This window comes from Passer domesticus, chromosome Z, assembly GCF_036417665.1.
Source record: "Passer domesticus isolate bPasDom1 chromosome Z, bPasDom1.hap1, whole genome shotgun sequence".
NCBI classification, from domain to species: domain Eukaryota; kingdom Metazoa; phylum Chordata; class Aves; order Passeriformes; family Passeridae; genus Passer; species Passer domesticus.
The window spans coordinates 49184621-49251176 of record NC_087512.1 but is presented as its reverse complement, the minus strand read 5'-3'; the positions used below and the strand labels follow the sequence as shown (position 1 = coordinate 49251176).

The 66556-nt window shown below is 44.2% G+C and overlaps 3 long non-coding RNA genes across 6 annotated transcripts; all 3 read right to left on the bottom strand.

The window, feature by feature from the left end:
* Positions 1 to 6384: 6384 nt before the first annotated feature.
* LOC135289875 (uncharacterized) lies at positions 6385 to 9428 on the bottom strand. Of its 2 annotated transcripts, XR_010352604.1 has the most exons (6): positions 9380 to 9394; positions 8941 to 9125; positions 8690 to 8810; positions 7523 to 8105; positions 7052 to 7166; positions 6385 to 6699 (listed from the first exon to the last, which is right to left on the bottom strand). It is a non-coding gene; the product is annotated as an uncharacterized LOC135289875 (long non-coding RNA). The 2 variants fall into 2 exon arrangements; XR_010352603.1 differs by having other exon boundaries at positions 8941 to 9428.
* A 25607-nt stretch (positions 9429 to 35035) lies between these two features.
* On the bottom strand, positions 35036 to 53482 carry LOC135290899 (uncharacterized). Of its 3 annotated transcripts, none has more exons than XR_010353732.1 (9): positions 53439 to 53482; positions 50179 to 50270; positions 47199 to 47328; positions 45271 to 45438; positions 43511 to 43701; positions 37660 to 38163; positions 36826 to 36942; positions 35759 to 35985; positions 35036 to 35155 (listed from the first exon to the last, which is right to left on the bottom strand). It is a non-coding gene; the product is annotated as an uncharacterized LOC135290899 (long non-coding RNA). The 3 variants fall into 3 exon arrangements; XR_010353731.1 differs by lacking the exon at positions 53439 to 53482 and adding an exon at positions 51052 to 51570; XR_010353730.1 differs by lacking the exon at positions 53439 to 53482 and having other exon boundaries at positions 50179 to 51568.
* Positions 53483 to 56459: 2977 nt separating this feature from the next.
* On the bottom strand, positions 56460 to 65814 carry LOC135290905 (uncharacterized). Its single transcript, XR_010353736.1, has 2 exons — positions 63064 to 65814; positions 56460 to 60459 (listed from the first exon to the last, which is right to left on the bottom strand). It is a non-coding gene; the product is annotated as an uncharacterized LOC135290905 (long non-coding RNA).
* Positions 65815 to 66556: the final 742 nt, after the last annotated feature.

Genomic DNA, 66556 nt, shown 5'->3' with positions numbered 1-66556 from the left:
ATTTAAAAAAAAAAAAAAAACAACCAAAACCCCAAACAATACAGGTGCTTGGCCTAATGGCCTGGTTACTAATAACATAAGAAAACAACTATTAAAGATGACACCTGGGACACCAGCTGGCCAGAGCCAATTCCCAGCTATCCTATAACTTGCCTTTCTGTGCAAACACAGAGGTTTCAGTTGCCCACCTTTCAGAGAGAGGAGCCTGCCAGACCAGGTTGAACACTCAGCAATGTCTACTTGAATGATCTGAAGCTTTCAATCCAGAAGCCCAAGCTTATGAAGTGCAATTCTTCCTTTAATTTCCTAGATTCAAAACTGATTCTTCAGACCTACGCATGAGGCAGTTCTCCAGATCTATTGAGGACATGGAATGGTTTGGAAACCAAACTAAGGAACAAGGCACAAACCCAATCTTTATAGGACCAGGGAGAAAATGCTAAGAGGAAAAAGAGCAATTGTGGTTTTATTCCATCATTATTAGCTATAACTTGCAATTGCTGTGGGGTAGTTCAGAGTTTATTCAGGTTGACAACTTGAGTCAAAAGTTTATTTCATTCCTGAAGCTGCAGACTTGAAATGCTTCAAGTTCTTACATCCCAGGGGAATCCCGTATGCAAAATACTTGAAAATACATTTTTTATCAGAAAGAAAAAGAGATTTAAGCATTGTTGCAAGTGTTTTATATATTCACAGAAATCTCAAACTACTAGGTTAATTCCTGAGACTATTTTTACCTTTTGCACTTGTGCTTATTGTTGTCTGATTCCATATTCTCTTACTGTTGTAACCCACACTAATCCTATCTCACTGCATGCAATAATAAAGCAAAGAATTACCTAAGGGATGAAAAGAACGCATTCCTCACTGTCTTGCATAAGGATGAAAACAGAACATTTCAGGGACTTCAACAACTCATTTCTCTGAATAGGAGCAAAGAAATAAAAGGCAGCAAGCTTTAACCACTCCACAAATTCCAGCTCAAGTAAGAAGCTCACAAAGGGCACTAAGGCAGGGAGACATGTGGACACGTGCACACCATCACCTCATCTGCAAAAATGGACCTGTTTCACAGCACCAGCCAGTTCATAGAGCCAAACGCCTTCCCCAGCCCCATGGGAAAGCAGTGTCAAGGCACAGGAACTGGGAAGTGTCCCAGGGTGCAGAGATAATGCTGGCAGCATTTGTGCCAGCAGTACTGGCTCAGACACACTGAAGTTCAGCTGATGCTGTGCAGCAGTCTCTTCACACTGCTAAGTTTCATGGGGCTGGCTGTATTTTTCACAACAGCCACTTTGGTACAGGACGGGTGTAGTGAAAAGTTCTGGAGTTCTGTTTCCTCTCTCGTAAATTCCTATTTCTCTTCTTCTTTAAGACACCCACAACTTGAGAGACCTCAGGAGGCAACATTGAATTGCAAGCAGTTCCCAAAGTGAGCTTGTAAAATATGCTCTATGTTTACATTATGTACTATGAGGATTTCAAAACTCTCTCTTTCAAAAACTGTTATTTTTCCAGTTAAAAATGCCTGTCAATTAAAAAGCTTAAACTTGGCCAGTTTTAACTACAGAGGAGAATACTCTCTGTCCCAGACCACCATCCAAACACACCCTTGCTTGGATACAGCTCTTGGACCTTTTGGGTAGCTTGACTACAGAATTCAAACATCCAAGAACAGGGGTACAAATACAAACCCTTATGCAACCATCTGGAAGCAACTAGGAAGTTGTTGGGTTGTTCTCATTCTGGAGGAAGAATTTACACAGCAGTAATAGAAATCACCTTTCTCCAGAAGCAGCTCTCACAGCTAGCACACTTAAGACTGCAGCACAAGCAGTTCCTAGGTGTGGAAGCTAATTGTTACATGCCACAAATAGCATGTGGAACCGCTGCAGGAAAACACCACAGACACATTTTCTTCTCTTTTTCCTTCAGTTCCAAAGAGAGTCATAAAATCTGGCTGGCTCCCTCGGGAGCTGTGTTAACACTAAAAACACTGACCAGCAGAAATGATTGCAATCACACCACTGCAATCTTCCATGGAGGAGGGCAATCCTACAGATCAGTGTATGGTCAAATTTGCCCCGAATTCCCATCATGTCCATCTACTCTGGATACCCTTACTTGGGATTTTTGTTTCTCAGCCATCACAGAACTGAGAACTGAGAAAAAGAGAAAAAAACAAGAACAGTCCTTGGGTAAGGGCAATACTGGACTGTCAGGAACTAAAAATAGTTGATAGCATCTGTATCAGGCATTGTTTTTTTACTCTCTACCAGTGTCCATTTCAGGTATCCTGATAGCATGATTTAGGATTTTGCAGCTAAATACAATGGGCTGCAATTGGAGAGGCCTACAAAAAATAAAACCTTATCAGACTGGTTTCTCCCCTAGGTGACAGGTGCAAAGTAGAAAATGGAAGGGCCTAGAGATAATTTTAGAAACATGTAGTATTTGCATCAGGTTCCAAGGGCATAGAGATATTGGAGCAGCAAGAAAATGCTCCCAGAAATGTTTTTCTAGCCTGAAGAGACCAGCCAGCCACAGGAACAGGAGAGAGCCACTTCTTTTAGAAATGTGTACATTACTGAATGCAAGATCCATTGGGCCTTTCAGCTTCTGTTTGCAACAAAAAGTAAGATATTAACTTGTGTTTATGACGACTGTAATTGGACTTCAATGTTGTTGAGACACTCTCAGAGCAAAATACAAAGAAACTACATTCCATGTCAGTAAACCCAGCATTTAGAGTAGCAACTAAATAGTCCTATCTCAGAGTTAAATGTTCAATTCTTCATAAATGCAGTACCAAAACCAGTTAAATGCCACCTACACCCCAGACATCCACCTATACCTGCTTGTGTAAATAGTATTTTCCACTCCACTCCCTGGCCCTTCTCTCACCACAGTCCTCAAGCCCTCAACCAGGCACAAGCCAACTTCTCACCTGGCTGTTAGTAATTACCAAGCACCTGTTGGTAATTACCTGAGCACCTGCCCCACCCACAGCAGCTGTGCAGGGCCCTGACTGCTGGGAGAACAGGCTTGAAATGCAGACCCCAACCCCCCACCCCCAAAAAAAAAAACAAACATTACAATCTTTCTGAACAATTTCAGACTAGTAAAAGATCAGGACATAGAGAGACTTGTTTATTCCCTTCAGGCCAATCAAGAACAATTTTATATCCTTCTCTGTGAAGGGAAGTCATGGCTTTTTTTTGAAGCAGAAGCATGTTTTATCAGCCCACTTTCCTTCCTCGTTTGTCCCTGCTCCCCAGGAGGCCACTCACTAGGCATATATAGAAATACCTGTGTCTGAAAACACATCTCATGAGTGCATGACTTGCACTGCAGCAGTTTAAGGCATCGTTCTTATTGCACAAAGATCACAAACCTCTTCTAGAAGAACTGCAGAGTTCTTACTATGGAGCAGTAAGAGCCCTGCCATCACATCTGCTGCTAAAGCAACAATTCCAGCTTTGCAGTGGCTTAAGGGGGCTGAGACAGAAGTGTTGCTCCATCAATGCATAAACCACAACAAAGCAGTGGTGACAAGCCTTTGTTCCAAGTTTGACTGAAGCTTTGGGAAGCAGCTTTGCCTGCAGAGGGCACACAGAAGCATGACACGTTTGCCTACTGTGCCACTACAATTTCTACACCATCATTATCACTGCTCGGGTGACTGAGCAAGCTGACAGTGTATGACAGATTGTCTGGCGTGTACAGAAAGTCACAGAAAGAAGAAGGGAGGGAGAAAACATGGAAGATCACAATGCAAAAGATGTTGAAGGAGTGTGGCAAGGATTGAGGATTAAGAGACAGAAATAAGAAGAGACCATACCCCTAAACCGTCAAGTACTGAGGGGAAACTGCAAGTACTTGCATGTTTGAGCTTACCACCTGGACTTGCATGCCTTGTCCACATTGCCATAATTTCAATCATTTTGTTTCCTGGACAAGCTGCCAGGTCCCCAATACCAGTCCTACCCTCCCTTCCAGCAGTCTCTGTCTGTGCAGAGAGTTGAAAATAGATCAGGGATTACGTTTTACTCCATAAGCATTCAAGACAGCCAGAGAGCTTCCAGGAAAAAGGCCATACAGAGTGCCCAGGACAAAGAGAGTTTAAGCAAGTGGAAGATGGAGGTATTGATTGAGGCTCACAGTTATGTTGAGGTTGAACCTTTCAAAGGTTTGTTGCTTTTGAAAGAGAGATTTTTGGAACTCCCTTGAGTTAGCAATATGAATTAAGCATTTAAATTTTAGCTTGCAGAATTATGTGTTGAATTTTAACCATTTACTTAAGAAACCTCTGTCTATAGAGGTTTTCTATAGAATAGAAAAATGCCAATTTTAGAAGCTTCTTGCATAAAGAACAATACTGGGAGAAGACCAAGGATGCAGAAACCCAGATAAAGGGCTCCTCTCTCTCTCCAAGCTCATCAAGACTGAGAGACGTACTCAGATAAGCACCAAGGGACCAAAGCACACGCACAAAGGAGAAAAGTTGAAAAGTTCAGCCATACGGATGACCACAATCTTCAGCCTCAGAGACCACCAAAGACTCCTATGTCACCCCCACCATGAACAAGGCATGCTCAGAAGGGCATGGATCTAATTATCATGCCAGGCGAGGACAGGCAGGGCCAGGGGTTGAATGTCATGTATATGGAGCACCTTTGTGAATAAAAGATGGGGCTCAAACCAGGGCTCAGGACACAAGTTTTCAGGAGAGCTATCTCACTTGTGCCCGGTGCTGACAATACAGACCCACTTCATAACTACATCAGGTTGTGGAGTCTATTTATTCCACCTATGGCTTCACTTTTCTATGGAAAACTGCAGGTGAGAAAGCCAGGCAGAAAAGGGAAGGAGAAGCCATGTAAACAAACCCATAGCTCTATACAAGGACAGAAGCAGATTTCACCTTCACCAGGCTCAAGAGACTTCAATTTGCTCTGGCATTCTTGACATTCATTCTCCTGTGGAAGAGCGCGGGGCTCCCATTACCTGAGAGGAAACGCGCTTTGATCCTGGCTCAGGCACGGGCTGTACAACCTGCGGCCAGTCCCGTGCTGGTGTGGCTGGAGTAGCTGCGCTGCGCTGTGAGCTCAGGAGAATGGAGCTGTAGCTGCTGCCACCCTTGGCTGTGTTTGGGAAGCAGAAGGTAGGAACATCAGTCATCTGTTGTGTTTGACTTTATTGTTATTTAAGATTGTAGTAAATACTGAGCATGAGCTGGGGTGCAGATTGTAATTGCACCTACCTCACTGGGGGCTCCTGGGGAAGCAGTTGCCTTGAGAATCAAGCTCCTCTCCTCCAAAGGCACTTCCCCAAATGTCAGCATTTCCCAGGGAACACCAACACAAATGTCAGAAACCCTGGCAAGGCTGAATTCCTTCTGCTCCTTGCAGCACAGGCACTCCAGCTCGAGCTCATCTTCCCTCCCCCAGCTCTGTGTCACTTCCTTCCCCACGCCCACGTGTCGCTTTGGGCGCGCAGCCCCGGGCCCCTACAAACACGAGCTGCCCGCTGCCTCTGCACGTGCCTGAACTCCTGCCTGCGCTCAGGGCAGCAAAAGCAGGCTGTTCCCAGCCAGGGAGCGGAGCCCTGTTCCCGCAGGAGGCTCTGGTCAGCCCCTTGCAGGACGCTCCGCTGTGCACACAGCACTTCTGCCCGCCCAGAGCGCTCCTGGCACAGCAGAGCACAAGCTGGCCGGCTCTGGGCTCAGCACACCCCAAACACGGGCACAGGAAGACGCAGTGGCTGTTTTGCAGCCATGCCCAAGAGAGCTGGGAAGGTCCCCTGCCTCTGGTCTCACTTGGTTGGCTTTCTGACTGGGCCTGAGGCAGGGGCTGCAATTCCTCACTTGTGGGGAGAGCAGAGCTGCCAGAAGCGCACCCAGCCTGCAGGCACTGCCTGACAGCGCTGCGGCCACTGGGACGCTCGCGCCTCTGCTGCTGCTTCATTTGCTTTGAGTCACACCCAGAGCTCACTGTTAGCCCACCATGGTCTCTGGTTCTGCCCTCTTCCTGTCCCTGTGTATGCATGGAGCATTGCTGTACTTTCAGGAAGCTCTTGGTGAGAACTTCCAGCATCGCAAGCTCCTCTGCCCTTGGTGGATGCTTGCCATGGAAGAGCATACTCAAGCTGGCTTTTCTAAAACCCAGGGTCCTTGTTCCCCTCAGCGTGCTCAGCACCACCTTTAACTCCACAGTGCTGTGCAACTGGAGCAGCAGGACAGGGACCTTTGTAGCCTGAGCTACCCTTGTTCCTTCCTGCCCGTGCACAGATGACGGCGTAGAAGAGAACGGCAGTAGGGCCCTGCGTGTCCCCAGGCTCAGAATTTGTGCTGCTTCAGCTCCATGGACAGATCCACGAGTCAAATGAAAAAGCCAAACTGTTTAATAAGGGAAGGCAAAGCGAAGGGGTGAGCTGGGAGGGAAAAAGGTGGATGGGCAGGGCCTGGGGACTGGAGGGAGTGAGCTACCAACAGGGAGGGAGATGGCAGCAGCTCCTGGAGCTTGCCACAGGCTCAGCTGTGACCGGCAAGAGCTGGGCCTGGAGCTGCAGCTGGTCCCCTCTGCTCTGCAGGTGATCCCATCTTCAGAGGGAACTGAGGGTGGCCAAAGGACACCGGTTCTTCTGAGCCTGCAGATGAAGTTTGGCAGATCTCCTGGACAGGGACAGCAGATGGCAAATCTGGGAAGGAAAGGAAACACTGAGTCAGTATGGGGACATTTCCCTTGGCAGCAGCTGCACTTCCATCAGGGAAGAGGAAATGTCAGAGCCTCCCCAGGAGGGTCAGAAAGAGAAAGCAGCCGAGCGGGCCGGGCTGTGGTGAGCGCAGCCGTGGCGGGACCGTCCCGCAGCCCCGGCAGCCCGGCAGAGCCGGCACAGATCCCGGGCCCTGCCGGCACAGCTGCCTTGCCCAAGGACAGCCCCTGTGCCAGCCGGGGCAGCTGCGCTGAGCAGCCCCAGCACGGGCAGGGCCCACGGCCACAGCCCACGCCAGCCTCAGCCCCACCCTGCCTCCCCGGCCCTGGGGCCTCACCCGGGCTCTCTCCAGGCTGGCAGCAGCAGGGCCCCGCTCACTGCTCCTGCTGCTGGCCCTCGGCTTCTCCCTGCTGGCTCCTGGCAGTCTCCAGCTGTCCTTGTGGTCATTACAGCTGTGGCAAAAGTGGAGGCTCTGGAATTGGTTCCAAGGCCTGGCAGAGCTGCAGTCCCGGAGCCCTCTGTGCTCCCATCTGGCCCCTCCATCCCCTCAGCCCCACCATGCTCTCGCCAAACCCCCAGCCCCCTTCAGCTTCTTCAGCCCCTCACAGTCCTCTCACCCCCCTCAGTCCCTTCTGACCCATCCCGTCCCCTTAGACCCGCCACCCCCTCAGCCTGTGCCACTTGCCTGTCACCTCAGTGCCACCATGGCCCTGGGCTGCCCCACAGCCCTCAGCCCCAACAGCAGCTCAGGGTCACCGTCCCTTCAGCGCCACCGCCCCCTCAGCCCCCCCAGCCCCCTCAGTCTCACCGTCCTTCAGCAGCTCCTCAGGGGACAGTGCCTGGGGCCACCGGCAGCTCCCAGCGCTCCAGGGACACCCGGGGCTGGAACTGCTGCTGCGCCCGGCCCGGCCGCCAGCTCGGACCCAGCCCAGGGAGAGGGGACACAGGGGGCACAGGGGGAAAAGCCAGAGGTGAGCGAGGAAGCAGAACAGGGCAAGAGGTTAAAAAAAGGTGTATATAAATATCAATCTACGTAGCTAAACCCCCATATACAAATATAAATAGGCATTTACAAATGTATATATGTAAATGTAACTATACACAGGTATAAGTGCAACTGTGCACATCTATAACTACAACAACATATCTAAAGCTATAACGATATACCAGTAAAACCAAAAATAAATTAACTGTACAGATCTCTATCTATATAGATAAATATAATCACATAAATCTATAAATACAACTACCTAGATAAATAAACATAACTATATACATCTATAAATATAACTAGAGACAGAGGAAGTCAACTTGCCCGATGTTCCAGGCTCTCCCTCTGTCTCTTCCTGCCACACAGGCTAGCCCTCCTGGAGAGGTCGGTCACATGTGATCTGGAAAGCAAAGGGAACACTGAGTCAATATTGGCCCTTGTGCAAATGTTCCTTGAGCACCAATTGTCCTTCTACAAGGGACTGTAAAAGATGGCCTGAAAGGCAAACTCTCACTTGGCAATTTGAAGCCTGCTCTTTAAAGAACAGGGATCCTTCCAAGTGTTCAAAACTGAACTGTGTAAAGTGTTTAAGTATCCTGATAAAGTCTCAGCAAAGTCTTGAGCTTGAAACACAGTCTCAGTGACAGAGAGACCTCAGTCCCCACTGAAATGGCTGAAGCTGAAGGCTGGTGGGGCTGAGTTATGAACCAAACTGGGACATCCAGCTTGGTGACACAACTCCCACAAGGTCAGCTTTATTCCCTGCTCCCTTGCCACAGCAGAGGACTCAGTGTCAGAGCCTCTGGAGAAGCGTTGAGGGCAGGGCTCGGGGAGGTTGTGCCCGTGCAGGATTTGAACTAAAGGCACCAGGAAGCACCAGCCCTGCAGACAGGAGCTCAACTCTGCTCATCTCCCTTGCTGCCAGAGGCAGGCTCCGAGCAGCCATCTCACACCTCTCTAAACCAAGGGGGGCTCTGTCCTTACCAGGCTCCTCGGGCTCTGGGGAACTGTTCCTGCAGCTCTCCATGCCAGATGAGGCTTCCTCTGCTGCAGCTCTGTCCACAGGCTCACCTCCTGAAGACTCAGGCACAGCATTAATATTGCCCTTGAAAGAACAATGGAAAGAAAGAAAACTCAAGATCATTTGGTATTTTCTTGGAATCACATCAGGGATGCAAGTTTCTCTTCTTCTCCATGTAAGCCCAGCCTCTTCCTTTCCCCTCCAATGGAGTTACCTGGGCAGAGGGAGACCTTTCAGATAGGGATCTCCTGATCTCCCGGATCATTTGCTCCACAGCAAAGGCAAGATCCACTGCTGGTGACTGCTCTTCCTCAGGTGTGTTACGGGCTTGGCTGGAGGCTGTTAATGCTGCACCAGCAGTGCCAGGTGGAGCACTGGATGCTGAAGTGCCTGGGGTGGCTGCAAGAATCCAAACCCACTGGTCAGGCTCCATAATGTGGCTCTGGGATACAGAGCTCTATTGCTGCCTTCGATCAAACATCACAGGCAGCAAGCAGGAAAAAAAAGGCAGAGAATTTTTTGGCCTTCTAGGTTCCCCTTCCTAATAGGCTTGACAATTGCTGGCTGAGAATGACAGAGCCTTGTGGAAAAATACTTCAAACGGTCACTTTTAAGTACGTTTGGGAAAAACAAGGCTACAACTCTTTTCCTACCTCGTGGGTCAAAAGCCGGGGGCTGGGGCTGCTGCTCCCTGTGCAGCTGCTGGAAGCTGCAGGGCTGGAGCCGGAGCACCTCCCGGTCGAGAGGAGGCAGCTGCCCCCCGTACAGCTCCTGGAAGCGGCTGGGGGGTCCCTCCCGCCCGAGCGGCAGCAGCGGCTCCCCGTGGAGCCCGAGCAAGTCGCAGGGCGGGATCCCCAGCACCTCCCGCTGGGCGGGCGCCGGCCGCTCCCCGTACAGCTCCTGGAAGCGGCTCGGCCCCTCCCGCCGGGCCGGCACCGGCCGGTCGCGGTGCAGCAGGTGGAAGCTGCAGGGCGGGCGCCGGGCGAGCAGCGGCCGCTCCCCGGGGCGCTGCTGGAGGCGGCCGGGCCGGGGGCTGCGCAGCTCCCGCCCGTCCGGCAGCGTCCGCTCCCGCTGCAGCAGCAGGAAGCCGCTGGGCGGGCGCCCGGGCGGCAGCGGCGGCCGCTCCCGGGGCAGCGGCTGGAAGCGGCCGCGCCCGTGCCGCCCGTCCGGCAGCGGCCGCGCCCCGGGGAGCTGCCGGGAGCCGCAGGGCGGGCGCCTGCGGCCCTCCCGGCCCGCCGCCGGCCGCCGCCTGTCGGCCGCGCTCCGGCGCCGGAGGCGGAGCAGAAGGTCGGGGCGGTCGCGGCGGAAGCAGGGGCTGCTGAAGTGCAGCCAGCCCCCGGCATCGCCCGGCGCAGCCGCGCCGAGCCAGCCCGGCACCCTGCGGAAGCCGTAGCGGTAGAGCTGCCGGACAAAGCTGCTGAACTGCGTGGCCCTGAAGGGGCGCGGCACCGGCCCCGCCCCAGCGCCACCGCCCCCGGGGGCGGGGCCCGGGCTGAGCAGCTCCCGCTCGAAGAGCGAGCGGTCGACGAGCAGCCCCTGGGCCCGGCTGTCCCAGCGCACGGAGCGGACGCGGGGGCTGTTCACCAGGCGCCACAGCTTGGCGGGGAAGGCGCTGGCGCTGAGCCCGGCGGGCAGCGGCAGCTCCGCCATGGCTCCGATCGCCGCCTGTGGCCGCAACGCCGGCGGCGCGCGGCCGGAGGGGGGCGCTGCGCTCGCGCCCAGCGCGGCCCCGGCGCGGGCCGGACTTGGCGGGGACGAGCGCGGCAGAGCCGGGGCCGCGGGCACAGCGCGGGCGGGGCGGCTCCCGGCGCTGGCCGGGCTCCGCACGGCACGGCACGGCACGGAAGGGCAGCGCCCGGCACGGCATTTCAGGGCAATGGAAGCCCGTGGCGAAGGCACTGGGAGTAGTTGCGGGCTCTGTCCCCACTGTGCATCCCGTGCCTGGGTCACCATCGGTGACAGAGAGGAAGGACATTGCTCTGGCTTGGCTGGGGAAAGGATGAGAAGGGGGCATTAGAAAACATTCATTTGGTCTCCTTTTCAGCAGACTGGCTCTTTTTATCTCACCATGTCTGCCAGTCTTTGGCAGAGTTGGCACATTTCTCGTGATTTCGAGTCAGCTACAGCAGCAGGGATGGGCAGCAGGTTTGTCAGCATTGTCATCCAAGCTAAAGTGCTGGCCTATGGATGGATGCTGCTTTACCCAAGGAATTATAATGCCTGGGCAAGAAGACAATGTTGCCCCATCACCGTCCCTGGTTTGCCCCCTCCTACTTTGCTTCTTTTTGGTGCTGAGGCAATGAGGAAATGCTTGAGCTATGCTAAAAGCTGTAGCTGTGCCAAAAAAAGCATTTCCTTTGTAACAGGGATTGGGAATGAAGCGCTTTCTAGAAATCAGCACATTTAGCAGAGCAAGCTAACTGCAAATGGTAACCACTTGGTGTTTGAGCAGAGAATCATGTAGACTGTGCAGAAATGAGAGGTGAGAAGTTCAAGCCCGAGGAAGCCTTCTGAGCCTTCATCCAAAACGACCAGCAGGAGAGTGATGACCACCTCGTGCAGAAACTGCAAGTGTGCCACGAGGGCTTTTAAATCGTATAATTAGAAAATATGCTACAAGATGAAGGTTAGGAAAGTTTAATGTGCCCATGAAGTAAAAAAAAAAAAAAAAAAAAAAATGTATAAAACTAGTACTGTGTAAAGAACAGGCGAGTGAGTTTGTGGTGGAGCTATCCCCCTCCCTACTGGTGATGAACAAACCAATACCTACCCTATGGGCCCCACACTATGGAGCACTGTTTTATTACCTACTTTTTGGGCACCAATTAATGGCCTAGAGTTGTGGGGGACTCATGCTGGTGTCTTCCCAGATGGTGTCGCACGGTTCTTTCCTCAGGAATCGCCTCTTCTTCCCCCCATCTGGGGAGAGTTCCAATGCAAATGCCTCCTGCAGCCAGCTCTTGTCACTGTAGACTGACAAAGGAGACCTTGCAATGGAGAGAGACTCCCTAGAGCTGCTGTGGAGAGCTGAAGGGGGAAGCTTTGTCCCTCAGCCTTGAAGTCTTGTTGGGGAGCTGCCTGTGCTCTGGGGGACGCACACCAATGATGTTTATCCAAGCCCTGCAGGTTCATTCCTGAGCTTCCTGACACTCCACAGAGACTTTGGGGCTGTCATGTTGGGACACAAATTTCAGTCTGGGAACTTCTTGAAATGCTTCAAGTCTTTTTTTTTTTTTTTTCCCTGCAGAAATATTGTCATAATCTTTTGCTTCCAGAGAATCTTTTCCATGTCTTTAGGAAAATTCCCTCTGCTAGGCTCCCAGATCAGGCCAATTCCCAGGGTTCCTTCCCAAACTGAGGTGTAGGCCATGCTCTCCACTCTCCAGCTGGAACAAAAGAAATCAAAATGTTTGCTTTTGTGGGAAAGGCACTTCTCTTTCCTGCCTACTTTCCCTTTGGGACAGGTTGGTGTGTGCTCATTAGGTAAAGGCAGGTTTAAACTCTGGAGGAGTTGTGTTCCAAACTGCTCCCTCCTCGAGCTCTTCTGTGGGCATCCTTGGACAAAAGGCCTCTTGGTGGGAGCTCCCAGTGTCAGGTTAAGGAAGGAGGTTGATATTTCAGGGCTGTGACTGCTGAAAGCAGCTGGTTTCCAGAGGTGTCCAGAGCTGGGAGTGGCTCCTTTTCTCACCCACCTGCAGAAAAGGAAGTTGCCAAGTGAGAATTTCCTTTGCAGAGATGGCCATCAGGGATTTTTCCAAGAGATGGGCTGGCAGAGAGGCAGGTCTGGTCCTAAACTGGCTGTGTGTTTGTTTTGATGGTGGGGAGGGTCAGAGATGCAGACACAGACACCAGCTGGAGGAATAGTGTCATTTACTGTAATGCAAAATGCAAGAAAGTCAGAAGAGGAGAAGCCAAGCAATGCACCCCAGCATTATTACAAAAGGTTGCCTCTAGTGATTAAGAAAGATAGATCAGCAGATACCCCAATGCTTTCCCCTTCATCCAGAGCCGCACATCAGCTGGGGGAAGCTGTCCCAGCCAAGCCCTGCAGAGCCACGGCCGGGAACTGGGAAATCCTGCGGAGCCTCCACCTTTGCCAGCCACGAGGCTTCCGACTGCGCTGTGAGAGCAGCCCGGCTTTGACAGTGCTGGACAGGCAACGTGACAGCTTCTGCTGGGGGACATCTGATTTCATTCTCCTCTTGGTTTTCTCCCCGAGCCTGCCCAGGGCTCAAGGAGGAGCCAGGGCCAGGTGTGGCCTTGTCCATTTTCCTACTGCAGAAAGGTGTAGACGTGTTTCCCCAGTGCATTGATCCTTTTGATAGCAATACTTGGTTAAGGAGCAGATACACAGAACATTTGGTTGGAAGGGTCACCTAGAAGGCAGCTTTGGCTCAGGTTCTGTTGTTGAGGCTTCAGCCAGGGTCTGAAGTTTGGCCTTCAGTCCTTCAGTATTTTGTGGTGCAAATCAATGCTGTGCAGAGCTGGCAACAAACAAGTCTGTCTTTAGCACATTTGAGACAGGGAACAGGATTAGCCCTGCAAGGCCAGGCTAGGGCCAAGAGCAGAAGGCCAGCAGCCTGCATTTGCCCCCAGGGAGCTCTCCAGAGCAAGAAGCCACTCCTGCCCAGGGGCTGAGGTGCCCGAAGCTGCCTCCCCGCTGTGCAGCTCTGCAGAGCCCACGCAGCGCCGGGTCCTGGGCTGCTGGGACAGTCCGGCTGCCCTGGAGCACAAGGAGTGTCCCAGAGAGAAGCTGCTGCCCTTTGCTTTGCAACTGTTTCACAGAGTCCTGTCATGAATCCACAGTGTCTGATATGTTTTCCTTTTCTCTCCCAAATTTAACCCAGCTTTTTGAGAAAATTGAGTGATGTAGCTTCTGCTGGTGGTGGTGCTTTTGTCTGCAGGTGAGGGCAGGTGATTTGAGCCAAGGACAGAGTCCACTGTTAACATCCCAGCTTTGCCAAGTCAAGGAAACCACTCACAATTGGGCTTGTAGTGCTGAGCAGTTTTCCTAGTTTTTGGAAAGCTACGACCTTAAGAAACCCAACAGATTTTTCTCCATGAGGATACCAGCAGTAGCATGATGCCAATTTTTTTCACCTCTTCTCTGTGTCTTTGGTGCTTTTGAGAGTTCCTCAGTGCCCAGCAGGAATGAAAGGACATGTGATAATGTGATTTGAGAGTGTTCATGACAAGCTGGACACCTCACTCGTGGCTCTGTTGAGTTAAATTCATCCCAGTTCTGTGCAAACAGCAGCCCTGAAGTGCTGAGGAGAGCAAGGACAGTGGGTGGGTGTGCATGCACACAGCTGAGGCTGACTGCTGTGTGGGCAGAAGGTTTTGGACTGCTGTACATCTTCACTCTCCAAGCTGGAGGAACATATCAAATCTATACAAAATAAAAGTATTTATCAAAATATGTCAAAATGTATCACACAACACATATGAATTGATTATATATGTAATTTATCATCTGTAGACTACATACTATATATTTTAATATAGATACTATAATAAATAGAAGCTATAAAATATAGGCTTGATCTTTTTCTCAGCCATTGCCTGTGGGTCATACAGACCATCTCCTGGTGTTACTGCATTTGTTTATTCTGGTACTACTTATTATAGCATCCGTGTCCCTGGGAGTTCCTTCAGGGAACTTCACACAAAGGGCTTCCATCATTTCAGTGCTTGTCAGAACTTGTTGCTACCCAGTTCTCCAGCCCAAGTACTACCAAAGGCAGCAGAGCTGGCTCGGGATCCCTGTTGGCTTCTGGGCTCTGGGATGAGCTTCAGGGGGACACTTGGAGCTCTTCCTAAAGAGCTGCCCGTGGGATGGGGGGTGGCTTTGTCCTCCCCAGGTGGCTCCTGCTTGGAGTTTTGCTCTCAGTGGAGTCCCGGAGTTTTCTCAGCAGGCCTTGGCAGCCAGTGCTGAGCCAACGTGTGGCTCTGCTGCCATCCCAAACCTGCGCTGCCCGTGCCCAGCCTGAGTGCAGGTGGGGCATGTGCTGGGCATGGCCGGGGATTTCCATGGCCCAATCCTGCAGCATTTCCATCTGCTCCTGGCTTTGGGTAGCACAAATCTACACTTCCTTCAATTGAATCATTGCATTTATTGCAGATAGCTACACCTGCACCTGCACTAGTAATGTAGAAATATATAAAAAACCCTTTCATTTAAAAATTAAATTTGTTTTAATTTGCTACAATTGTCCTGCCAATGTATGAACATCCAAATATACATTTAAGTTTAAAATCTAATTTTTTGTGAGAATTGTGCTTTGTAAATATATACAAATATCAACTTCAGTTAAAAAGTTTAGTTTATTGCAACTTTCTACAACAACTCACTATACACAAATATGAATTGAAGTTTAACAATGAAATTTTTTGCAAATTACTACCACTTTACAGTCCGTATACAAATACAGGAATAGCAATATCCCTCTCTAAAGAATCTTAGATTCAGAACTAAATAAATACAATTTTAGAACTATACAACTCCATATATATTTAAGTAGAAGTAAATACATACATATCCATAAGAATATATAGATGTAAATATGTACTACATATTTTATTCCATATATGACATATAATACACACATAACAAACATAAATGTACTAATATCAATGGACGATTCAAAAAAATCCATACAACTCCAGCAATAGAACTACCTACACAAATGTACAAGTATGTAAATATAACTACAGATGTAAACAGATCAATATACATGCATCAATATAACAATATACAATATAACAATATACATACATAGACACCTATACAAATATCAGTCAATGTATGTAAATATCCCTACACTTGTAACTATCCAAGTCTAACTCTACCCATCCATAAACAGAACTAGATCAGGAGGGATTGCAGCCCCCCATGTTCCCAGGCTCTCCCTGGGTCTCTTCCTCCCGTGCAGAGCAGCTCTCCTGGACAGGGACAGCAGATGGGACATTGGGAAGCAAAGGGAACACTGAGTCAGTATGGGGACGTTTCCCTTGGCAGCAGCTGCACTTCCATCAGGGAAGAGGAAATGTCAGAGCCTCCCCAGGAGGGTCAGAAGGAAAAGCAGCCGAGGGGCCGGGCTGTGGTGAGCTGTTCACTTCTTTCAGGCATCCCAGTTGCTCTGGGGGAACTCCCTCATGTCACGTTATTGAACCACCTCTGCACTTCCCAAGACTGTGGCCTCCAAATCAAGCAGTAATTCTGTCTCCAGCTGCTTGCACCAATGACAGGAAACGTCCTCTGACAGAGCTGGGGCACAAAGTTACTTCCACAGCTCATCTGACAGGGCCTTGTTCTTCCTGTGCTTCCTGGCTTTCTCCTTATCTTCCACTTGGAATTTTATCAGCATTTCTTTTTCTTTCCCCTTGATCAGTGCTAAAATGAATGTTTCTCTCCCAAGCTTGAGTTTGTTCAGTGATGCTGTCAAGTGTTTTCTCACAATCATTTATCATGGAATTGAGTGTTAATTTCAGCAATTTTGGTGATTTTCTGTGTGATTTCTGCAAGTCTCCTGTTCATTATGGCACCACTTGGGAAGGTAGAAAGAGAAAAAGGATGTTTCTCTATGTCAGTCCACTGGTGGAATATTCATGGGTAGAGAGAGTGATTAGCTGCGTTTTACATGTACTCCTAAGCTGAAAGTGCAACAGGTAACTTGGGGAGAAATCAAAGCCAAATCTCTCCTTCTACCAGCCTGTATTCAAATGTAAAGTAAATAGAGCAGGGTGAGAATGTTAGTGCTCCATTAGTGCATCCATAGATTCCTGCTATGCCTGGGAACCTGATGCTCGGAGTCTTCCGCACTTAGGGGAACTGCATTTAAGCGAACTGCATTTCAGCAAAGAGAGTCCCTGTTCACAGGCGCCAAAGGGAAGAGGGTCCCACAGAGAGTCGGCCGAGGAACGACACTCACAGCCCTTGTGGCTACATGCTGTTCTGCTCTGTTAAGCAACTTTGGCACATTTATCCTTCCCTAGACACTGTCTCACGCCACTAATGCTTAATGCTCCTTGGTTCAGTAGCTGCATTCACACATGCATGTTAATTACTGATTGGCTGTCACACCATAAGCATCTTTAGCTAAGGTGTGCCAAATTAGCAGTTCCCACTTGTGTGTGCTTGGCATTTGGCTTCATCTGGGCACAATGCTCCTTCTTGCTTGGTGTAGCTGTTTGAGGACAGCACATGGTCTGTCTTGTTCCGGGGACAGTACATGGTCTTCAGAGTAACTCTGTAAACTGCAGGCCAGGTTCTCCAATTCCCACAGGAGAATGTCATGGCCTTGTCCAGCCATGAATCCTGCTGCAGTCTAGTGGACCCATTTTCTGCATGCCCAGAGGCTTTTCTTGTCATTAAAAACAAAACAAAACAAAACAAAACAAAACAAAACAAAACAAAACAAAAACCCAACAACAACAGCAACATCAACAACAACAAAAAAACTACAAAAAACAAACAACAAAAAACACCCCAAACAAACAAACAAAAAACCCAACCCTAAGAATCACCTCAAGTAATAATAAAACAAAAACTACTAAGATTAGGAATTCCTTTTGCAATGTCATCAGATAGAGATTCTCATTTCATAGCTGAAACTGTACAAAAGTTATGTAAAACATTCCCAGTAAAATGGGACCTACTCAGCCCATGGAGGTCATTCCCAGCAGCAAGGCTGACAGAGCAAATCAGAGTCTAAAAGCAGAAATGAGTAAAAGTGGCCAGGAAAACTCACTGAAGTGGCCACCAGTGCTTTCCCTTGCTCTACTGAGGTCCAGAATTCCAGTGGCTTCTAAAAAAAGTAAGCCCATGATACGAAATGATAATTTCAAAAGACAGTATCAGCTGTGGAAAAAGCTGGGTTCCAAATCATAGCTAACAAGATACAGCTCTCCAATCTTTGGAAATACCTAGGATTCCAGATTACAGGAAGGACTGCCCTACTACAACACCTCACCATCCAAAACCACCCACGCACCCTGCGGGACCTGCAGCAGATCTCTGGAGTCAGCACCTGGGTCTGACCACTCCTGGGCCTCACCACTGAGGAGCTGGCGCCCATTTCTGATCTCCTGCATGGCGACCATGACCTCGCCTCTCCTCGTGCCCTAACACCTCGTGCCAGGCCCTGGAGAAGGTCGCCGCTGCTGTATTGTCCTGTCAGGCCCATTGCACAGACCGGTCCCTCCTGCTGAACGTGGGAATCCTAGGTAAGCCACCACGTATCACACTCTCATTTTCCAATGGGATGACGTGTCCAAGGACCCATTGCTTATTATCGAGTGGTTGTTTCTTCTGCATCAGCCACAGAAGAAACAACCACTCCTCAGGAGTTGGTATCTCAGCTAATTACCAAAGCCTGATGTCACTTCCAAATCCTTGCAGGGTGTGACCCAGTATGCATCTTTTTACTGTTCAACCTAGATCAAGTGGACTCTTTATTTCAGACTAACGAGCACTTTGAAATTGCACTAGTTAGCTATCCCAGCCAGATTTCAACCCACTACCCAAAACACAGGTTTTTCAAAGATTCTCTACATCTGGATCCGAAATCCTTTAAGAATAAAACTCCAATCAAGAATGCTCTCATCGTGTTCACTGACGGGTTGGGAAAATCCCGCAAGTCAGCGTTCACTTGGAGAGATCCGGACCCTGGAAGGTGGGAATCCAATGTCCAGGTTGTTGAAGGTTCCCCTCAGATCACTGAGCTTCCTGTGGTCATGAGAGCATTCAGAAAATTCCAGCAGCCTCTCAATTTAGTTACAGATTTGGCTTATGTAGCTGGGATACCCGAGTGGGCAGAATATGCCCTGTTAAGGGGTTCAAAACAAAAGAATGTTCACCTTGCTCTCAGAACTTATCCAGCTGCTTTCCTACTGAGAGCAACTGTACCATATCATGCACGTCAGGTCACACCCTGATCTACCCGAGCCCATCACACAGGGTAATCAGAGAGCCAACCTGCTAGCTATGGCCACGAACACAACTTCTTCCACACACATTGTACCAGACATATTTCCACAAGCTCAATTAAGCCACTGCTTTTACCACCAGAACGCCCCAGCCTTGAGCTGACAATTTAAAATCTCCAGAGAACAGGCCAAGGCAATTGTGTCCAAACTGCCAATCCCTCTCTCTGCCAACGATGGCAGCTGGCATCAGTCCATGAGGTTTGGGAGCCCTTGAGATATGGCAATCAGACATAACCCATTTCCCACCTTTTGGTAAACTAAAATGTAGACACCTTTTCAGGGGCAGTGTTTGTGTCACCCCATGCTGGGGAAAAGACCAGGGATGTCATTAAACACCTCTACATGGCTTTCACAACTTTAGGTGTCCCTAAGAACATTAAGACCGATAACAGTCCTGCTTTCACATCCAAGAATTTTAAGGACTTTACCCAACAGTGGGGAATTGCCCATACCACCGGCATTCCCCACAATCCAACAGGGCAATCTATAGAAGAAAGACTGCACAAAGAAATAAAAAAAAAAAATCTTAGAACAGCACCACGATTCTACAATCACTATGTCTTCCCAAGAGAGACTGTGCAAAGTACTTTATGTCATGAACTTTATGAATTGCTCTCAAAAAGAACCCAATCCCCCTGTCTTAAGGCACTTTCACAACAACACATATGCACACCTCAAAGAAAGACCTCTGGTACTTGTTTGGAATCCCGAATCTAAAATTATTGGAGGGCTACACCCTCTCATTGCGTGGGAGAGAGGGTATGCTTGTGTTTCTACAGATACAGGACCCCGGTGGATTCCCAGAAGATTTGTCAAGCCCTACTTAGATCACAGATCTGAAGATGACCCCTTGAATGAATGTCAAGTTAGCTCTCTCTCCCACCAGACCACAGGAGCAGCTTTCTCTTGGAAACGAAGGAAAAAGAAATTCACATACCCCAACACTGTGGCAAGGACACTTACTACGCATAGATATATCCCACCAATATCGTCTATGTCAATTGCAAAAGCAGACATACCCCTGCCTTTTCCACCATCCCTCTACCAGTAACCCTTTATCCCTACCCCCTCCCTCTTTTCCCTCCTAAAACTTTTCCCTCCTTTTTCCCTCCCTCAAACTTCCCTTGAAAAGGGGGAGACTTGGAGAAGTCAGTTAGAGCTATAGGGGGAATTTAAGAATATTTAAGAATGTCTTAAAATAAGTAAAATTAATGTGTGTTTGTACCATCCACAAGCAAACACTACCCAGTGAGAAAGAAGAAGCATGGCTCTTTCTGTGATACCCTCCAGGGCACCCTACAGCAGTACCAGTGCCACTATTGCTGTCGTTGTCATCAGTGCCCTCGCCTGCATACAAGGGACCACCAGCTGGATCGTTCCTCAGCCAAAACAAAACAGCAAAGTCATTACAGCAAGACAGTCTTTGCATGGCCATGGGAAGCGTAGATGATCCGCTCTCAACGTGCCTGGTAGGAGTCCCCCTGTCACCAAATGACTATCTGTATGTAAGAAACCCAAACCTGTGGACACCTGGGTCATCTAATGAACAAAGAGCCTCTGCATGCACCACAGGAGCCCCAGGAATTAGATCTGCTGGGCTCCACCAGGGTGAGTGTCATGGTTAGACCCTGGCACAATGCCAGGGCCCCCATGAAAGATATATTTCCAAAAATGGTTGCTGTGAGATGTGACCTGGGAACAGAACAAAGTCGGGGATGGAGGGAAAAACACAACACTTTACTCATACAAATCTACAAAGGAACATATACAAAGCTAAGAATGAAAACCTTCCAAATACATTCCTCCTCCCCCCTCCCTTTTCTCCACAGATTCACCACCCCTCAAATAATCAACCCTCAAATCCATCAGGGAAAGAGAGGAGTCCTCCCTTGCCTCATAGGCTTCCCCCAGAAGCACAATTAAAACCTCCTGTGCTTCCGTGTCGCTTGTGGCCCCACTCAGAGAACATCGGCCCTCGTGACTTTTCCTCCTCATGTCCAGTGCTCTCACCACTGGACATGGGCCAGGACTGCTTTTAGGGCTCCCCGTTTAAAGATGCTCCACCCACTTCCAGAAACAGCAGTGTCTCAACTTAGGGACACCAGTCCCCCCAAATTTCACCCCCTGGGGCCGAGGGGCCTCATGAACAGAGATCTTCTTCCCCACGGAGACAGAGGGCCTCCCACACCCTCCTCTGCCATCTCTGTTCTCACCACTGCTTCACCTCTCAACTTTGGGACACCAGTCCCCCCCAAATTTCACCCCCTGGGGCCAAGGGGCCTCATGAACAGAGATCTTCCTCTCCGTGGAGACAGAGGGCATCTCACACCCCCTTCAGCCGTCTTTGTTCACGCCGCTGCTTCACTCTTGACTCCTGGGTGTTGCCTCCCCCTAAATACAGTCTCTAAATCACAGGGAAAAAACACAGGTCTGTCCATGGCCATACAAGAAAGAGTCCAGCCCAAGGCCACTCCATCATCTCTTCCCATCTAGGATTCTTTTCTTCCAGCTTTCCTCACGCTTGACCATTTAATCTCTCTCTCCTCATTCTGATTCAAGAAGATTCAGTATTTGTAAGGTTTCCATTATTCTACAAAGGGGTTAAAATCTTCCCTTCTCTCTGCCCAGGACTCCCACAGCTGCCAGGCACCTTCTCTCGCCGCATCCCCCGCTTCTGGCCGGCTGCGCTGCCAGCACAGTCTCTGTCTCTCTCTCCGGGGGGTCTGCCCAGACATCTCAAGTCTCATCAACCCCTGCATGTTCTCCTCCACCTTTGCACCTTTTGGGGCTCCTGGCCTCCTCCCTGTCATGGCCTCCCCCTCCCCCACCCAGACGCAGCTGGGCAGGGGAGAGGTCCAGACTTCACTCACCAACGCTGGATTCCCAAAGAGGAAGTTCTCTGGGAATCTCCTACTTTTAACCCCCGTGTGTTCTCAGAGGCGTATCCAGATCCTCAGTGGCCACATCACATGCCAGTTTTGAATTTGGCCACTGATTGGCCCAACCTAGACCTTTCCAGAAACACATTTCCAGGCCAAACCACGACAGTGAGTTATTGTATCAACTTCCATTACGGAGCGAAACAAAATTGGCATGATTCAACAGTATCTCAAAGTATAAACAGAAAGAATGTTTCTCCAAATGACAAATGTTACAATGCGGCAGAATGGTGCAATTACACTAGCACCATACTATCTGAGTCCGCCCATTATCCCAGGCTGCTCCCACTGGGGGTGTTTCTTATCTATGGTGACAGAGTGTGGGCAGGGATCCCCTCCATGATCCAAGGGGGCCCCTGCAGCCTTGGCCAGCTGACTCACCCCAAACTTCTCTCTATTATATGATTGGAGACAAAGCACAAAACTGGCCTACCAAAAAAGAACATACACCGAATTTGATGCAAATTGTGGTAGCAAAATTTAAAATTTGAGTAAAACTAAGAGGGTCATGGCATCTATCTTCTTGCCTTGGGTTGCTGCCGTGAAGGCCCTTGGTGAGCTTTCTCACCTGGGCTGCTGGCTTAGTAAGCAGGCCAACGCTACGTCTGCTGCGTTAGCAGATCTGTTGGCGGATGAGGAGACCACCAGGCATGCCATGCTGCAGAAACGAGTGGCCATAGATTTTCTGCTGCTCACCCATGGCCATGGGTGTGAAGACTTCAAAGGACTTTGTGGTTTTAACTTACCTACCCACAATACATCTAGACAAGCCATCATCAAAGAGCCTCAGAACCAAATTAAAGACATACAAACTGAAAAGAAGGTGGCTGACTGGGCTGATAAATTTTTGGGTGCTGGGGTGTCCCGGGGTGGGCTGGCTCTATTTTAAAGAGTCTCATCTGGGTTCTTATTATCATCACTATCATCATGATAGCCATATCATGCTTTAAGAAGGCTTTTCAGAAGATAACAGGCAAAGCATTTTTAAGAAAGAAGAAAGCGGGAGACGTGGGAGACCGTGGGCCAGGCACTGAAGTGGGAATGCCCGAGGAACGAACTCCCTTCTAAGTCAGGGTGAGAAAGTCTTAACATTTTCCCAAGGTTCTCCATTCCTTTATGTAAATCTAGCCTTGTCATGCAAATGGTACTCACTCCCCTCTTCTAGAAAGCTCTGTACACCCTGTTCACCCATTGGTCTCTGTTCAGAACCACTCCCCACTCTGTTCCCCCTTGGATGTGGTGGTTTCACTCCTTCCCAGCTCCTCCATTTGACCCTTATGTTACTGCTTTGTTTGTACCCCAACCCCTCCCACTCTTCCTTGGTTATATACCATGACCCCAACCCCTGCTTGGGGCTCTCAGTGCCTTGTGCCTGGGTGTCCTGTGCTTCTGTGAGAGAGAGCAGCACCCTCTTTCCCCAGCTCCTTGATCCTGAGACCCTTCAATTACGGTTGTGGACCTCCTAGCCCCCTCCACATCACCTGGACCCTACCTTCCCTGGAAATTTGACTGTTCCTCCAATAAAACCCAGTTGGATTCTTCAGTCAAGAGCCATCCATCATTTTCTGCTTGAGGGTATATTTATTCCATCCAGGCCTGAGCGGAAGGTGGGCTGGGGGAGTTGGTTATCCAGACTGGGAGGAGACCGCCCTCGGGAAGGCGATCACCCAGACAGCACCTGCCCAGGGGTTCCTGCATTGGGAGACATACTGAAGTAGACTGAGTCACTTCCAGACACAGTATGGCTTCTACTGGGTGACATACTGAAGTAGCCTGAGTCACTTCCAGATGAAGAATAGCTTATGCTGGATGGCATACTGGAGCCTGGGTCAGACACAGTATAGGTTCTGTACCTTGGCCCTCCCCAGTGTCCTGGAATAAAAACAATGCATATAACCTTATCAGGAGAGAATCTACTTTTGCTGTTTAATACCCCTCACAAGAGTACGTATGTGAGGTACTTGCAAGTGTTTGCTTCTTGTCTTAGTTGCTTATTTGAAACACAGGAGCCATAATTATTATATATCAATCTTTAAGAGACAAGGGGCATTACCAGAAGTATCTTGCCCTAGGAAGGATTGTAACGACACATTGCTCCACGTATTCTCACAGACATATTTTACACACCATCATTATAATTTCTAGGGTGTGTTTTTTAAGCAAGGAAACAAACTTGTACAGTTGGGAAAAAACTTTAATTCCTGTGTTAGTTACACCACCCCTTTGTTGTCTGAAAATTGTCTCTGAAGATGTCTGTTTGCACTAGATGTGTTGCTCCAAAGCCATTCTACTAAAGCGCTGTTGTGTTTGCCTACAGAAGCTGTGCAGCATGAAGGTGGATGCTGTCTCTGAACCCATATCCAAGTGAGTATAATTTCTTGAAAAGCAGACTTACCATCACGAGGAGGAGCATGAGGCGTACTGGCTCCTTGGGGTTGAAAGAGAAGGCCAGAAGGCCCTGTTCAGAGGAAGGAAATTTACTTCAGAGAAGGTACATTTTTAAAAGCAAGGAAATACAAGAAACTGAAATGGTTATGGTTGGAAGGAAAAGCTGTTACAAAAATGTTAATGGTTTATAAGGGAAAGAAAGGAAAAAGCCTTTGGTTCTTAAAAAAAAAAAAAAGAAAAAAACCCCCCACTATTCAAAAAAACCCAAACATCCACCCACTCACCATGACCACTCCCCAAAACCAAAACAATCCAACCAACCCCGCAGCTAAAGCCAGGGCAATATCAAAATTATCAAAGCAAATGAAGGACTCGTTATAACAGAAATCCTCCAGCAGTAATTTTAATCTCTGTGTTAGCTTTCAGCATCCCCTTTCTCTTCTGAAGAGCAGCTTCGAATGTTTCTGTTTGCGCTAACTTTATTGCTCCATTATGGTTCCCATTAAGTGTTGTTGTATTTGCCTACAGAAGCTGAGCAGCAGGAAGGGAGTTGCTGGCTAGGAACCCAGATCCCAGTGAGTACAATTGTTTGAAAAACAGACTTACCAGCAGGAGGAGGAGAAGGAACAGGAGCAGGAGCTGGAGCATGAGCTGGAGGTGCACGAAGAGCTTGGGAGGGAAGAGGAATACAAATATACTCCATTCAGAGACAGCAAAATTACTTCAGAAGAGGTAAATTTTTAACAGCAAGGAAATGCTCAGAACTGAAATAGTTATGGTTGCAAGAAATGGCGGTTTCTAAATGTTGGCAGAAGTGTTATTGCTCCGTTGTGTTTACAATGAAGAATTGTTGTATTTGTGTGCAGAAGCGGAGCAGCATGAAGGGTGATGCTGGTTCTGAAGCCACATCCAAATGACTATAATTTCTTGACAAGCAGACTTACCATCAACAGCAGGAATAGGACCACGAGGTGAAATGGGTCCTTGGGGACGCCGGAAGGAATCTGTTCAGAAACGATAAATTAACTTCAGAGTTGGTAAATTTTAAATACCAAGGAGATGCATGAAAAGGAAATGGTTACGGTCGGAAGGAAAGGCAATGTTGGTTCGAGAGACAGTAAAGGTTCTGTAGGATGACACACCGGTGGATAGGTCGCTTCCAGACACAGTGTAGGCTCTGTTGGGTGACATGCTGAAGTAGCCTGAGTCACTTCCAGAGGAAGGATAGCTTATGCTGGATGGCATACTGGAGCCCGCGTCACTCCCAAACGAAGTATCCATTGTCTTTCTTGGCTCTCCCCAGCTTTCTGGAATAAGAAGAATGAATATAACCAAATCAGAATAGCATCTGCTTTTGCTGTTTAAGACCTCTCACTAGAGTACATATGTGAAATACTTGCAACTGTTTGCTTCTTGTCTTAAATGTTTATTTGATGCACACGGTACATAATTATTATAAATTAATCTTTAATAGACAAAGGACACTGGCAGTATTCTCTTGCCTTTGAAGTATTGTACTGACACGAGGTTTGAAGTTTTATACATTCTTACAGACATATTTGAGAGGAATCAAAATTACTTCAGAGAAGGTACATTTTTAAATGGATGGAAATACACAAAACTGAATTATCTACTGTTGGGAGGAATGGGTATTACAAAAATATTATTGATTTATCAGAGGAAGAACATAAATACCTGTAGTAGGAAAAACATAGAAGGAGAAAGAAAAAAGAATAAAAGAAATATGAAATGTACACATTCAAAAATAATACTCCATACCACCCACCACCACTCCCCAAGACCAAGAAATCCAACCAACGAAGCAACCTAAACCAAACTGGAAACCATAATTTTCCAAGTAAATAGGGACCAATAGAAAAGAACCATCCAGTAATAACTTTAAACCCTGTGTTAGCTTTCACCATCCCCTTTCTCTTCTTTAAAAATTTTCAGAACATATCTTTTGCACTAGTTTTTTTGATTAATTATGTTTAAAATCAAGTATTGTTGTATTTTCCTATGGAAGCTGTGCAGAAGGAAGGGAACTGCTGGCTAGGAACCCACATCCCAGTGACTACAATTGCTTGAAAAGCAGACTTAGCAGGAGGAGCAGGAGCAGGAACTGGAACAGGTGTAGCAATAGTAGCAGGAACGAGAGTAGGAGTAGGAGCAAGAGTTGTAGTAAGAATAGGAACAGGAACAGAAATAGGAGCCGGAGCAGTTGCAGGAGTTGCACGAGCTGCTTGGGGTGAAACACGAGGCTGAAAAATATCTGTTGAATAAAGGTAAGATTTAAAAACCAAGGAAATGCACAGAATGGAAATGGTTATGTTTGAAAGGAAAGGCTAATCCAAAATGTTAATGGTTTATAACAGAAAGAAAGGAAAAAGCCTTTGGCTATTAAATAAAAAAGAAAAAAGGAAGAAAAGAAAGTAATAATGCAATTAAAAGAAATAATAAAAAAATTCAAAAATCAATTACCCACCCTCCCACCCACTTCAACTACTCCCCAATACCAAAAAAGTCCAAGCAACTTTTTCACCATCACCTTTCTCTTCTGAAAAAAGTATCACAATATTTTTTTGCACTAGTTTTCATGCTCCATTATGTTTATATGTAAGGTTTGTTGTATTTTCCTACAGAAGCTGAGCAGCAGGAAGGGAGCTGCTGGCTAGGAACCTACATCCCAGTGACTTGCTTGAAATGCAGACTTACGATCTTCACTAGGAGTAACAGCCTGAACAGCTGTTATGGGTTGAAATTGAAACTGCGGAGAGTCCCTTCCTGATAATGCGTCAACTTTGGAAGATGCCAGTGAGTACAGAGTCACAAAATTTCTAAGCACGTGCTTTAAATAAAAGTAGAAAGAATCATTAGTGACAGGCAAGCTATGCTTAAATGCCAAATAGCACACATCCAAATTTTTTACAAAAGACAGAATTTTTTTCAGCAGAGAAATCAAATAGAGTTTGTAAGCCAGGCAGAATGTCCGTCCCAGACTAAAAAATCAAAAACATCTCACACTGGGTTTTGTATTTTTTCTAAAATGTTGAATATTAATGTCATTGAGGAAAAGGGAATTACTCCACCCCCTAGTTAGAAGATGCTTTGGTGAGATATTTTCAAGCATGCACTACAGCACTGAGCTCTTGATGCAACTTTTTCATTTTATTTCAATACAAGATTCACTGCAGGTTCAATTTCTGTTCACAAAAAATTACCACATAGTTTCAGAATAATGTTCATGCTTCCAAGATTAGTCAATTTACTAATCTTTCCACTCCACAGCAAAAAAAATAACTTGGCAGTAACAAAAGAAACATCAGAAACCTACAGACCTCTGAAAACAAATAATCTGATTGCACTATAACTGAAAAAAAGGAAGAGTTTCCATGTATGCAGCAGAAGAATGTCCCAGTTTTGTTATATTGATTGTATTGATGATAAATTTAGAAGCACAAGAAAGCACAGATGATTTGACAGTGCTGGTAACTTTATATCTACCCCAAGTAGTCTCAGCTAACTGTTGAAATGATTGATCTTCTTTACAATGGTTAATCACATTTTATATGTTCAGTTTTTGCTTTCAGATAGTATGACTTTGGTCTTTTGAATGTAAACGTGTGATACAGACAAAAACCAGCTTATCATCACGAACAGGGCTTTGCAAAGATTTCTGCAGTTTTCCTTTGATTGGTTTCACATTGCTGATTTTCAGAATAGATGTTAACACAGCTAAAATCAATAGGTTGTTTCATTGTAGTGTCTAGGAAACAGAAGTGGCAAATTAACCAATATCACATCTTTTCTCATCAGAAAGAATCTCCAAAAACATCCTGGTGCTGTGGTTCTAGTCCTAAAAGAGGATTCTTGCAGATTATAAGGCTTTTAATTGAAATGTGCTCATCACAGGCTAACTAAGGCAGTTCTAGAGGATCTGCCTGCAAAGAACTCCACTGCTTTTAATGACAAGTGTCCCTAAAGTCATTCCTAACTGCTTACCTTACTCAAGATTGCAGGATTGCCCTTAATACAGTTTGGCACAGAGTAAAACTAAAATCCATTAGGTGACCTCTGTCCATAAAGGGCAAATTGTGTAATTAAACCCCAATAAGGAGCTTGGAAAGGAATCAAACAGGAACTAGAAATGAGGGCTGAGGAGAGAGAGAGGGAAAACAGAGATGGGGAAAGGGAGAAAGAGGAAAAAGGACAGAGAAAAGGAAGTTCACAGTGACACAGTCTGTGAGCCATTGGTGCTGTTTGTCCTGAGTTACCAAGTGCACCTGAGGCTGCCAGGTGAACAAGAACTTTGCAATTCTGCCCCACCAGCAAGCTCCCCAGCACATACTGTACTATGTTATCTATACCACAAACACTTTGTGCAAATATGAAATGCAACTTTTTGTGTTTATGATTCTCTTCTGAAGAGAAAGAGAGAATAGGCTGCAGATGCTTCTGCTATCATTGTGAGGTCAAAAAAAAAGGGAGTTGGGATAAATGGGGCTAAAAAAAAAAAGTAAAAAAAGAAGCAACATTCACTACCAAATGAGAAAAGCAGGATTTAAAAGCTGGAGATTGCCACAATGCCTTCTGTGGAAAGATGCCACCTGTGGGACCTTTTGTGCAGCTCTAAAATGGATCATCACTGTACTGGGGAAACATTTGTAATTCTACCCTTTGATGGATAAGCTCATCTGTGCTAATTAAGTTTCATGGGAATCTCAAGGCATTACATATTCCATATTTCCATATTTTAGTGTGGAAACACGATAATGCACACATAATTTATATCTTTATCATACTGAAATATATGTATGCATGCAAGAGGGCAACAGTGAAAAACTTCCAGTTTAGAACCTGCCTTTCTTGAATGTTTGATTCTGTGACCCTGATCCTGCAATTACATACTGCATTAGAACAGAAAAAAATCTACACTAAGTGGAAAGGAATTACTGCAGAAGCTCACACACTGTATGCAATACTTACTCTGCCTAAGTTTCCTTGCACTTGACTTGATTACCTGCTCTCTCACTAATTCAGACAGAGAAGCACAATAAAAGAAATATGTACTCACTCTACCTTTCGTACTCTCATTGGGAAAAAAACATCAGTCTTGGCACTAATAGATTCTGCACAGTTATAAAGACTAATAGAGTTTCTGTAGAAGACGTCAAATTTAGAAACAATAAGGAGGCATTGTACTGAATCTATGTTCAGAGCTGAAAATATGGCACATTTCCTGTTAATTTCCCTTTATTCCCACTCATTGTTTTGTCCTAACAAAATCAGTATTTTGAAATGTGCAAGTCTTTAAACCTACATGAGCAAAATAGCTTCTATATTTAAACATTCTAAATAGCAGTTTCTTTTAAATGAGGAATGCTCAAAAGCCCACAATTGATTCTAGAACTGTGGGTTGAAAAAAGTCTGATACTGACCAAGAAGGAATAGGAAAATCTTGTCTTCTTTGTCTTGTTGGTTTTGTTTGTTTGTGGGGACCTTAATTGGTTTTGGTTTTGTTTGTGGTTTTTTGGGTTTTTTAAAATTAGTCTTGTGCATATTAATGGGAAAAAAAGGGAGCGGGGTAGAGAGATATTAATTTTCAGGTATATTTACTTCTGTCCGTGTTTGTATTCCCATCAGTTATTTAATGCTGTAACTGCAAAATTAAAAGTTACCATCATCTCTGAAATACCACGTGCAATACATGAAATTGTCTTTCAGCTGTTGACTGCAATAGTTTTGAAGCTTTTTGCTCTCCACATAGTCAGAGCAGTCTATCTGCCTGTTGTAGCTCAGATGCAAAAAATGAAAGAAAATTTTTAAAAAAATTAAAGAGGATTGGTTTTAGCCTCTAACCTGGAATGATGCAGCCTCTGGTCTGCCTGCTGTTGCTTCCTCTGGAAGGGTCTCCAGCCGCAGGCTGGGGAGTGGCGCGGCTGCTGCAGCACGTGATGCCATGGCCTGCTCTCTGGCCTAAAGGGAAAAATACCCCAGCATCAGTGGTAATTCTCCTTCAGACACACCAGCTGGGATGAACCGTGTCCCCTTGAGCCCGTTGAGTGGACTTGCATTGATCCCTGGACCTTATCATCCATGAATAAAGTATGACTGAATTTTCATTGCAAATAAAACTGTCATTCACAGTGCTGGGAGAGAATGCTACAAAAAATTAAAAACCAACCAAACAAAAAAAACCCACAAACAAACAAAAGAAAACCCCACAACACCTTGCCCTGGTGTGAAAAGAGAAAGGCCAAGGACATGGCACGTATGTATTACTGTAAAAACCCAGCACTTGCTGCATGACATTCACTTCCAAAGTTTGAAAGAAGCCAGTGTGGAGATGGTGGTGGCACAAAGGAAATTTTCTATCTGCACCGTTTGCTGTAGGAGAAACATGCAGTTTAGGTTCTGTCATTTTCCATGACCATTAAAGAAAAGAGATTTCAAAAAGATACCTGAAAACATAATGAACAACAGTTTTGGTGAACTCAGAAACTAAAATAAAGAAGAGATTCCCATGTTGCTAGGAAATAAAGATATAGTAAGGGAAATTAACACTCCAAGGTAATGAAATCACTTCTTTTGCTCTGTGCTGCTCTAGATTAAAAACAGTTATAAAACCATCTGCCATGAGAGCTATAGTTGAAAATAGTCCTTTCTCCTAAATAATCAATATGTACAGCTTGGTTGGACCTTCAAATAGTCCTATACCAGGCCACAATTTTACAAGTCACAGGGAGAACTTGAGATTACTATTAAGTTTAAAACATGATTTTAAAAAATATCATGGAAGTTTCTGATCACAGATTATGACTTCGTGCCTTTTCTTTTCCTATTTATGATGTTTCATAGGTTAAAGCAGCAGACACAAAGCCAAATGTTTTAGGGCCACCAAGTATGTGACCTCTCATCATTCAGTGGAGGGGTAACTCCACAACAATTGCCAATTTTTGGTGTGTTCCATTAGTCTTTACTTGTCAACCAGAAACAGTGCTCAGGGAGAAAGTGAATTTTGTCATAACTTCTACATTTAGAACAAGCTGTGTATGTACTACAAACTTGCATTTTATTTCACTGTGGTTTTTTTAAGATGGAAGAAGTTGAGAGGGGAAACTTCAGCACTAAGGAAAGGAAGTTGCTTTGCAACAACTTCTCTCCTCCCTTGAGAGTCAGCAGTTCTAAGGCTCTAGCATGTTTGGAAAAAAATCAGAGGGAACACTTCAAATTCTTACCTCATTCAGGGCAGCCTCCACAGCTTTCATGTGATTAATGATCAACTCTTTGTCTCTATTATAAAAGAAAACAAAACAAAACAAGAACATTGGAGTAACTTTGTGGAACTGAAGCTCTACCAATGTAGAAATTAATTTTCTGCTACTTTATGGCTGTCATGTCTTGTAAAATAATTGTTGATAACTCAAACTATTAGTATTTTCTCCCTTTTCATAAAATCTCCAATGCAAACTCTAATAATAGTTAATGTACCACTATTTGGTGCATTTCCATATAAAAGATGCTTCTGTTGAGGGTAAGCAATTAAAATTGATGTGATTATAGGCCTATCAATGAACAACCATAATGGCTTGGATATAGAGGCCATAAAAAGTCCCTAGCAGGATGGTATTATGTTCTTGCATTGGAAAACATGGACAGATTCTGTTTATTCAGTCTGCTTTGTTTCTATGTTCCAAAGGGAGAAAAAACCTTATTAGTTGTGAAGAGTTAGTATAATAAAGGAGGGAAAACCAGCTTTCTTTTTTGATGTTCAGCTGCTATATACAAGGAAAAAAAACCAGTTAGTTTTAAAGTTACTTCACATTAAAATAACCTTTTCTGATCTATGTATGGCCACAAGCAATGACCTTTACTGAAATGCCCAAAATAATTGGGGCAGGATGAAAAGGGCAAGCTTTCTAGAAGAAATCCTTCTGCAGGTGACACCCACTTTGATCAAAACCTACCAAACAACATTGGTCATTTTAATTAGCTTGCTAAACATTTCATTAAGGACTATACAAATTGCATTATTTCCCTGGTGCATAAAACCCTTAAAGCTCCTGAGATGTTTTTCTCCAGAGGTTGAATGGTCCCAGGTATGATGAGAAGTTTTAATGAACTAATTTTTTTTTAGATCCTAGCCGTGGAACAACAATATTCATAATACGTATTTCATACTATGATAAGTATTAGAAAACAAAGTCTGCAAAGATTTATGTTTTTCATATGGCATAAGAATAGGTTAATAACAAGCCCCTTCAAGTCAAGGGGGTTCCTTTTGACTACCAATCTTTTCAAGACCAGTGCCTGAGCCTTTCCTTCCACTCCAGATTGTGGTGTAAGCGGTGTGGGGAATAGGTCTAAATCCAAAACTCCCTGAAATCAGCTGGAAGATCTGTCTTGTACCACAGGAAAGGCTAGGTCCAAAATGGGTTTCAGTCCCTTTGGCAGTGAAGACCTGTCCCCTAACTGATGCTTCTGTATTTACTATAAATAAATTGTATCTGTCTATAAAAAGATGGTGTGGAAACACAGAGAACAAACAGTAATTTCTTAAATTAACAGAACTTTAAGGATGTGCCATAGAGGTGTTGTCAGATCACTAAGATAGCAGAGGTATTTTGTTTGGCAGTTATTTCAGCACCTAGAATTTGGAGCAATGTTATGGGATAACTGCATAAAATGCATGACCTAGTATTTTGAACTAACACTTTTGTTTTAAGAAGACTATCCCTGAATTTAAAAATAAAAGAGACATATCTACTTTTCTCTTCTAACCTTACACTGTCCAGGGCTAAAGCCCTGCCCATGGAAGTAGGAATTTAACATTTTATTCATTTTAAGTGACATCCCCTAGGCCCCAGCACTCACTTTACTCCCTGATCAAGGGCAAATTCTGCCTCCTGGAGAGCCTTCCACAGCTGCTGCTGGTCTTGCTCCATGTCTTTCAGGAGTCTCTTCTGGTGATCCAGGACTTGGTCTCTTCTCCTCAGCTCCTCCATTGCATTAGGGAGGCTCTGCCAGCAGAGAGCCAAGTTACTCTTTAGCCCAAATAAACTTCACTTTATGCCACTGGCCACTGACCAACGTGAAAGACAAACTGATTGTGAAGTAGATTTGGACCACTGCATACTAAAGTTTTATGAATTTCCTAGCAAAAACATTACTGACTTGGAATCCCCCTAGCTTTTAGTATATTTGCTATGTATAAATGTGCTTTAGAAAACAAAATTATTGCAGGCAAAAAACCCAAAACAAAGAGCCATTGAAGACTTTTTCTTAAATTGTTAAAAATAAAACATAGATAGCTTAAAAAAATTAAAAAGGAGTCTTTGAAGTGTTTTCTCAGTAGCCTAAAATTCCAGCAGACTGAGTAGTGTGTGTGTATTTACTCCTGTTATTTTATTTACACAAGGACTGTACTATTTGGCTTATTTAATGAAAAGTAAAGCTCTGGTGAGTGCTCCAGAAAAATAATCTTACCATCAGAGATAAATTGGAGACTTGGCTTTTATCTATGTCAGTAAATGAGAGTGATTCCAGTCTGCTACTCAGCTCTTGAAGCCGTCGCTGGTGCTCTTCTAGAAGCAATCTTGCCTCGTGCTCACGCTGCAAAGCATTCTCTAACTCCTTGCGTATATTGTCTTCGTTGATTCTCTGGAAAGAGAAACAAGTTGTGCCCGATTCTGTAACTGTATTCAGTGGTTTCCCTACCACTGAGTGAGTTCCACTTGCAAACCTACCAAATTCTAAAATAAACACAGGCTTAGGATTAGTATTGCTGGTTTTTTTTGACGTGAAGAACAATAAGGCGGCAGAGCAGCTAATTGCTGTGTTTTTCATAAAGAACATTCATGTAAAGTCCTAGCATTCATTATTCTATTCTAATTAGCACCATAGGATGCAAAACTTCAATGTTTAGAAGGAAAAATATGCAGATCAATGTTCAAAAATTTTAGTGGATAACTTATTAACCCTTGTAAACACCTTTTGGACTGTTCTTCTCATCCAAAACCTGTTCTAGAAAGAAGAAATAATTCTTCAAGGAAAGTTGTCATCTGCATTTCAACTACAATCTAAAATGTGATAATTTTCATCTAACTGTCCAAAAACACTAAGGCAATAAAACCTGTTAAGAACAAAACTGATGATGATTAGATATTTTTGAGTAAAAAAAAATTAAAATCAATTTTACTAGCTATGAACAGGAAGGACAATGGGTGAGGCATCACCTAGCATATATTCTCTGCTTGGAAGTGTTTGGATTGGGTCACCCTGAGAGGTTCTACCAACTCAGCTTCAGGTTAGGGACCCTACAGTGTCTCAGTAAGTCAATCAGAAACAGCAAAATACTCAGGGGAATTTTGGGCATTTGGTGCTCCTGAGAATGTAGATAAAAGCTCTTTTCCCCCTGCCATAAAGTCACTTCTTCAGGGAAACAGACCCACTAAAATTTGTATTGTATTTATTATAACATTCATCAACATCTCTACGGAGTTTAAACTGCTATATTTATTTAATTTAATATATTTATCTATCTATTTACTGCTATATTTATTTAATTTCTCATGAATGCTCTTATTGAATACCCTCATTCCTGTTGACTTTATTCTGTTGAAGTGAAAACTTCTAGGATACATAAATCACATCAACATTTACAACAAATGGGAAAACCTGGATTGCTGAAGACCAGACTCTAATTTATACAGGATATCTCCTTCTACAAATCAAAAGGAAACTCCAGTGGAAAAGGGATATTTCTAAATACATCTGTCTTCTAGTTTAGTGACATTTACAAGGCAAAGTTTCTGGAAAATTCTGTTGAAAGTAAATCAATTTTATGCTTGTTTTCCAAAGGAACACAAATAAAAAAAATGTGTAAAAAGGAGAATCTCTTTTAAGCAGGAGAGTCTCCAAATTAAATGTACTTACATGTTGAAGTTCATTTAGTTGCTTTTGCAGACTCTGGGCTTTTTCAGCATCTTTTTGTACCTCATTGAAAGTCCATCTGCATTCTGAAAGCTGCAGGTGCAGTGTGTGGGACTCTACCTCTTACACATTAAGCCTTCATGAAAATTCAAATATTTCTTGCTGCAAGATTGCTATGTTTCTCTGTTAGCAAACAAAAACAAGTTGATGGGCTATAAAATCTGCTATTTTAGCAATAAAATAAATAATATTTAAGACTCAAGAAAATGAAGACAAAACATAATTTTTTCCTCCATCTCTAAAATACATACTCAAGGGCAAAAGTTTGAACCTGTCACCTACCAAATGTTAGTGCAAATTCTGTTTTCACCTAAAGTTTACCATAAAAGTTTATTAGAGAAAGAGTTTATCCTTTCATTTTGGTTAAAGAGAAGAAGATTATCTTTACTGAAAGAAAGGATGGTAAACATGAGAAAGTAGAAAACAAAAATAAAAAGCAACCCAAACACTTACATCAAGCCAAAAGCAAATTTGTTCTTATCACCTAATACAGATCTGATAGAACTTGGGTACACTAAACCTCCTCCAAAAACTTTCTGTCAACAAAAGAAAAGACCTATTCACATCCTAATGTGTGACAAATCAACTTCTGAGTGTCTATATAGTGCTACTTCATTGTCATTGACTCATCACCAGCCTGAAGCAAAACAAATGCTGCTATCAAGGGAGTTTCACTGTTGCTATAAACCTTCTGTTTCCATGAAGGAGAACTGTAAATCTGCTTACTGTGCTGGGCAGTCTGTCATACAATCCAGCTTCCAGGGCCTGGGCATTTACTCTGTTGAGCCCATGAGCCAGCCTCTGTATCAGGGAGTCCCTCTCCAGGTAAGCTCTGCACCCGTGAATGCTCCCTTGAGCTGTCTCCATCAGTATGCTCAGGTTGCCCATCAGTTTTGCAAAGCAGCTCCTGGTTGTACTGATAAGTGGGTGTTTAGAAAGCCAGGAGCCTGGATCTTTAAGAAAGAACAACAAAAAGGAAACATCAAGCAGGTTATTAGTTCCCATTTCTTGTATAATATCATGGTCTTTTTCACTTACAGAGGATGGAACCTGTCAATATTCTGAAACACAGAATACTGAATCTGAAACACTGTTCAAACATTGCTTTTTAATTTTCAATTTATTGAAAGCAGCATGATCAAAGAAGAAAGTGCCTAAAACTGAATCTAAACACATTTAATTCAATGGCAACTTTTATACCAATTTAGTGTTTAGCTTCTGGAAATGCATCACCTTGTCTTTCTCCTGCCATTTCCCTTTATTCACATAAATTGTCCCTCTTCTAAATATCATTTGTTCTGTGACAAAAAATGTGGGGACTCTAAAACTAGAGGTTAATAAAGAACCAGGGATGGCAGCAATGCAGATGAACCAAGGGAGCCTGTATCAGCTCTCACTGTAAATAAACTCCAGAGACACTTTCCAGCCTTCTGCTTCTATGGCTCTATATACTGAAAGGATAAAATATCCTATCAGCTGTTAAAGAAAATTAATCTTTAATTAATTAATTCCAACAGTAGAGAGATGTGATCATTCAGAGAATGTTAAATAGAGTTATTATTTTACCCTGCAATAAAATCACTCCTTCAGGGAAACAGCCCCACTAAAATTTGTATTGACTAGCTCAGGACATAACCTCTAATCAAAGGTGTCTAACATAAATATTCAGAAATGTCTCTTCAGAGCTATGATCCAGAATAGTTTAGATAAAATCATAAAAATATGATATGACCACCCTGACTTATTTATTTTTAAAATAGATTTCTGCTACAACAATATACAGTTATAACTACCTTGAATGATGAGAGCACCCTCCAGTTCAGAGATGGAAGTGACTATTGCAGTACAGAGGTTAGAGCTAGTCAGCCACCCGACTGCTTCATCACAGTCAACTCTTCCCTCTCCAAAACCTGTGAAATAGAATTGCAGCTAGCAGGATAAGTAAATCATTAAGATATGGCACACTGCTGCCTCCAGCTCTTTCAGAAATTAACCGAAAATAAGCATATAAACAAGAACATGGGATAATTTAGACTGTTTTAAGCATGCTTCCAGAATGACTAAAAAAAAATTAGATAAATCTTCTAATTGGGAAAACATTTTTAATACCACTTGTCCTTGTAGAGGGAAGTATAAACTGGTCTGGCAACAGAAAGGGGCAAGTAGATATCATCTCCAAAGAAAATTTTGAAATCCTATGCTAATATTTTACCTGAATCAAAAAGCCATTTTTGTGGGTTTTTAGGAAATAAATATTAAAAATTATTTTAAAAAGAAAAGGAAATACCTTAAACAAAATCTTTTAGGAACATTGCAAGGTATTTACCACAGACAAGATGCTGTAGCACCTAGTTCTGAAATCCATAACACAAATATCAAAAATATCAGATAGTGTTGAGTTCATGTGCATAATTGCAATTTTACCTGAAATGTTTAACATAAGACTAGGCATTTCCTCTTAGAGTGAAATACATACATCAAGCAATATAAGAAACATAAATCCATAAATAACATTTTTCAAAATGTCTTTAAATATGTGTTTGTGCCCCAGCAATAACAATAATATTGGTCTTTGTTATTCCCTAAGCATGTAATTTGATGTCACTCTTTAATAACATTTCACTTACGCGGCAGATGATGCCTGCCTCTGGATTCTCCCACACAAACTTGAATTCCATTGCTTCCTCTGGAGCCATCTGTCCAGACGAAAAAGATACAAGAATATCTGGCCAGAGCCCTCAGCCTGTTAGCAGCCAGAACTGCAATCACAGCCCTTCGGAACACGTAAACCAGGCTCTTGGCTCTTCTCTGCCTCAGCCTGCCTTCATCTTGGTTGCTTTCCACCATAGTAGGGAGACCACAAAGGAGCCTGATGATCTTCTGGTTCAATAATTGGTGCTGGTTCACCTGCTCCTGGAGAATGTCTCTTTGGCAAGACATAGCGCTCAGTCGGCCGTAGAGGGGACACAGGGCCCCTGACAGCAGCGCACAGGCTGCCAGCGGGATGAGCGTGCCTTGAAAGCGTCTAATAATGTATTTTTCATGGAATTGTTTTCCTGGGCCAGTTGCTCGCAGATTTGTTCAAGGCCATACAGTTTCCCCCTGTTTTTGTGGGCCGTTTCTTCACATTCCTGCAACAGAAACAGACCAAACAAACATGGAAGAAATATTAACTGCATGGTTTTTACCTAGACAAGAACTAAAAGAAAATTGAGCTTTGCCATTCAAATGAGCAAAAATTGTTAGTAGCGATGGTGATGGAAGTATCTCTTCTAGTAACAATTACAGAATCAGATGTATGAAACCAAAACAATGGTAGGAGGAAAATTTACATGGTCATCAACTGCAAATGGACTCCTGATTTCTGACAACAATCCCCCAACTGTCGTTGTCGAGGCGGTCACGACACAAAGCAGGGACCACAAGCAGTTTCAGATGGCAACAGTTTATTATCGAACATGGCTGACCTTTTATACACTTTTTAATTGTTTATGCTTCTTCTACCCTAACTATTGGATACAATAAATCAACATAACACCATTGGTGAAAAGTTACAGTGACTTAACTAACTTTCTAAATATACTTCATGCAGCTGTGAAGTTCTTATCTTTCTTCAGTCCCTCAATTCTCTTGGTCTCCTTGGTTACAGCCTTGGAGAGAGCTCCTTATCAGCTTCTTCTTTCTTCTCAGCTTCTTCTTGCTCCTTTAGCTAACAGGCCCGCTGTTAGCCCCTTCCACAATTCCCCCTTTTTGTTTTTAAACACAGTTGCTATGAATTTTTGCAGGGCCCTTTGCAAAAATCCAAGCAGACAGGGGAAACACAAAACAACAATCACAACCATCAACAAAATCAACATTCCCATTCTTAATACAATCATTCCTGTCTTTCATCCATCTATAGGTGCTTTAAAATTTCCTAACTATCCCATAAAGCCGTGAACTATAATCACCCCAAAGTGCTCAAAAGGAGCTGCAGGAATACTAGAACAAAGGTTCCAAAAACCTGCATTGTCTCGGTCAGCCTAAACCAAAACTACACCCTTTAATTACTATGAAAGCACATGAAGAGTAATGAAATACATATTCTGATTTATATATCTAGATATAGCCTTAGCCAGTGTCATCCGCACGTTCTGCTTCAGCTGTGGAACCATCCGTCTTGTCCCTGCCGCCTCGCTCCAGATAAGGTTTGACACAGCGAGCAGGAACCCATCGAGGACCATTATCTGTCAAAACACAAGCATAACCTCTTCCCCAGGTTATTAATTCCACTGGGCCAGACCACATGCCAGTAATTAAATCCTTGACCCATACCTTAACATTTCTACGGAGATCTGGTTGCTTAGCATTCAAAGAAGAAAAATGGTAAAAAATTGGAGATAACTGTAAGTCAGGTAGGGGACGCAAGAAGTTTAACACATAAACAGCTTTATCTAATCTCACTTGAGGTGACTCCTGTTGCATTCCCCCTTTTTGTTTTTGAACCTGACGTTTAAGAAGACCGTGAGCACTTTCAATAATTGCTTGGCCCGTGGGGACATGTGGAATACCTGTTGAATGTTCAATGCCCCAAGCACGAAAGAATGCTTGCATTTTTTGCGAAACATATGCTGGGCCATTATCCGTTTTTATGTGACACGGAACACCTAGAACAGAAAAGGCGTGATAAAAATGACGAATAGCATCACGAGTTTTTTCTCCTGTGAATGCTGAAGCAATCATTGCATGAGAAAAGGTATCAACCGTAACATGAACATACTTAAAGCGACCAAATTCTGGCATTTTCGTAACATCCGTCTGCCATTCCTCTAAAGCGGAAAGACCCCTAGGGTTGGTACCATAATAATGAGTGACATGAGTCATGTGACAGTCAGGACAAGAAGAAAGAATTGATCTCGCTTCACCAGGAGACAATTTAAATTGCTGCTGTAAAGCTCGAGCACTTTGATGAAAAAATTGATGAGACAAAATTGCCTGCTGCAACACATTAGGTATGGTTTTGATTGCAGCAGCAGCTACTAGAGAATCTACATAGGCATTGCCTTCAACAAAAAATCCTGGTAACGATGTGTGGCTGCGAACATGCATGATAAAATAAGGATGTTTTCGAGCACCAATGACTGTCCATAACTTCATTAACATGGTAAACAATCGTTTCTCTTGGATATTATACAACACTGCTTGATCTAACTGCTTAACCAAATTGGCAACATAGATAGAATCAGTGACTATATTTAGAAAATCAGGAAATAAAGTGAAAGCCAAAAGAACAGCACAGAGTTCAACCAATTGAGGAGATCCCTGCTGAATCATTGTCTCATATTCCCAGTGGTCATCCTTTTTCCAAGCTACAGCTGCTTTTCCGGTTTTCCCGGATCCATCTGTAAAAACTGTTATACCTTCCACTGGAACAGGAGAACAAATTTGTTTTCCTTCAAAAGGAATCTCCTTGGTCAGTTTTAAAATTGGATGAGAAGGTAAATGGTATTTTATTTGGCCTGTAAAACAAGATAAGGCAGACTGTAATTCATGATTATTTTGAAAGCACCATTCAAAATACCACTGTTGCACAGGTATCACAATGGTCACAGGGTCGTGTCCCAAAATTTCATGACAACGCCTGCGGCCCTTGATGATAATATCTGCAAAAAGCTCATAAAGTCCTGGAGCTGTTTTCCGAGATCTGAAAGACAAAAATATCCATTCCAAAATATGCAGTTGATCTTCCCAATTATCACTCCATTGACACAGTATTCCACATGGTATTTCATGGTCTCTCAAAATAAACAATTGGACACCAACAGAGGTATCTATTGATTACACGTATTAATTACATTACCTCAGAGGAATTAATACTATATTGAGCTACCTTCGACTGGAGATCTTGTACAACTCTAGGCAAAGACATGATGACTATTATCCTGCCTTGTTCCAGGAGCTGCTTTAAAAACTGGAAAAGCCATAGGGTTAGTACAGGCAACAGTTGCATCAGCACTCTTCTCCTGAGGTACTTTTGGAGGACCTAATCTTTCTATTATGTCCCAATTATTTTCTTCAACTGCTTTTTTTCTAACAAATTCCCAAAACTCCTGAGGATGTCGAGGAAGCACAGTTACTTGACATGGAGGCAAAGTCCATGGGGCAGTAGGGCTAGAGCTATTAAAAGGTAAACTGACAACAGTTCCTTGCCCCAACTCAGGTGTTACTGCGGGTGACTCGTCACTTGATTCGCTGTCACTGCTAGGTAATGGAGGATACGACCTTGCAGATTGTTCATGCAGTTGAAAGCGGAGCGGGGGGGCAGATGGCTGGACTAGAGCAGAGGGAAGCGGGGGGGCAGATGGCTGGGTTTCTCTCTCTGCTAAAGACAGTTCAGCTAGCTGGCGTAGCGGTGTATCGTATACAGGCACCATCGCGAGCTGCTGCACAGGTGTGAGATACAGAGGTTTAGGAGTCTGATAAGGAGATGCCACAGCAGTTTGCCCAGAAGTTTTGGCAGTTCTCCCAGAAGCTTTGGCAGCTTTCCCAGAAGCTCTGGCAGCTTTCCTGGAAGCTTTGGTAGCCTGCCTGGCAACTTCCATGGCACCTGTACCTTCTTCAAGGATGGTTTCAGCAAGTTCCCCATCAGAGGCCCCGTCTGCCTCATCCCCCCCGTCAGTTTCTATTATCAACCCCGATTCTTCGTCCACATCCCGCTCTGCTTGTTTCTGCTCTGTTTTCCATTGTTTCTATGCCTCAAAGAGCGATCCCCAGGTAACAGCTAAATCGACAACACTTTTATCTCCCGCTCGGATAACTTCCCATAGTCTGTCCCCGACTTTTTTCCATGCCTTAACACTAAATGCTGTACCAGGGTCTGTGCCAAAACCCTGTGATTTAGCCCACAGCAATAAACTTTGAAGGGCATAGTCTGAAGTAAAGATTCCCTTATTTCTTAACAAAACTTTCCATGTAGCCAAAACACTTTCTTCCTCTTTAGATAAATTATTTCCCATTATCGCTAGTTGGTGGCTCACCTAATTCCAGGTGTCTTGATAGGAGAAAATCAGGTCCGGACCTCCCTGTGGCTTTCACCGGCCACTCTCAGCTACACCAACGCCACCTCCACCTCCCCCACTACGTCCCAGTGGGTCACGGTTGCCAATTGCTAGGATCCCGAGTATCTTGTTAAGTGTCTTGTACCACGTCAGGGATCACCAAATGTCGTTGTCGAGGCGGTCACGACACAAAGCAGGGACCACAAGCAGTTTCAGATGGCAACAGTTTATTATCGAACATGGCTGACCTTTTATACACTTTTTAATTGTTTATGCTTCTTCTACCCTAACTATTGGATACAATAAATCAACATAACACCATTGGTGAAAAGTTACAGTGACTTAACTAACTTTCTAAATATACTTCATGCAGCTGTGAAGTTCTTATCTTTCTTCAGTCCCTCAATTCTCTTGGTCTCCTTGGTTACAGCCTTGGAGAGAGCTCCTTATCAGCTTCTTCTTTCTTCTCAGCTTCTTCTTGCTCCTTTAGCTAACAGGCCCGCTGTTAGCCCCTTCCACACCCAACACCGTGACAACTCACAGAAGGTCCAACACCACTTGTCTGCCCACAATACAATTTTATGAGTTGACTTAACAATAGTCATAACATCCTCCAATTTCAGAGAGAACACTGCTCGAGCAAGCAGAAAGCCAGTGTAAGTGAGAGGTAAAACATAAGGAAGTCTGGAACATGAAACTAGACAGATTAAATTTTTCAGCAGCATGCAAAGACTTCCAGTCCTGAGATTGCATCAAATACAGCATTATTCTGTGAATAAGTTGCAGTAACTCACAAATAACAAGGGACATTTATTTCCTTTATTCACAATGCTTTTACTTGAAACAGGTTGATGATAAAGACAGTAAATGGTAGCTGTGGAATAACATGGAACATTTAGGATTGCAAATAACTCATCTAACAAGGAGTGACAGTTTCACACTTTTAAGCCATTTCTCACTGTAGTATCAGAAAAACAGAATCACTTAACACTCCTGAAATCTACCATTGTTCTTAGGGCTAGTACATATGTAACTAAATTTATCCCCAGGTGATACCACATTATTCTATACAATCTCTGCAAATGATGGTGCTGAAAAAGTAACTGCTGCCCTCAGTAATTCTTAAAAAAAGCAAGTTTGATGTTACAGCTTTAACATTCTCAGAAAAAAAACCTATCATCTGTAGATGAAATCAGGTCCTCAACTGGGCTGAAGACCAAATTCTCTTCAACAAATGCTTCATCAAAGTAATTTATTTCTTATTTTAAGTGATGTTAATATTAGCACAGTGATGGGTTGGTTTGTTGTTTGGTTTGGAGGTTTTTTTCACTTTAAATGTATTCCTGATGACCTTAAACTGCTAAGAGGCTTAAACTATTGAAATAATCCATTACATAAAAAAAAAAAAGAAAAAAAAAAGTAGAAGTTCACCCCACCATACCTGTGCTCTTGTATGAACTTCTGCAAGGACATTTGAGTACTGCTGTTCAAGATATTGCTTTTCTTTCTGCCACCAATGTTCCTGTGCTTTTAACTGTTCAGACATTTTTTCAAAAGCATACTTCTGGCTCTGCTGAAGTTCATTCATAGCGTCAGCCTGGTGCTTGCAAGTGTACTCTAGATGAGATATCTCTGTGACAAGCATTTAAGAAGAAATTATTATTTACCTTTTGACATTAAGAACAGACTATTCCAGCATAAAATCTAAACTGTATTTTTTTTCAATATTTTTATTAAAACTAAGTAAAATCCTTTCATAGCAGATTAATTACTTGGTTCTCAAAACAAAACTGAAATATATTTTGAAACAAAGTATTTTATTTGGTTTCAGTTTTGCCATCTTTATACCACCTTGTCATCCCAGTTGCAGGAAACCTAAGCCAGACACGTCATACATTTTTTTAAATGATTGTATTAAATTTTAGTAAATTAGTAATCCAAGTATATACTTTAGAAGTTTGTGATGATTGCAAATAATTAAAAAAAAACTTTAATTTTTTGTTTGTGTTTTTTTTTTTTTCTTTTCTTGAAAAGCCAAGACATTCCAGATTATTATTAAGTTTTAAAACAATTTCAGGGAATTCTAGCATAAAGAATGTTTTCCTTACAAGTAGCTGATAAGTTTATGATGTGTTTTCAACAAACACGAAGAGATCCACTCTTGTGATTTAACACTGCGCCTCCCATGCAAGCTAAATGGGGGAATGAACCAAGCCAACAATGAACCAAGCCAACAAATGCACACACCTGAGCTGCGTTCCTAGAAAATATCAGCAAGATACTTCCAGATAGATCACAGGAACTAAATGTTTGTACAACACAGTCTAAAATCCCAGAAGAGCTGCTAAGTACATGAGAAGAGCCCTAGGGACATCACAATCAATCTCAATAGCAGTGCTTAATTAAAAAAGCAAGCAAAACTAAGACACAAGCTCTTCAAACACAGCCAAAAATGTTCACCTCCTTCCCTTTCCTCACCTACTTCAAGAGAGAAATAAACCAGAACACAAAGTGAAAACCCTAAAGAGTGGCATAGCTTAGTGTCCAGAACCAGCAGAGTTATTTTAAAAGGGGCTTTTTTTCTTCCTAAAACCACAAGGTTTTCTGAGGAGAAAGGCCACGTAAGCTCACTTGCATTAAGACCACTCAGAAACGTACAGCTCGTCCTTCACACAAATACTGACGTGTTTTATAATAGGTATTTATATTGTGTTTCTGAGTAAAAATGTCATAATCCAAAGTTATAATTAAACAAAAAAACCCACACTGGCATTCTTTCAAATAGTACATCTGAATCATAAACAAATAACTAAAAGGTGGTATTCCTGGAGAAAGCCTATGGATTACGGTCAAATAAAGACTTGATTTATGATTGTATGTAAGTACATTCTGTGAATTTCTTCATCAGTAAGTCAAATTTATTATCTTTTAAGTAGGTCCCTGTTGCCAGTATCAGATATTCCTTTCAAAATGTCCTGCACTGAAGGTGGAGCTGAGACACTTGATGCACGCTCCAGTCCCATCTAAAGGCCCATGGCAACAGCATCAAACTGAGCAGTGGACAAGCCATAACTAATGGTGCTCATTTGTTAGCGTCCAAATCCTTTTGGGGGAATGGATATTACTCCTTTCTAACGAGACTGCAGTGTGAATAAATGTCACTGAGCTCAGCAGAGGCAGCTGGTGCCTGGGGACACTCACCCTCTTGTTAGCCTTGTGGAAGTTCAAGATCAGGGCTTCAACATTCTCATGCAAGAGTGCACAAAACTCTGTCCAAGGTAACTCTTCCAGGGGGGCATTTGTCTGTTTGGCAAGCACGTGGGCATTTGCCATGCTCTGGTACAAGTTCAGGAGGATGGACCTGTCCACCTGGAACAGAAAGAAAAATTAATTGTGGTAGCTGGGCAATGTTAAAAGCAATGCATCAACCTCCTGCTTTTTCATTTTGGGAAGCAAAATCAAAGCTGTCTCAATGGAGTAAACAGGACCACATACAGGCATTCCTGCTTCCCAAAGAAATACAAACAGCTTTGGGAAAAATGCAAAGCCATCCAAGGCAAGAAATACCTGATCTCACAAGGAAACCACTAATACAATCTTCCAAAAATGACTATTTTTATCACCTGCTCAGGACTGTCTTGTGGTTTGAAATCCTTTGAGTAAAATGATTAAAACAACCAGCTCTATGAATGTGACAGTGAGACAATCCTTTTTTTTTTTAAACTTTCAGTAACATAACATTACTTTTGAGTCCACCATTAAACACCGTTTCCATTACCAGAAATCTTGATTGTGAATGGAATCTTGTCCTGAATTCTTGTCATGGATAACATATATTTTACTAAGGAGTACAAATAAAAAGGAAAACTCCAACCACAGTAACAGCTAGAAAGCACTTTAGGTTTCTATAGTAGAATATTTTCAGCTTGTAATTCTGTTTTGTAGTTATAAATAGCAATCATTAATGCCTATAGTTAGGGAAGACAGTTGCTTTTCTCTCTATGTATTCATTTTGTGCCTGATGAAATGACTTTTTCAGGATAACTAGGCCAGCACATGTCTTTTAATACATTAGTGCTTGCATGGAAGAAGCTGCTGTCCTCCCAGAAAGGAAAAAGAAGATCCTGATTTTATTTGTCTTCAGTTCATGAATCACAGATCTGCCTGGGCAGTGGACAACACTAAGTCAAAGTGTGGAATAACTCCATCAACTGAAAAAGACACCCACAAATCTGAAGACTCTCTTATGCAGTTCTCTGCTCCTGTCAACAGGGAACAAACCTCATGTAGCTTCCATGCTCACAGCTCTGAGAGAGAAAGAGAAGTTTCCAACCCAACACCAAAAATATTTCATATTGCTAGGAACAGAAACACAGCAAATGTTACCACATAATGAGAGATCTTCTAAACATACCAAAAACTTTCCTTTGTCCCTGCTGCCTTGCAAAAAGATGGCAAAATTGTTATTCAGGGTGTAGCTGGGTAAGGACAGTAGAAAGGCCCAAAGTGGTCACATAAGGGGAGAAAGTCTTCAGAAAATAATCCAGTGAAATACATCCAGTGTGCCAAATCCACAGCAAAACAAGTAAAAAGCAAAACAACAACAACAAAAAATCCCCTCTGCTTTTCTATCTGAAAGCTTGAAACAATTTTCAAGCCATTTTTACTGTCAAATACTTGCACTAAAACTAAAAGAGTGTATGAAATAGAAATAAACATTTCTACAATGGTAGCTAATGAAGCTTGACAAAAAAGTTGGGTAGAAAGACAGAACATTCCTCACATGAAATGATAATCCGTATCTACAAAATGCCTTAATTAGGAATGCCAGTACCTCCTACCCATACTTAAACACCATTTTCAAATTATCTTCTCCAAGGTGTTGGTTACATTTATTCATGTATTAAATTTTTTAAAAGGTAGCATAATTACAAAAAGGGTAAGAGAATGGCAAAGTTCTTCCACAGCTCAGCACAACAAATGCAGCAAATCCTCAGCACAGTAAATATTTTGACAGTATGTTTTAAAAAAACTAAACGATGTCTATTTAGTTTTTTAAAAAAACTAAACAATTTACTATTGAGGCTTTTTTCCTATTCTGTTTACTATTGAGGCTTTTTTTTCCTTACTATTGAGCCTTCCTGCAGGCTGAAGCTGGCTGGAGGATTCACAAATATCTCAGAGGATTCTTCAGCTTTGTTCCTTTCTTCAACCTGGTCTTTCCATTGCACACTTGAGGATGAACGCTGTCTTCATGAACTGGAAAGTTTCCACAGTAAGATACTTGAACCAAAATTACTTCTGTCAAATGCACTGTGTTCTTTTAAAGGATAATCAATGGATATGGCAAATACCACTTTAGCACATCACACAGCTTCTGAAGCTGCTTGCCTTTCATAATTGAATGAAGAAATTTATATTCCTTCTAAGAAAGATTTTTCAAGTGGTTATCTTTTCAGATACCAAGCCTCGTGTCATGCAATTCATAAGATTATTTGGATATGGCCTCAAAGTTACATATAACAAACAGAATTCTTCATATTTTAATTAACACAACAGTTGTCTTTAGAGAGACCATGGTCACTTCTTGCATCATCAACCTGATTTCAAGTACAGTTCTTGCTCCTAAGGTTTTCACATGCCTGACTCTACTCTGTCATGACTTTTAAAGCAGACTAGCCAGAATTTTAATCTGTTCTTGCACTGTGTCAGTCAGGAAAACAGATAGATCAAGAACCTGGCATGACTAAACAGGCAGCTGATGAGGAAACTATAAGACCAAACAACAGCATAAAGGAGACAGAAGCAGGGACAGGAATTCAAGGAAGAATTCAAAAAGATTGCCTGAGTATTTAGGTGCAGGAAAGCCAAAATCTTACTTAAAATTGATGCTTGCAAAAGATGATAAAGACTTTTCCAGCTCAAGTTTTAAGTCTCTTACTAAAAACACCTTCCTAATTATGAGTCTTGAATGAGTTGCTCAAGCCACAAACTTCCTTTCTTGTAGGAAAACTGATTTTTTTTCCTTCTCCACTGCTCCTTGTGTGAGTAAGTCAACATAAACCCCTGTGTATACAGACCCATGTAGTTCTAGGCTGAAAGAGAGGTCACCCAAGCTCTGTTACCACAGACACAGCAGACTGTGCTGGGCAGGAAACTCCCACGAGGTTTCCTCTGCTCTCACACGTTTCAATATCTTTTAACCATTTAAAGCTTTCTACAGCCATTCAAAAGTTGAAAACAAAAGCTATCCACTATAAATGATACACAATTTCTTGACAGAAGTCTTAGAGATTCACCTGACTCACCGAACTGGAAAACAATGTTTTCATAATAATCTAAGTGTATGTAGAAGATATATTCTAGACCTGCTGGATATGTTTTCCTACACTCATCCCAACCACTACTGGAGGCTGGACCTTACCATAACTACAATTTTCAAAATTTTTGGTTTGGCAAATAATCTGTAGAAAGCCAGTTTTTATCTGTACCCATTGACAACACCTTTGGTTACTGATAAGGGCCTGTTATTAATGGACTGCCAGGTTCTGATCCTTTACTTTGGTTTGGCACATCACACTAGATTTTCTGCTGACTGAAAATTGCAGGGAATGTAAACTACGAGTTGTACTCAAGCTGTTTACTGCCATTTTGCAATGGCTTTAAAAGGAAACGTACCCTTTTTTTCCTCCCTCCTGTGCATTTTCTGACTCTCTGGAATTATTCCATGCTCCCCCTGAAAAACCTCTCGTCCCAAGTTGGTTTTCCCTCAAAATGGTTTCAAGTTCCTGAATTCTCAACTACCAAATGGCAAGAAAGCAGTTAATGGAAGTTAGGAAAGACTACCTTGGTCTTTAATGCTGTTCACTGTTCTGTTCTGCTTTTTACAGGTGAATATATTCTATTAATTCTATATGGAATTAGAAAGCATTGAACACATGTAAAATGTATTAATACATAGAGTTCCAAACAGAGAGAAATAGATATGCTGACCAAAAGCACATTTTGTTGTCTTTTCATGGTGTTCGGATTTTCCTGTTTTAAATTATTTATACTACTGAAGTTTTCCAGGGGCATTCTCTTCATTAAGTAGACTCATAAAAGGGTAGGATTAACAGTAAAAGCTACACTTGCACTCAGAACAAAGCTCATGTGGAGCTTGTTCATGTACATAAACAAGGAAGAAAACCTTCCTAGTTCTTCACCCATAAAAGATAAATCTCTAACTTCTAGGAATGTTACCCTCCCAGTTCCTTTGTATGTTGTAAAAGTAGAGAAGGAATCAAAAAACTGAATCATCACTACTTATTTAATCATCACCTCAGAAATCTATGTGCCTGTACTTAGAGAATGTCCTAAGAAAATAACTGACTGAAGAAGTCAGTGCTTCTTTGTGTTCCTCAGAAAACAAGAAAAAGCCCATGACATTCCCTTTTGTTTTCTCATTTCGTTTTTCAAAAATCCACTATGAAGGCTTTGTTAGTCAGTACATGAGCACTGAGAAGTCATCTTACAAATTTTTCACTTTTTTAAAAAAAATTAACCCTAATTACTTTAATGGATCAAACCCTGTGTGGCACAGTTTAATAATATAAGAATTTAATATTCAAGTATACATATAAGATTTTTTTGCATATTCAAATTTTTCTGGTAACAGCATCTGTAATAGCTGAAATGTACTCTGAATAATTACATTTGGAGCTGCAGTCTCAGGATGCATTAATATCTCACACCTAGAGAAGCTGGGTGTATGAGCTATTCCCCCGAAATTACCTAAGTGCCCATTCCAATGACATAGGACAGAAGAAATCAGCAGTTTAACTATTGTGAAACATTTCCTTTCCCCTCACTGTTTCAATGCTACTTTGAATTCTCAAACGCAAGAATGTGACATTTTATTTTAATATTGATTCTATTAACTTGATAGTTCCCTGAAAAAAAAGAGATATTTTTCTATTACCTTTTACAGTCTTGACAGTAATTGCAAAAAATCTACTCAGTGTTTTCACTGGAGCAAGGAAGTCTTAACATTTTTGGAAGATTGTACCTTTGCAAGTTCATCTCCTGTTTTACTGCAAACATCTTCCAAATATTTAATTCAAAGCTTACCTGCATGATTTCTGTAGTGTATTTACAGTCTATATGTGCTAGTCTTGCTGCTGCAGCATTGTCCTCCAATTCCTTTATTTTCACTGCAGTGCCTAAAAGTACAGTTTGGAAATATTTAAGTCCAGAAAGATGAGAACATCATACAAAGACAACTTTATTTGTTCGGTTTCTTAGGTCTCCAAAAACCAACCTCTGGTACCTGAACTTCTTGCATTTTGAAACAGTGAAAACTCATATCAATAAATAAATAAAAGGAAACAATTATATACCTAGAATATTAAAGTAACATTTTCTCTTTAGTTAAAGAAAATGACATAGGATTATGTCCTTGCTCATTTTTATACTCACAGGTACCTATCTCCACATAAAGGCCTGGACATGGTATTTCAGTTGAAAAAATGCTTTTAGCAAAAGCAGTAACTACAGAGCTGCTATAGTAGAAATTCGCATGCAATTTTAACTGCACTCTTTCCTATCAAAAACATCTTCTCACTTTGACTGATGACTGATTTGAAAAGAACAATACACCCCAAAATGACTCCTGCCTTCAAGTGATGCAAGAAAGATCAAGGAAAGGTCTTTAATATTAAAAGTCATTTAAGACACTTAAGATTACACAGATACAAGGGAAGTCATTAATTTTGGACAGGTAAAGCGAAGTAGCAAGTATGTGAGACTGAATCCTGACTCTAAGCACTTCAGTTAGGGAAACATTAACTGAAAAATAAATAAATAAATCAAAGATTTTAACATACGAGTTGTTGGCAATACATTTAAGTTCTGTATAAGCTCACACATTCACAAAAGGAAAATAATTGAGAAATAGAGATCTGTGGAAGGCCTATTAAAAAGAAGTCACAGCACAGAGCTTACCAAACCTCCTCCACAACAGAATCAGCCAAAAGGCTTAAGCTGTGCCTCCTCCCACAAGATCTATCTTCAGGCTTCCTGAAGAAGAAATAGAACATTTTCCCAATCATAGGCCTATTGATTTGGGTCCTAACAATTGCAAACACTCATAATGAGTATTGTACTATGAACTCGAAGGCATATTTTACAGAGAGTTGTACATTTTCTGACTTTTGTATGATAAACCCTTCAGTGTGTTTATTAGAGTTTTTGGAACATGACAGCCTTGATTTTTCAGGAGCTAAGGTGGTTGAGAGGTTTTGAAAAGATTTGTAGGGCAATGTTGGCTTTCTGTTGGACTTGGTGAGAAAGTGGCCCTCTCTCAGCTGCTGTGAAATGGCCGTGGCATGTGGCCAGCAGCATCTTTTCAGGATGGCTTGCTTGCTATTGCTGACACGGCCCCACACCCTTGCACGCTTCTTTCCACTGTGTTTTGTTGGTTGGGCCCCCTGCAGGGGCTTCTCCCACACTCTGCTTCTGGCTTTGGTGTCTGCAGCTCTTCTCAGATCCGACCTTGGAGGCAGGCTCAGGGGCAGGGCCACTCCCGATGCAGACACGCCAGGCTCCACGGAGGGGTGACTTTGGAGCCAGCCCACTCAGTTTCCGTGGTGATGGGAATTGCGGCGGCCCCGGTGCGAATGGTGGGGGGCGATCTCAGCGGGGGTCTGTGTCACTTTGTTCCCCACTGCTACATCCAAATCTGCCTTTTGGGAGTGCTAATTCACTCAACAGTCACTATACACAAACAAGGCATGGGCTACAATTCTCAAAAAACTTAGAATTGTTTCAAGCTGTTTTGTTTTGTTTTGTTTTGCTTTATTTGACAGAATACCTACTTTATGTGTGAGGTAGAGAGTTCTATCTTACAGACTGCCTTAAAATAAGAGATACTGGAACCCCACCAAATCAGATCAACCAAAACACTCCTAATCTATTAGTAAGAATGAACAAGGTCTGAACTTATATTTTCTATCTCAAGACTTTGTATGTACATCCATCCACACAATACCACTGTGATTAACTACACTGACACACAGGTTTGCATAAATATTATTGTCCCAAATACATTGGAGTATGGTAGAGCAAAAGAAAACACTGATTGCAGTGTCTAAAGACATTGCATGTGGTTAAACATTCCCTTTCTCTTCACAGCTTTAAATTAAAATTTACACCTTTATAACTAAAGGTATTATAAATAAAGATATTAGAGGTTCCCATGAACTCCACAGATCTTTGAGAGGTGTTTGAAGGCTAGGTCTCTAGACACAAAAGTGCTTCATCAGCAGTTTTCTGACTATTTGCCACCTGTCACTTCTGTTTACAGTGTCCATAAAATCATTTTCATGCTGAAAATCGCTAACAACTACCTTACATATTTATTCATGGTTAAGCACTCATGCCAGCTCCTGTTGAAGTCAAGAGCAGGTTTCTGAAAATAGCAGGAATAGGATTAAACCTAAAAGGTCTGCCAGTGCTATCACTGAAATATTAATTTGCATGTTTTCTTAATTTTTAACCAAAATACGACCGTGGCTTTTAATGTTGGGTTTTTGCAGCTGGTATGCAGATGTAATAATCACAGAACTGATGTCATTTGAGATTACAGAAAGGTTAAAAACTATGCATGGGAAGGTCATAACGAAAATGTCTAACTGACAAAAACTGGTTTGTCCTGCAGCCTTGAACTCATGTCTTATACCCTTCCCAAAAGAAAACCTATTCATTAAAGATGCATCATCATCCCAAAAATATGTTGAAATTAGGCTCATCTGTGATTCCCTCAGGGAGATAAAAGGTAATATTTTGCTGCAGCCAGAAGGTTATTAGAAAAAAGAATGAAAGCTGTTGGTGCTAGGTGGTGTTAGTTCTGGTTTGCATTTGTTCCAGTTCATTTCTTGGGTGTTGTTGTGAGCTGGAAAAGGGGCAGGGTTAGGAACACCAGAATAAAAGAGAGGTAGGAGAAGAGGAGAGGGGACAGAAAAGTAGGCTGTCAGGAGAGAATAGAAGTTGCCTAGCACACAGCCAAAGGGGAAGGGGACAGGGATCACCCAAGGCTGGGAAAAGCAATCAAAAGCAGCATTTTTTGTGTGTGTGTGTGTGTGTGTGTATGTTCAGCTCTCAGGAGGCAGAGATACACAGCCGGCTCAGCTGAATCCTTACTAAGAAGAAGGTTCTCGTTTGCTTTAATGACTTTGTCTCCACTTAATGGTAACTAAGAGTTTGTTTATTTCTAACACTTCTCTCCCAGCAGCTCAGAGCAGCATTGCACAGCGCTTGCTGTGTGCCAGAGAGCACAAAGCAGGCTGGCCTGGTGGCCCTGAATATTTCTCAAAACACTCTGCATTTCACACCTTTGCTGTGGCTCAGGGCAGAACTCCAGGCCTGCAGGCGCTTCCTGGCAGAGCTGTGGGAGGCTCTGGCTCCTGCGGATGTGAGCTGCCAAGCTGTCAGTGCCTCAGGCTGGCCTGGGTTGCCCTGGCAGAAGCGCCGTGCCTGAAGGACGCTGCCCTGTGCTCCAGCCTGCCCAGCAGCCCGGCTCCCTGCGCGGTGCCCAGAGTGCTGCACACACTGCTGCCCTTTGCCAGGAGTCACAGGGCAGCCGGCAGAAGAGTAGGAATCCTCAGCCAGGCCACCGGCCCTCGGCTGCCCTTGGCCTTTCTCTGCTCCTGGGCAGACTCCAGACGGCCAATGCCTCCAGTCTGGGCTGTGCCCAGCACGGCTACGCTTCCCCTCGGGAGCAGCCAGCTGCCACCTGGGCTCTGAGAGCGGAGGATTCGCCCGCTGCCAGGAAGAGGCACCCAGGGCCTGGCTGCTGCCTCTTGCAGCTCCCAGGGCCTCCTTCCAGCCTGCCTCTGCCCAGGCTCAGGCTGCTCCGGGCTCTGCCAGGCCTCTGCTGGGGCTGCACCCCGGGCAAGGCCGGGCCCACTCTCACCTCACACTCGCTGGCAGCTCTGCACCAGAGGAGACCTTTCAGAGTCCCCGCTCTGATCCTTCTGCTTTCTCACTTGAGCAAGGCTCTCCTTCCGCCAAAGACATTGCACTTAGGAATACAAATCCTAGTGGCGGGAACTCGAATGCTCTTGAGTCACAGCAGAAAGCCTATATCCGCATAGAGTATTTGGGCTGTCCCATTCCTCCATTGTATTTCCCTGCAAATGCCATTGCCCTTTCTAATTCAAATAGAAGTACCACAGAAGACCCACAGACAAGTGGGTCATGTCCCAAAAGCAGCATGGTCTGGAGTGCATAAATGAAGAAGTGCATTCCCCAATTTCACACCATGCCAAAGACACTGTAACAGTGACTTCCAACTTTAAGAAACAACAGACAATTTACAAGGAAATCATGAACTTATTAACAGCGTCAAAAGAAAGGAAGGAAATTTCAAAGTAAGTTGTGATTACAGAAATTTTATTCATTTCCAGTCTTACTCTGCAGGTCTATTAGATAATCATAACCTAGCCATAACACTAACCCTAACCCTAAAGCCTAACCTTAACCCTAACCGTAGTCCTAACCCTAACCCTAACCCTAACCCTAACCCTAACCCTAACCCTAACCCTAACCCTAACCCTAACCCTAACCCCTAGTCCTAACCCTAACCCTAGCCCTAACCTTAACCCTAAACCCAAACCCTAAACCTAACCCTAAACCCTAATCCTAACCCTAATCCTAGTCCTAACCCTAACCCTAGTCCTACACTACAATCTTGCTCCAAGCCGGTTGAGAAGTAAATGTGTGAGGCACTGGCTCCTGCTGATGTGAGCTGACAAGTTGTCACTGCATCAGGACAGCTGTCACTGTCCTGATAATATTTTCACTTTCTTGTCTCCTTCTTCTTCTTCACTGAAAGAATCAGTGGCACCAGGCTGGACGCAGACTCAGCAGATGTTACAAATGGATGCTGCCCCAAGGAAAAAAGAAAATCAACAAAAATCAATGAACCATGACTTTCCAAGCTCAGTGCTTCACAGGATTCCTCTGGCTCCTAGAAAGATCCAGAAAGATGGACCATCTGCTCCTCAGTCATCATGTGCAGGACCTTGCCATCACAGGCAAACCTGGCCCAGAATCTCATTCATCCGTTTATCCAGGTGTCTTCATCTTGCTGGGATTTTTGCCCTGCCAGTGCTCTAGAAATGCTGCTTTCTGTCCTTGGAGTTTCTTCTTCTCAGGAAACTCCAAAGCCTCTCATTGGTCCTTGTATTTGAACAACAGGCACTGGGCTGATTTCCACAGGGAGACAGAGCAGTGCCTGCCTTTCCATGCCCTGCCCCTCCTGTGCTGGATGGCACCTTCCTTCCCAGCAGGGACAGCCCAATGGCACTGGGTGCTGCCCTTCCCTCTCTGCCACACAACCTGGCAGTAACCCTGGGCCAGTTCCTGTCTGCTTGAGCGTGCCAGGCAGCAGATGGGGCTGGGACAAGTCCTTCTCAGCTCTCCCTGTTTGTGTGCCAGAAACCTGTAAGGGTGGGGTGGGGGCACAACCAGGGCCCCTCAGAGGCTCACAGTGAGCCCCCACAGCCCCTCCTGCCCACAGCCAAATCTCCGACCACTCGGCCAGGCTTCCTTGGGTTCCTGCACCACCTTTTCATGTCTCTGTACCCTGCGTTGCTCTACTTCAATTCTTTTGCCTTTAGATAAAAGGGAGCACACCACCAAATTACAAAACAAGGCAACAGAAACAAGCAGAGGACAGAGCACCTCTCTTCTGAGGACAGGCTGAGACACCTGGAGTTATTCAGCCTGGAGGAGAACAGGCCTCCAGGAGACTTCATTGCTATGTTCCAGTATTTCAAAGGGGATTCTCAGGAAGTAGGGGACACCTTTTTTAACATTTGCAATAGGACATGAGATAATATTTATAATATATAATGGGGATTGAGTCAGATTAGGTCTAAGGAAGATCTTGTTTACTTGGAGCATGATGCAACCCTGACACAGGTTGCCCTTAGAGATGGCAGGTGCCCCATCCCTGGGCAGGGATGGGACAAACATTCCAGGGTAGGTGGGAAGGCGCTCTGAGCAACCTGATCTCTTTAAAGATGTCCCTACTAATTGCAGAACACTTGTACCAGATGACCTTTACAGGGCCCTGCCAGCCCAGCCCAGTCTAGGATTCCTCACCATTTTCATTTGAAGAGCACTAAGAGAGGAGGTGAGGAGGAAGAGGGCTCATCTGATGCCTTGGACTTCCGTGGAAGAGGAGCCCATCCCTTGCACCCTGTTTCACCTGCAGCCCCTTTGCATTTTACCTGCAGGAGCTCCTTGGCAGACCAGCGCCGTGCCTCATCTGCCTGCATGCAGATGCTCCGGAAGTCACGCAGGCAAGGTGAAAACAGGTTGGGCTGATGCAGCCTTGGTGTCCCTCGTATGGCTATCAGGAGTTGAGGCTGCGAAAAAGGAAACACGAGTTTCCACCTGCTTCTTTCCCACCTGTAATTGCTGTGCCTGAGCCCATCGTTTAAGCTCCATTCTGCAGTGGCAGTTTCTGCCCTGGCAGAGCCCCAGAGATGACTTTCCTTTACCAACCAAAAGCCCAAACCCCGATGCAGCCACAGCTTTTCCAACAACCTGCAGATCTTGCCTTGGCAGCTGATTTCATTGACTGACCTAGTTAGTGGGAACTACATCACCAAAAAGCATGTTTTGTTTCTCTGAGGATTCACACCTGCCTGGCAGGCAATTTGGAAAGGGGTGTTTGCTCTATCTATACTATTTCCAAGGATTATTACATGAAAAGAATCTTTGCTGTGTTTGTTGGTCCCTTGAGCACAGCTGCCATAAAACAAAAATCATCAAGTTTTTTTTTCCTCCTCTTAAAAAAATGCAGATGCGGAATCGATCTAAAATAGACAGAAATAATGAAAAGAGGCCTTGGAGTCTCCATGAATATGCCTGTGTTGCAGGTTAAGAAGGAAGTGAGATTTTCGGAGGTTGTGGTGAAACCAATCACTGCTTGGATTTGAATATTGGCATCTGGTTTGGCCACTGAAGGTGTGGATGCCTCTGAGAACCCAGGGGGTTAAAATCAGAGAACTCCCAGCAGAACACTCTCTTGGTTCTGGTCCGTGAAGGAGGTCAGAGCTGGGGCTGGCTGGGGAGGGGAAGCCATGCGGCCGGGTGAGGTAGGCCGGAGCCTTGGGCAGAGGAGGGGGGTGAAGGTCTTGCAAGATGGAAGGGTGGAAGAGCCCTGAGAAGCATCGGACCCCCTCCAACACCCCCCGGGAGAGAGACAGAGAGAGAGAGAGTCAGTGCCTGTGATGCCTTGAGGTTTGATATTGTGCTGGCAGCACGGCCGGCCAGAAGTGGGGGATGCGGCACTGGGAACCAGAGTCCGTGGGAGTTCTGGGCAGACAGAGGCAAAGATTTTAACCCCTTTCTAGGATAATGGAAGCCTTACAAATACTGATCTTCCTGAATTTGAATGAGGAGAGAGAGATGAAGCAAGAGAAGTTGGACATGAAGTTGGTGCACGTGAAGAAAGTCAGAAGAAGTGAGAAGAATCCTAGGTTAAGAGATGATGGACTGGCCCTGGGCTGGACCTTTTTCTTGTATGGCCATGGACAAACCCATGTTTTTCCTGTGATCCAGAGACTGCATTTAGGGGGAGGTAATGCCTTGAAGCCAAAGAGAGTGGTGCAGTGAAGCAATGGTGTGAACAGAGACGGCTGAGGAGGGTATGGAATGCCCTCTGTCTCTAGTGAAGAGGAAAATCTCTATTCACGAGGCCCCTCAGCCCCAGGGGGTGAAATCTGGAGGGGACTGGTGTTCCAAAAGCTGAGAGACTGCTGCTTTTTTGGAACTGGGTGGGGCATCCTTAAACGGGGAGCCCTAAAAGCAGTCCTGGTCCATGTGCAGTGGTGAGAGCACTGAACATGGAGGGAAGAAGTCACGAGGGCAAATGTGCTCTGAGCAGTGCCACCAGTGACATGAAAACATAAGAGGTTTCAGTTGTGTTTCTGGGGGAAGCCTATGGTGCAAGGGGGGACTTCTCTCTCCCTGACAGACTTGAGAGTTGATTATTGAAGGGGTGGTGATGGACTGAAAGCTGATTATCTGAAAAATGGTGACTGGGTGGAATTCTAAGGTATTATTTCATGCTGTGGAGGAAATGGGGGCAAGAGGAGGAATGTATTTAGAGGGTTTTCATTCTTAGTTCTGTGTCTGTTCCTTTTTAGATATTGTAGTTAATAAAGAATGTTTCCTTTACTCCTAAGTTAGAGCCTGCTTTACTCTGCTCCTGATCACATCTCACAGAAGCCACTAGAGAAAGTATATTTTCATGGGGGCACTGGCATCGTGCCAGCCTCCGACCATGACACAATAGTAAGAGTTCTGTGCTGGTGGCACTGAAACAGATGGTGACCAAAGAGACTTTCTTCTTCAACCCAGAGGAAAGTTTCCTTCACTTTTCCCACGCCACCAGAGGTCACAAAGAGGGTTTTATCCAGTCCCTCTGCAGCTGAGCTCAGCCACTGGACATGGTGGGGAGCTGGAGTCCTCACTGCCATTAGAACTGTGCAGCCCAGGGATGGCCCTGCTCCTGTGCTGAAGAAACACAGCACCGGCGCCGACTGCCCACGGTGGATCCCAGCCCAGGCACCTGGCTGCAAGCTCAGCAACTTGTTAAAGTAACATGAAACAGCCAAGGGTTGGCATACAATTCCAACTGCAGTCAGAGCAAAACACATCCTAAACTTATCCAAGCCACCCACACACATGACTAAACAATGTACAGATGATTTGAAAGCCTGAAAGTTTTGAAGACCCACAGGATTTGGAAAAGATGCTACAGAATGGAAGAAAATTGATGTGCTTTGCTTAATAAAGGGCAAAGCAAGCAGAACTGCTTGGGCATTGCTTTGGTGGTTTCTTTTTCTTTTTCTTTTTCTTTTTCTTTTTCTTTTTCTTTTTCTTTTTCTTTTTCTTTTTCTTTTTCTTTTTCTTTTTCTTTTTCTTTTTCTTTTTCTTTTTCTTTTTCTTTTTCTTTTTCTTTTTCTTTTTCTTTTTCTTTTTCTTTTTCTTTTTCTTTTTCTTTTCCTTTTCCTTTTCCTTTTCCTTTTCCTTTTCCTTTTCCTTTTCCTTTTCTTTTCCTTTATTTCTTTTTATTTTCTCTTCCTTTTCCTCTTCCTTTCCCTTCTTCTCTGACTTTTCCTTTTTTTCTTATCCATTTTCTCTTCCTTTTTCTCTTACTTTTCAATTTCCTTTCTTATTTTTCTTTTTTCTTGTTCTATAAAATTGAAACTAGGACGATTCAACTTCCCTTTTGAAGGATATTTATCATACATCCAACAATTCCACTGAAAAATTTTTGTCCTTCAGAGACAGAGCTCCAACACTGTTCAAAAAGCAAATGAGAAATGTCAGGCATGGCTGGAGGCCTAAATGGCAGGTTCCTGAGCTGGTTAGGTGTCTGAACTGCTTAGGTTTCTGAACTGCCACTTCCCTTCTGATGGAAAGGGAAATCCAAATCTACAGCAGATGCTGATGTGCTTCAGGGACATTTTTAGGAGGGGACCTTGGTGGAAGTGGTGCCAGCAGATGGCAATGGGATTTTGTCCAATGGCACACAGAACACGGGACAGGTGAGAAAGACAGAGGGATCAGTCAGTATTTGCTCCTTACCATGCCAGAAGTTTCTTTCCAGTAAGGAACTTCTCGTTCCACCATTTCAATGCCCACGATTCCAAAAGACCATATGTCCACTTTGGGGCCATATGGTTGACCTGTCACCACTTCAGGCGCCATCCACCCAGAAGTGCCGGCCATGGAGCTCTGTCTACTCTGCTCAGGGGGGAGCTGAGCAAAGAGGCCAAAGTCAGCTGTGGAGGAAACAACAAACCATCAAAGCCAGCTCCAATTAGGAAAGCAAGGAAAAGAATTCCCCACTCTCAGTCTAAGAATGCACTGTGTCATCTGCTGGAAATCCGTCCCTACTCTATTTCCTCAGGGCTTTAGCTAAGGAAATAAGGAATTGTCCACTTCAAAAAAACCTCATCATTTTTTTACACTACCTCCAGCAGTGGCCTTTTTATCTGAAGCTTTAGACTTGTAGCTCCCTCCCTCTTGAAAGGACACACACAAACCAATGCCACTGTTGACTGCTTGTGGTTCCTTGTCATAGCTCTGTGCACATTGCAACCATGTCACCAGCTCACAGAGGGGTCCCTGCTCTGTCACCAGCACCATTTCTGGGGAGCTGGCAGTCACTCCAAGCAGCCTCACACCCACATCCTTGGAATGCTGCACCTGACCAAGATTACACTGACCCAGCTTGACAGAGCCGTCGGTTCTGAGAAGGATGTTGCTGCTCTTCAGATCTTGGTGGATGACATGGTTGGAGTGAAGAAAATCCAGTCCTCGCAGGCACTGAGAGAGGAAACAGAAACAGGAGGGCAAAACTAAGTGATGTGATTTCATTACAATAGAAAAGGCACAAAGAATTAAAAAGATTCCCTCTCCAGGGGAATGGGGAGTAATGGCAGAACACAGTGCCACTGAGAGGAAGAGCTTGCTGCTGCAACACTTGCAGAGCAGGACCTTTCTAAGGAAAGGCATGCCAGCCTTTGAAAGAGCAACAGCACCTGCTGTTGTAGACTGTCCCCTGCACACCAGCCAGGATGACTGCTGCTGCAGAGGATGTGCTCAGAAACAAACAGCGCTTTGGCTGCACTCCTATCCTTTTCAGCTGAGGACTGAGAGAAACGAGTCTCTCTCTTTTCCTTTGCTGTTCCTTTCAAACTCTACCACCAGCACCTTTGCTTTTACAGGCAAGGAATTCACTGAAGACAGGCAAAAGTTTAGAAAGCAAGAGGGAGAAGAGCAAATACAAGAGGCAGAGCGAGAACACAACTGCAGGAGATAAGAGTACAAGAACTGAGTTCATTGAGTGCAGGAGCACTGGCAGCAATTTCACTTGAGATGCTTCTACTTGCCCATAGCATAGCAGCAACCCACAAACAAAGCTTGGCACATGAAAACTCTCCTGTTCTGAGCCCTTGTTTCCCAGACAATCCTGCCCAAGCCCTCAGCTGCACAGATGGGATTGCTGACCTCCCGACTGATGGCTGCCATCTCCTCTTCAGACAGGTAGCTCTTGCTGATGACATCGCTCAGAGCACCTCCGTCCATGTACTCCATAACCAGCCAGAGTTCCTCACCCAGAAGGTAGCTGAAACAAGGGTGTGGAGATAAACATGCATGGCTACATTGATATTTCCTTCGGGTTTCTTGTTTCCAAGTCCCTTTGTGACTGGGAGAGAATCAAAGGAATAGACATTCCCTCTAGGCTGTGCATTGTTTGCAGTCTGTTCAGTCTCAAAGAGAAAGGCACAGCTGTGAAAAAGGAGATGGCTTAGATGGCCAGCAAGCGAAAAGTGCAGTTTAGTAACAGCCCAGATAAAAAAACCTGTCAGGCATGGTGCTTCTGGAAATAAGCACCTAGTCTTCCTGGCATGCATAGCAATGGCAAAGAGGGGCAAGGATCTAAGGGAAATCCACTTCAGGATGGATCAGCATTGAAGAAACTTTAAAAAATCAATCCCAACAAACTGTGGAGGCAGTGAACTTTGAGGGTATTGACTTAGTAAGATACAGCTGATCCAGCTGATCCAGGTTTTGAATGATTTTTGAATAATTTTCAAACTCTGTGTGCCTGGGAAGACTCATGCAGACATGATGCCATCTCTTCTCATCCACTGGACATCAACAGAGAAATATTAATAAATAATAATTAACAGCTCTACTTTCTGACACTGACCAAAGTGAGTTTTTAACCTCTCATGTTTGCCGTGTGTAAATGCACATCCGTGGGATAAGACCATGACCTCTCACATGTCTAAAGAATTCACAACACCATGCTCACCCTTTCTATCATTTCATCATTTCAGGGTACATGGGATAGAAGAGGAAAAGAAATGAAATGTGACCATGGCAGTGAGTTAATGGGGGGAGTTCTGGGGCACTGATGTGCAAGGAACTCCGATGAAATCAGCACCTTGGCCAAGAGTCCTCCTCAAGCATGAAATGCATCTCCTGGAGTATCTGTGGCCTTAGTTTCCCCAGGAAAAGGAGATTATCTTGGTACTTTGAAATTCCAGCTGCTGCCTGTATATTTAGACTGGTACAAGTCCAATTCCAAATAAAATTGAATATAACTGCACAGTTTAAGAGGCACTTTCTCAAGCAAGGAAAAACACCCTTCCCAATAAAAAGAATAAGAATTCCTGATGAACAAACTTCCATCTTTTTCCATGTGGACTGTAAAGCACCAAAGTATGTCAATGGACATCCTCCCTGTGCACAGGTTTGAAGAGAGATCTCTGCACCCTGAGGCAGAGCCACGTGGTGGTTGCACACAGCATCCTTGCCTCACACCAGCCAAGCCTCAAACCAGGAGAAATTAGTTCCAAGTGAAGAAAGAACTGCTTGGGCTGGTGACTCTCAGGGATGACAACAGCCAGAGGCAAGAGGGGATGATGGCACAACATGGCCCACGTGGTGATGGGTCCTGGGCTCTCCAGAGTCATGACAGGGTTCCTCTGGCCCTTGTACCCCACTCTGCAGGGACAGCAACTCCAGCTCCTTCCTGAGATCACTCCCACCAGGGGCCAAAGCCACCCCCCAGCTGTGCCGGTGTCCCCAGAGCAGGACCAGCCCCAGGAAGAGGCAGGTCCCTCTGTCCAGGGCACCAGCCCCAGACCCTCTGCTCCCACCCACGGTGGGCGCTGCTCACCTGGGCAGCCCCGGTGGTCCCTAAAGAGAAAGGCCCCAGAGCCTGGGGAGTCTCCCCACCCCTGCAAGAGATCCCCCCTCCAGTAGCATGAGCAAGGCTCCTTCAGCCCCTTATTTTAGAGACAAGAAAGAAATTGTTGTTATTTCCCCCACAGAGTCTCTGGGCTCTGCTTCCTCAGCCTTCCCCTTGTGCCCCACCACAGGGGCACAGCCTTAGGCCCAGGGCCATGGGGGCAGCACCTTTTCCCACAGGAAATCCAAGGCTCCAGTCTCTCTGGATCTCTCTGCATGGCGTCTTGTCCCTCAACTGAGTCAACAGCCCCTCCCAGTTTGAGATCAGCAGCAGCCTTGAATTGGGACATTTAACTGCAACATCCCAATCTTTGAAAAATCCCAGCCTTCTCCTCCAGCCGAGCTTCCAGCTGTCTCTCACTTGGTCACTTCCCATGAGGCGTCCCACAACAACACAGGGAGGCCCATGAAACCCTTCTGGCAGCCTGGCTGCCCTGATTCACACACATTTTCCTTTCTTCCCACAGTTGTGCAGCTTGAACAATGGGAAGGGGCCCTTGTTTGGTCAGCAGTGAAATGTCAGACTGCACCTTGCTGGCACAGTGCCCTTCCCAAGCTTCAGGATTCAGGTGGGGAGGACAACTCAGCACAGGCAGGAGGAGAAAAGTCGAGCTGCACCCCTAGGGCACCATCTGTGTATTTGCAGATATCCTTTCTTCAGGGGCCCACATGTTGTCATTTGCAGTGTGTCCTTGTCACCTCAGGAGTGCTCCCAGGATGGAGGCCTGGCCTTGTCATTGAGCAAATGAAAGAACTGCTGCCAAAACAAAAGGCAGACGGAATTCCTTCCTGGATTTGGGGCCCCCCGGACAGGATCCATTCTACTGAACAAGCAAGGCTGAACAGTCCCACAGCCCTAAACACAGCTGCAAAGTGTCCTTGTGCCCATCACCCTCGATCCAGCAGGGCTGCAGAGAGGACAAACTCTGACCTTTAAACCAAAAGGGACAAAACCTTGTACAGGGCCTGGCCTGGAAGGCCTGGATGTGATGGCCTCTCCCAGGGAGAGAGACCAGAGGCCCTGTGAGTAGAGACCAGGACTGTTCCCAGGAAGCCATGGCAAGGTGTCAGGAGCAGGCATTAGAGACAGGGCCAGGGAGATGTGATGCAGGTGGTGAGGGAGAGCATCATGGAGATGTAGAAATTGAAATTAGGAAACAGGATTTCCTTTGTTCTCTGACAACATGGGCTTGCAGGGATGGAAGGCCTGCTGTGTCATCATAGTGTTAGAAATAAACTTTAGATACAATTAAATGAGAGAGACAAAGTTGTGGAGGCAAAAGAAGTCTGTTTATTAGTAACAATTCACCTGAGCTGCAGGTATGCCCTCTTTCCCCCAAGAGCCAAACACACACACACTCCAAAAAAGCATTACATTTTATCCCCTTTCCTGGCCAGGGGCAATGCCTGTCCCCTCTCCCATTGCCTGGGTACTTGGGAATTTCTATTCTCTCCTCACCACCTACTTTTCTGTCCCCATTCCTCTGATCCTATTTCCTTTTTGGTCAGGTCTTTAACCTGGCTGTTTTCCCAGCTCACAGCAACACCCAACAAATTAACTGGAGCAAATCCAAACCAGAAATGACAACACACAGAACCAACAACTTTCATTTTTTAACCTAATAACCTTTTGGGTTCAGCAAAATATTACCTCATCTCTGACAACAGGGTAGAGGACTCTGATGTCACCAACCTGTGGATGGTGACATCAGGCATTGCTGGATTGTGACCTCACCTTCTCTCCCTGCTTATCTTGGGGTTCCAAGGAGTTTCAATGCCTTTTGTGCTGTCACAGGGCTTGGAGGCTGGTGTCAGAGAGCAGTGGGTTGTGATATCACAGGGGGATGCATTGTGACATTGTGCCACTCAATTCCAAGCGATACTTTTGAAAACCACCTCCCAAAGTGAATCTTTCTCTAAGCAGATGGACTGGCAAAACCCATGTACAATCAAGTGATAAGACAGAGTTTGTATTCTCACAAATTTGTTTTTCCTCTTAACACCTCTGAAAACCTCTGTTTTTTCTGATTTTCTTTCTTCTCGAGAAACTGTGAGCAGAATACAGGAATATTTTTACCTGTTGCAAAAATGCCATAGCAATGTGCTGTTGACTAGGTGCACTCTTGTCCTTACCATAAAGAAAAGACACTGAACAAACTGAAACATCATGGATTTCGTGCAAGGAAATAGGAGAGACAAAATCTGTTTCATTCTTTAAAGTTGTCTGGAATAATTCTGCAAGTTTGCCAAGTGCAAAGAGATGCAGTCACTAGAATGAGGCCATTACTCATATCTGGCATCCCTAAGCCTTTGCCTCAGTTTTCAGACAGTTTGTAAGTGAGGGATGCATGCAAGATTAGTCTAATTAGTAAGGGTAAAGTTTCACTCAGGGTTTGACGTGTGGGGATCTCTGCAGTCCCAGAAGGTATGCTGAGACCAATTTCTTTGGTTTCATTCCCTCACAGCAAAAAATGAAGCAAAAAAATGATGAGGCTCTTTCTGTGCCACGCTGTGGCAGCTCTGCCCTCTCAGCCTTTGCCTTGATCCCTTTGGTTCTTTTCCCTGAGCACTGATCCCTGTCCTCAGTCAAGGGCCCCTGGAGCCCTTTCCAGGGCTGCAGGTAAAGCTGCCTCAGCCATGACCACGGAAGAGCTTCTGGAAGTGTTTATAGTCTCTTGCTGTCTCTTAGACAGAATTGGTATGGATCAACTTGGAGTTCTAGAGGAACAAATTTTCAGGGACTATTCCTCTTCAAATTTGTTTTGTTCTAACCCAGAAGGAAGACAAAGAGGAGGTTCTCTGCTGGTGCTAAGTTATGCTTGCAATTAATGTAATAGTAGTCATTAAGTTGGAGGGAGCAACAAGAGCAGTACAGCGAGCATTTAACAAAATACAAGTTAGGACCCAGCCCAAAAGATCTCAGAGTTGATGCAGTTTCACAGCCTGGTTTTGCCCAGGAAGTTTGTGTTGTTTTCTTTTTGTAGGAATGCTCCCACTCCCTGCTGAAGATCAGCAGAACCAGTCTGGGAGCAGAGCAGCTGCCAGCAGTTTTAAATTGAGATGTGATGATCATTTTTCACTTAGGCTCTGTCACCTTTGGCTTAGATACAAGAGGCTTTTCCTTCCTTTCCATAATGGGTATGTAGTGGGTCAAATTTCTCTTTCCTTTTTATAGAAACCTTCCTGGAGTTGAGATGGAGCTGGGGGAGAGCCAATGAAATTTTGAATTGCCACCACAGTTGCTTCTATTGACAATTTACTAATGTTTGTGACTTGTCTGCATTCTCATCACAAGTAACATGTTGGGAGACCAAATATGAGTCAAAGAACTATATTTTATTTTTTTATGAAAAAAAAAAAGTGGCATATGAAAACTCCTATGGATGTCTAATTTTTCTCAACATAAACTTCTACGTATTTGAAATCACGTTACCCTTCCCAGCTCTGCCTTGGGATGTTTCAGAATTATTATGGTCTGGCTACATTTTTCAGATTTCATAATAAGGAACTAAAGAATTCTAACGGAAAATAAAAAATGTCCCATGAGGAATGGTTCCCTTCACCTTCCTCAACTCCTTTTTGCCTGCAATGCTGTCACCCCACCAGCAGTGCCATAGCGGCAGTGAGTCTGAGAGGTGGCAGCTCTCTGGCCCACATGGTG